The sequence below is a fragment of the Euphorbia lathyris genome, chromosome 4 (genome assembly GCF_963576675.1).
Source record: "Euphorbia lathyris chromosome 4, ddEupLath1.1, whole genome shotgun sequence".
Taxonomy (NCBI): Eukaryota; Viridiplantae; Streptophyta; class Magnoliopsida; order Malpighiales; family Euphorbiaceae; genus Euphorbia; species Euphorbia lathyris.
In genome coordinates this window covers 1,425,678-1,497,766 of record NC_088913.1, presented here as the reverse complement: position 1 = coordinate 1,497,766, position 72,089 = coordinate 1,425,678, and the positions used below count along the sequence as shown (strand labels likewise).

The 72,089-nt window shown below is 35.9% G+C and overlaps 2 protein-coding genes and 4 pseudogenes across 5 annotated transcripts; all 6 read right to left on the bottom strand.

Annotated features, from left to right (window-relative positions):
* LOC136226359 (scopoletin glucosyltransferase-like) overlaps positions 1-1,380 on the bottom strand; it is a 4,075-nt pseudogene extending 2,695 nt beyond the window's left edge.
* A 16,323-nt stretch (positions 1,381-17,703) lies between these two features.
* On the bottom strand, positions 17,704-20,450 carry LOC136226196 (scopoletin glucosyltransferase-like; annotated as a pseudogene).
* Positions 20,451-21,647: 1,197 nt separating this feature from the next.
* On the bottom strand, positions 21,648-23,525 carry LOC136225931 (transcription termination factor MTERF15, mitochondrial-like). Of its 4 annotated transcripts, XM_066014107.1 has the most exons (3): positions 22,393-23,525; positions 22,192-22,314; positions 21,648-21,841 (listed from the first exon to the last, which is right to left on the bottom strand). In XM_066014107.1, exons 1-2 carry the CDS (start codon positions 23,360-23,362, stop codon positions 22,196-22,198), a joined length of 1,089 nt encoding a protein of 362 aa, XP_065870179.1. In that variant the 5' UTR covers positions 23,363-23,525; the 3' UTR covers positions 21,648-21,841; positions 22,192-22,195. The 4 variants fall into 4 exon arrangements, with proteins under 4 accessions (XP_065870179.1, XP_065870175.1, XP_065870177.1 ...); XM_066014103.1 differs by having other exon boundaries at positions 22,192-23,525; XM_066014105.1 differs by having other exon boundaries at positions 21,648-21,818; positions 22,192-23,525.
* Positions 23,526-37,101: 13,576 nt separating this feature from the next.
* LOC136228358 (small nucleolar RNA snoR127) lies at positions 37,102-37,175 on the bottom strand (annotated as a pseudogene).
* A 620-nt stretch (positions 37,176-37,795) lies between these two features.
* LOC136225932 (transcription termination factor MTERF15, mitochondrial-like) lies at positions 37,796-44,461 on the bottom strand. Its single transcript, XM_066014108.1, has 2 exons — positions 42,522-44,461; positions 37,796-37,903 (listed from the first exon to the last, which is right to left on the bottom strand). Exon 1 carries the CDS (start codon positions 44,265-44,267, stop codon positions 43,125-43,127), a length of 1,143 nt encoding a protein of 380 aa, XP_065870180.1. The 5' UTR covers positions 44,268-44,461; the 3' UTR covers positions 37,796-37,903; positions 42,522-43,124.
* On the bottom strand, positions 38,138-42,227 carry LOC136225933 (scopoletin glucosyltransferase-like; annotated as a pseudogene).
* Positions 44,462-72,089: the final 27,628 nt, after the last annotated feature.

The following is a 72,089-nucleotide window of genomic DNA, read 5'->3' as shown; positions in this document are numbered from 1 at the left end:
ATATCAACTATCTAATAATGAAAATAAATAAATATATTGAGAGGATAGTTTAAAACCTCAGGCAGCCATTTCCTCAGTCTCTGCATCTTCCATTACAATGTTGAGCCAACTTCAATTCCTATTCTCGCCTAATGCCAAAGCAAATGCTCTTTGCTCTGCCTCTCCTTGCACTTCAGCAGTCGGAACTTTCATTTGGCACTTCAAACTATTATCCGGGCTCCTTCTGGCACCTGATTCGTTTGAATTAAAGGCACTGATCCAGTAAAACTTGAAGATTTAGATATTGAATTGAAATATTTGAAAGCAATGCATCCAAGAGTTTGCAAAGATATCAATATCCAAGGACCCTCAAAAGTGCATTAACTAGGATTCTGGGGACCTTGTTGAATATGCCATGGCCATTTCAAGCAAAACAAAGGTTGTTTAGGGGCCGAACCGGTCTTCATCCGTACTTTTATACCAAAAAGCAGGACAAGTCTATATCTTTACCCAACAGGATGAAATTTATTCACAGCAAATATTATGGCAATTCCCAAAAGTAGACAAGAATTTCAATGTTATAGATTCCTACTTCACTGAGAATTTCAAAGTTCATCCAAGAATAGCAGAAAAAGCAGTGAAGTAAATTTGCATCACCTTGTCATTCTTCATCTTCTCCACATGTTCTTGTATCGGAAAGTTTTAACTTGTGGTTATACAGCTGAATTAAATGAGGAGCTTCCTCGTGGCATTTCACATATTTTTCCAAGAAACGCCTCTCTGAACATTTGAACAAACTAGCTATGCTTGAATTCAATTTGACCAGACCCTTGGATAACAGAAATTCAATAACTGCACCTCTTGGAATGAGCCTCTTATTCAAGCTATATTTGAGTAGTGCAGGACAACTCAGAATGACTGAATAATGTAAACCCAATTTGTTGACATAAAAATCCATCATGGCCATTAGCTTATCCTCTGAGATTGAGAGAATCGATGGGATCCTCTTGAAGGCCGTAATTATATCTTCATCAGACCAACCCCACCTCTTATGAATCGCAACCTTCTAATCCCTCTTCGATTTGCTCAATCCTGTCAATGTTTTGATTGCTATAACAAACTGTGATTTCAAAGGATTAAATCCCATTTCCTTGACTTCCTCCAAAATCTTTCTAAATTTGACTGGATTTGTTACAATACTTACCCAATCAGCATGAATTAACAGAAAAATACTTGATGCAGGCACTCCATTTTCTCTCAAAGTGTTTATATTAGGTATTCCAATTCCAATTCCAGCAGAAGAAGTTCAGAAATTCAGAAACTATGAAGAAGAAAGCAAAACCCTAATAAAGAGAAAGGAGAGAGAGAGTGAAACTATGTCGTCTTGATGGGATTCCAACATTTGACTGATTCTAAGCAAGATGCGCACGGCCAGCAGTAAGACTAGTTTATTTAAAATCTCCAAAAAAAAAAAAAAATAATAATAATAATACCCAAAATAAAACTTCGAAATCAATTAAAATCTTAAACTATCAAAATTATCAATCAGGTTCCTGAACTAACTAAAATCCATTAATTGAGTTCTCATTCTAAATAAAAATCATTAATTGAGGTCTCATTGAAAATCATTCGGTTAAACAGTTTCAGACGCTCTTCTTTAAACTCATAGAAATTATTACAGTATATATCAAATAGTAACAGTTTCTGATTTTAGGATAGGATGTGGACTAATTGATGATTTTGCTTAGTTCATGGACCTGATTGAAGCTTTTGATAGTTTAGGATCCTAATGGACTTTAAAAATTTAGTTTAGGGACCCCAATGGATATAATACCAAAAAAGAAAGTGTTACTTTATTAGCCTAAACCATATGCAGCCCTCTAAACTTGTCAATTTTGGTCATTTTGCTCCCTGAACTTACGGGACGATCTATTTGCCCTCTCAACTATTTAAAAGTGAAATTAGCAACCCCCTATTTTAATTATAACGGAAACAAAATGAAATTCCAACATTAGTACAAGTGTTCATAGAAGTATTGAAACCAGTCTACATATATGTAACCTCATTTGCAGCTTTTTTTAGTAGTGCATAACCATATATGCACTTTTTATAAGAGAACTTGTGTACGGTCTATACTAACCTCATTTACAGCTTGTTTTAATAGTGCACACCCTTTTTATTATGACCTTGGTGCTTGCAATGAGAAATATCATAATTATTTCCGTTATAATGAAAAGTGGAGATTGCTAATACAACTTTTAAATAGTTGAAGAGGCAAACGGGTCGTCCCATAAGTTCAGGCGGCAAAATGATTAAAAGTGACAAGTTTAGGGGACTGCATATGGTTTAGGCCTACTTTATTTATAAAAATTACATTTCGGGAAATGGAGACATTCCGACAACAAGATAATGAGATTATGAGTAGTTGTATTGTCCTCGTTCATTCATGAACGAACTCAACACGATCAAAGCACTTAACCTCTTCTCAAATATTTGAGATAACGATCCATAGCCAATTTGAGAGATAATTTCCATTCGTGAGAATATGGACAACTGATAAAAAAATCCAAGGCAATTAAAACTCTTCTAAATCTCGTTTTCTTTGTAACATTGTACACATTGGAGTCGGAGGACCGGTGATGAAAACTTGCTATAAACAGTCAAAAACAATAAAAGCGACTGATTCACACAAAAAAATATATTACTGAAAAAACCTAGACAGTTCATTCAAATAGAACCGCCGAACTCGCGCCAATCGAGCTAGGTCAACAAAACCCGTCGAATCCAATATAGAGCTCGTGTAAACAGGCCCGAAACATCGGACACGGGCCCGTGCAGGCAGGTCCGTGGCATCAGCCGACATGGAAACATGTGCAGCTTTTAGGTCGGCGTTCTACAACTTCGTCTAATATAGCCATTGTTGTTCGGTCTTGGTCTGCCCCGACTAACGGCTTTGTCAAGGTAAATGTGGACGGGGCCTTGTTTGGGATATTGAAAGTGCTGGTTTCGGGATAGTTTCATGAGACTCGTCGAGTGGTTTTTTGGCTGACGCAAATGGCATACTACATTGCCAGCAGGACTTGTTTCTGGTTGAGCCGCTAGCTTGCCGTGAAGCTCTGGGATGGATTAAAACACGAGGTTGGGTCAATACCGTAGTAGAAGTTGATTTACAAATGGGGCTGAAGATAACTCGTGTATTGACAATATTTTATGTGATTGTAAATCCTTATATGCAATAAAAATTTGTTCTATCAATTATATTCATCGTTCAACGTATTGTACGGCCTATGTGTTAGCTCGAACATACGATTCTATGTCTGATCGTGGGGAATGGATTTCTAATCCGCTCTTATTCGTAAATAATAGCAACATGAACATAATTTACCCTGGAATCCCTAAAAGAGAACATGAACATAATTTACCCCTAAATTATCTTACAAAATTATGTTGCAAATTCCCTTTTCAATGAAAGAAATTATATTAAAAATCAGATTTTAATTTTTATTTACATTTATCTAAAAACAATTTATGTACTTTATTATATGATTTTTAAACTTAAAATATCAGAATATGCTAATTTTATTTTTGTTTTTGTCAAATTTTAAGTTAGTCATTTATAAAAAAAAAAATCAGTTTTTAAAAAACCATTAGATTTGACATATAAATTATTTGGTTAAGAGAATGAGACATTTGTAAATAATTTGTCACTTTTTTTTTTTCAATTTGTCACTTCTGACTATTATGTAATTTACTCTTTTCAATTCTCTGAATAGGTTTGTTGCTGAAAAAGCCCATATGAACTACGGAGCATGCCATTACCCGAATGAAAAAGAAATTAAAACTCCAAAATTTTGATTTGGAAAACAGAAAATTTGTATTTCATGGAAAATATATCTTTAAACAATTTTAATTTATTTATTTTACTATTTTAAAATCATCAATATTTGAGGTCATTTAGTTTTATAACGGATTTTCATGTCAATTAGGGATTTTTATATCCAGTTTAAAGGGTAATTAGTATTGGCGATCACTAAAATTTGTGAAATATTCTCAAAATGTTATAAACGTTCAATTTGTCTCAATAAAATCACTTAAGTTTGCTTTTGTATTAATAAAGTCATTTAAAGCGTATTTCAATTATCATTTTTACCGAAACGGCAGACGTGGCATCTCAACATCACATCAGCGCCAAGGGACATATTAAAAATAGGGTAAGTAATTTATTAGTCCCGATTGCCTTACTTAACACATTGTTTAGTTCTTCTATTTTGAAAAACACATTATAAGGTTCATATCTTTTGTTAATATTAACTCTTTGGTCCTTCTATCTTTTTTTTTAGATTTTTAACTATTATATTTGGTATAAACAGACAAATAAAAAATAGGATAAATTTCAAATAAAACTCATGTGGTTTCACTAATTTTCAGATAAAGAACTGTGGTTTACTTTTTGTCAAAACGAGGATCGAGATTTCACACTTTTAATAAAAACAAGGACTTTTTGGATTAATGCTATTAAAATCATCTTTAACGACCTAAAAATGAAATTTTTCAAGAATTAAAGTTGTTCAATGTTATATTTGCTATGGAACTACATTTTCGATTTTCGAAAATCATCTTTTTCAGAACTTTCTCTCTCTAAACATTAACTTTCTCTCTTTTTAGCAAACATCTAAATAATCTCAAAATAAAAAAGTTGAAGAATTAAAGTTGCTTAGAATATTAGTAGTTCTTAAAATATGCTATTTTTGAAGCCATCAAGGGTGATTTTAATAGTATCAATCGAGAAAGTCTTTATTTCGCTAAAGTTGAAAACCTTAGTCCTTACTTTGAAAAAAAATAAATCACAGTCCTTTATCTGAAAATTAGTGAAACCAGAGGGGTTTTATTTGAAATTTAACCTAGAAAATAACAGAATAATATGATGATTTTGTATTATATTGTGGCTGTCCTGAAAACTAAAATATGTAAAACTAAAAAAAAATAGATAAAAAGATCAAAGGGTTAATATTGATAAAAGATAGAAACTTTATAATGTGTTTTTCAAAATAGAGGACTAAACAGTGTGTTACGTAAAAATGTGGAGACTAATAAATAACCATTGTCTTTTTCTTCATACCATTAAAATAATAATTATTTATTTACTTTACACAATTCGATTGAGTTCAAAACTCAATTAAAATAATCATGAATTAGATTTATATTGTAAGAGTACAATTATAAGTTAACTTTTTTACACTGAAGACAAAAATTAGATTATTGTATACACTAACGGTCCGTTTGGTACATTGTAATGTAATCAAAATTGTAATATAATCAAGGGTAAATTCCAAAAAAAACCTCTGTGGTTTGACGTAGTTCCAAAAAAAACCCTTGTGGTTTGTTAATACAAAAAAAAGGACTGTGGTTTGCGCCGTTATCCGAAAAACGGAAAGTGGCTTAACACCGTTAAAGTGCTGACGTGGCACAGGGGTAAGGTTGGAAATTCGAATTTTTTATTTTTATTTTTTTTCCTCCTTCTTCTTCTTCTTCTTTTCTTCTATTCTTTTTTTTATTTCCGATTTCCAGATTTTTGGAATTCCGAAACTTAAAAAAAAAGAAAAAAAAAGAAGGAAGAAGAAGAAGGAGGAAGAAGAAGAAGGAGGAAGGAGAAGAAGAAGAAGGAAGAAGAGGAGAGAAGAAGAAAGAAGGAGAAGAAGAAGGAAGAAGAAGGAAGAATGAGAAGAAGAAGGAAGAAGAGGAGAGAAGAAGAAGGAAGAAGAAGGAAGAATGAGAAGAAGAAGGAAGAAGGAGAAGAAGAAGAAGAAGAGGAGAGAGAGAGAGGGAAAAAATAAAAAAAATAAAAAAAAATCGATTTTCTAATTTTACCCCTGTGCCACGTCAGCACTTTAAGGTGTTAAGTCACTTTCCGTTTTTCGGGTAACGACGCAAACCACAAGGGTTTTTTTGGAACTACGTCAAACCACATGGGTTTTTTTTTTGGAATTTACCCTATAATCAAAGTGTGATAGAACAGAATCATCATGATTACATTATCATGTTTTGTTGCTAAATTTTAATAAAATTCATAAAATGCAATTATTATTACAATGCGTACATTTATATTAGTTAAATATACTTTTCTGTTTTTTTTCTGTAATTTTCGGATTTTGATGTTTTTTCAATTTCTTTTTCCCTTTTTCGTTGTATTTTGTTTTTCCTTTTCTTTTTCATTTCACATGAATGTTTTTTTGTTTTACCATTTTCGTGTTTTTCATATTTTTTCTCGTTTTTTTTGCATTTTTTTCTCGTTTTCGGTTTTTTCACATTTTTGCATTTTTTCGGTTTTTATATTTTCATTTTTTTTCGTATTAATGGGACTTCATGTCTATTTTGTTTGTAATAGCCATTACATAAATTTGTGAAGAAAAATTGAATGATGTAATGATGATTCTATTACGATAAAAATGATATGACTAACCAAACATAGCAATGAGCCTCCCTTGTAATGGTCATTCATTTACAGCGTACCAATCGAGACCTAAAATTTTAATCCCTACCAATAATTTTAGACTCAAATTTAACATGTATACTAAATGATTCTGGATATCAAACACAAGGCCCGACAGGCCCAGGCCCATTAGAAGCAGGGCCTAAGGAGGCCCATGCGACCACCGCCACTCAATATAAATACCCCAAGCATAGGGAAGGAAGGGACACATTCTCACTCACTACTCAATCGGGTACCCTCAAATATATTCGATTATTTCCTTTATTAGTCATCTTGAATTGTTGGGGTTTTGTGTCCTATAGTCAATTGTTGCAGGATACAAACTTATTGTAAATGAATTGTGCTTTATATCATTTGTTTTAATGAGATATATGTTTTATAACTATATAAAGGCAATCCCTTTTAAGCACTAAATAAAGTCTAATAAAAGGAAATCCGTAAGTTTGTTTAAAGTGATTATAATGTGTTCATACAAGCATGAAGTGTGACAAAACTTTATAATAAACTAATAAACTTAAAACCACCCCAAGTCAAGTGATATATTTAGGATTGATATATCACAGTTGAGACTTGTATGTAACAATGTCTTCTGTCCGACAGAAAGCTGATCTCACAAGCTTCACATATATAGATATCTGGACAGTTACATAGATCCGGTGAAACGTTGTTCATTAGGATTGGGGATCCGACTTGAGATAACAGGATGGGTAGATTCATCCTTGTCAACTGTTCATCTCATTGGTATTAATAGGTATAACTAATCCTCAGACTCAAAGGAATGTTAATTGGTCATCCTGAATTACTGAATGTGAGACTTTGATCCTGTGGTCCCACGATCCTTAACAGAGATGACTCTGGGGTGTGAACTGCAAAGGTTGGGTGTCACAGGAAGTAATTTCAGGGTAGTTATACATTGGATTGAGCATTTATCACTCCCGATTAATGGGAGATACATCCAAGGATCGCTTGTGGAAGACTCAACTCTAAACCCTTGCAAGGTGATAGCTTAAGAGTAGAAATTCGGATTTCACTTAACCTATCTTTTTGAGTTGACTCGGCCAATAACAAGTAAAACGAACGTCTCGCTATATGTGACTTGACATTACCCATAGTCATAAGATTCAGTTCAAGGATGTAGTTGATAAAGGATCGTATTATACCGTAACTAATACGGAAGGGTTAACGACAGAATCAACCTGTCTTCTTAACGGACCTTGGGGGAATGATTACGGACTTGCCAATAACATACTCTGTACATCATTCCGTTATGCAAGGGATTAAATATAATTCTTGAAGAAATTAATTTAATAGATTGCATACGGCCAGAAGTAGTAAGGACCTAATGGATCACACATAAGACTTGGAACCAAAAGAGAGATGAATATGATTAATAGATGGAAGCCCAATTAAGCCCAGTAAGGCCCAAATACTAGGAGGGGGCCGAAATTTATATATGTTAGTAAGGAATTAATTTTATTCCATTAATCCTAATTAGATTAGGATTATGAATTAAATTAATTAAGAGATAATTAAGTTAGGAGTTTTAATTAGATTAATATACTCCTATTATTATCCAATTAGGTTATTTATTATTATCCTAAATGTATTTGATATATTATAAGATAATAATTAGGAATCCTATTGCGAATGGAATTCCTATTAAGTAACCTATTCCTATCTAACTAGGGTTTAGATACAAGCTAATATATATACCCCTTCCCTTAATGAATTTCGACTAAGCATATATCCCTCCCCACTTGTGATTTTCGAAATTGCTTAAGAGAGAGAGAAAAGAATTCTATTCCCAAGTTCGTGAACAAGAATTCATACGGCATTCCATCGATTGATTAATCTTATTCATCCCTCTTTCTCTTTGATCTTGTGTTGGTTTATTAGAGGCAATCTATTTTGGTTGCATCTCATAAGGGTTGATTCTAACTTAATCTCACCGTGTTCACGAAAGAAGGAAAAACAATCAAAAGGGAGAAATTCGTTTTTCTTCGCCTACATCAGGTCAGTTCACTATTTCGAGGATTCCCGGAGATTGAACCGTCAGATCGTCGCGATTTTTGGACAGTAGCTTCTAGACATATTCTTCCACGTTTCCACCGAAGGGATTGTCGTTCGGAGGTCTGGAAGGTCTGTTTCGGATAGGGGCAGATTGGTAAACAGTTTACATCTCCTTTGAAGTTGTGGGCACTTCGTTTGCAACGGTAGATTGATCATCGAAAGGTATTTCTTCTTATCTCTCTTTATATGAAATAACGATTAACGGATCCTATGGTTAAAAGGAAGTAGGCTAAAATTTTTATATTTCCGCTGTTATACCTTAGCCTTAATTTCCTACATGAATAACTAACTGTCTTGATCGTCGGAGTGTTCAAGGGACCGCTCCCAGCACAGAGACGAAGCCCGGAAACCACAAGAACCCCCCGGAGGCAGCTCGGATCACTGTAGTTCGTTCTCTAATTTTTTGCTGCAGTGAGCGTGGACTACGAGTGATCTTCAGATTTCAACAAGATGCAAACGCCAGCTGAATCCACCCCGGCAGGAAGAACGGACGCTGGAACGACTTGTTCCATGACTAATGAAGCGCGCCCCGCACCGGTCATCCCGATCTCCCTTTTAAACCTGGACCCACTGATGGAGGAGGTCGACCCAACGGAGGAGGAAGCTTATAACACCTCATAGATCCTCAGGGCGATACGGAGTTTCCAGACTACTCAGGTCGTTCACACGGCGGCACAGACAAAAATCATGGAGCAACAAAGAAGCCTCCAGGAGGAGAACGCCAAGATCTGGCAATACCTCAAAGAGGCCGCAGGGCCACCTCCAGCGCCCGCGACCGCACGGGGACCCACCTTCCGGTAAGTGACCCTTGAAGGGCCCCGAGGTAGCTTAAATGCGACGCCTGCGGGAAGAACCATGATCCTTGAATCTCAACCTGCCGCTAACGGTGAGGATCTGCTGGAACTAAAAATTCAGAGATTCCTGGACAAGCGCGCGCTCGGAGGAGTAATGGGGGGAAGCATCACGTCCAGCAAAACTCCATTAGTGCAACGGATTATCGAGACGAGGTTTCCCCGTGACTAGAAGGCTCCTCGTCTATCACAATATTCGGGGACCGAAGACCCAAACGACCACGTTGCCTCTTTTATGAGCACCATCAACCTTTATTCCAAGGATGAGGACATCATGTGCAAGGTTTTCCCCACTACACTTTCTACGAGTGCGCAAGAGTGTTATCGGGGACTAGCTCCTGAGTCCATTGACTCTTTTGATTTGCTGAAGGATCTCTTCCTCTCCAGATTCGCCGCGGCCGCAAAGGTGAGAAAAATCAGCTCGGACCTCAACTGTCTCAAACAGCGAACAACCGAGCCGCTGCGCAATTTCCTCTCCAGGTTCCACCACATGGCCTCTCAGGTCAAAGGACTTAATCTAGAAGTGGCACACGATGCTCTCGTGAAGGGCACTTCTTGCGAGCCCCTCAAACAGAAGTGTTTCAGAAAAATGCCCCGGTCCTTCGAGGAACTCATGACCATGGCACAAACGTTCGTCCGATACAACGACTGCGACCGTCCAGCAAGCTACGGGGAATCAGAAAAGGATAAGGCCAGAGGAGATTCTCGAAAAGAGGAGAAGTGCAAAACAACGGGAGATGCCTGATAGGGGTATTTTACCCCTATCTTTTAGCGTGATTTACGGATTGATTTTGGATAAAATAAATAAGTTTAATTACAAAAATAAAGCGTTTTGATAAAATAAAGAAATAAAAATAAATTTCGTACTTTCAGTTAATTTTCCGTGTTTTTTATTAGTTTAGGAAATAAAAACGTTAAGCTAACTCGGCTCGCAAGATTTGTATTACAGGTACGAGCAAGGAGCAAAAATCTACTCAAATACGCGGGACGTGAAACATGGTGTCAACAATTATTGCCTTATCCGCAGATGCCATGTGGAATTGACTCAGCATACACGGGGCGTATGCCACCCTACGCGGGGCATATGACATATGTCGGAAATAATTGGCCTAATCCTGAAAGTCAGACTGCACTGTCTCCTTGAAGTCAACTCTTTGTACGCGAGGCGTATCACCATACACGCGGGGTGTGCCAGGCAATTCCTCAATGATAAAACTTCAGAGACTCAAACACGCGGGGCGTACTTTAGCTACGCAGGGTGTGCTTGAGACAACAAAACATGGAATTGGTCCACATGCAGGAGATTTCTGACGGAATGAGCACTTACGCGGGGCGTAGACCACCTTACGCGGGGCGTATCATGGGATTTCTGCACCAAATAATGTTGCTCCATACTTGTGCTTTGAGAAGTTACAACATTGCCCTTGCTTGATGTTTATAAATAGGAAGCTCTTGAACCTCATTTGACACCAAATTTACACACTAGAGAGCAAAACTATAATCTTTTTGATTATTGTAATTTAGATTCAGATTTTGTAGTTAAACTCTCCCCCTCGAGAGCTTGTTCGGTTGTTCCGGCGTTCCATCGAAGTTCCGTTCCACCACTCGTCACCAAGCTCGAGAGTTCCACCTCCATGACCTAGGAGACGGCTTTGAGTCCGGTTAGCTAGTTCCAAGGGCGGATTCTCCCTTTTTACCTGCTAATTAGCTTGTACTCTTCCTATGTACTAGGCTTGGTTGTATTTCATCTATTCACTTTCCATATTTATAATTTATGATTCATAATCTCTATTTCCCTTTACGTGTTAATGTTTATTACTTGTTTTGATATTCGTAATTGATTATTGTGTAGGAGAACGCGATTTCCGCCGCCATTCGGGCTATCCTTAGGGAGTTATATAGGTGTTGCCTTACCGGAAGTGACAAACCGGAAACCGTAGGAATTGACAAGCCACGGAACTTACGGGCCCTAGTTTCTAATTCCCCCGCATTAGACACGCCTTGACTAGAAATCACGTAGTCTAAGTGCTTCACGGGTCGGTCCTGCTACACTTAGTCGTCTTTACAAGAGTAAATTATTATCCGTATACATTCAGAGTCGTTATTTATCGTGGTTATAACTTATCGTTATCCATCCTACTTCATAGGGTTTTAGCTACATAAATCTGTGTCGCCAATAGTTAGGAATAGTGTGTAGTTGCGTCTTACTTTACCCCAAAGTAATCACTGCTTAAATAACATACGAAACCGAGTCGTCTAATACTTGTAATTATAAATCTCGTGGATTCGATACCCGGTCTTAACCGGATTATTACTTGATACGACGGGGTACACTTGCCCCTAAGTAGTGACGTCTAGTGAACATAGAGCATTTAGAAAGACCACATCCATAGTCAAAGCACTTATCATAACATCCATATATCCATCGTATAGAGAAATACGACACCTAGACGAAACCCACTATCAAGTTTTTGGTGCCGTTGCCGGGGATTTATAATCTCCTATAACATTAGACAAAAACGTTTCATTGTTAGTTTAAGCATTTTTTTGTATAAATTGTTTATATATACTTTTACTAACATTATTCTCTCTTCTTGATACTAATGATCTTTTCCGTGGTATGATGTCTCATATTCGTCATGTGTGGGATGACCACAAGGATGACGAGTGTTCACACCAACAATCCTCGCAATTCGATGTGGTAATGTCTATGCTTAAAGATATTCAAGTGAGATTATCTAACAATGAGGCATATTGTAGGGATTTGGAAAATCAAGTCGCTAGATTGACGTCTCGTATCGATTCAACCGCGGACGAATCAATTAAAGACGCCAATCCGAATGATCAAAATGTGGAGCTCGAGTTAATTGAGCTCTCCCAAGAAGAGTCCCCAAATTATGTAGGGTGTCTCAACTGCGGGGAACCGGAAATCTTAATCGATGAGCCGGTTGTGTGCGGACCCATGGAAATGTATCCAAAATTAGAAGAGTTTGAGGTTCCTTCTACCTCGGAATTTTTCACTCTTTTTGAACTGCCTAAGGAGTCAAAAAGGGAGCAAATGAAACTCTTCAATAACTTCTGTAAATATAGTTTTTGATTTTTGTTGAATTTTTTTGAAGCTAACAATCCGTTTTGTAGGTACGGATTGTTTATTCAAGAATTTGCATTCCTAACGCGAGTGGAAGCTTACACCTAGGAGGAAATGCTAAGTCGAGCTCACCGACTATAACGTAGCGCTTCTTGGGAGGCAACCCGAGTTCGAATAAGGGAGTTTTTCTTTCCCAACTTTTATTTTCCGCATTTCGTTTGCTTTATTTTCATTTTTATCTTCATTTCTATTTTTATTTTTTTATTTTTATTTTTTATAAATTAAAAGAAAATCAAATCCCATTTTAATCCAAAATTTTTTGTTATCCTTTGTTTTGTATTTTCTTCCTTTTTCGTGTTTATTTTCTTTTGTTTCGTTTTAAGTGTGTCCTTTGTTATTTTTGCTATCTTTTTATGTTTTCATTGTACTTTCTTTTCTCTTTTATATATTTATGATTTCTGTTTACATTTCGTTCTTCTTCCGTGTTCATTTCTCTTAATTTATACACCATTAATAACATTCACGCCGGGCGTACCCCCTTGTACGCCCCGCGTGCCCATCATTTTTCTTGTATAAAAAGTTCAGAAACTCAAACAAGCGGGGTGCCTCTCCCACTGCGCCCCGCGTATTTGAGTCTTTGACCCAAAAAGAACAATAATCACACCTCCCACGCGGGGCGCCCCCCTGGGCACGCCTCGCGTAGGACTAGACCTTTAAAAGGGTCTTAATTTTAATGCCTATTTTTGTTTTTGTTTTTCTTTTCTTTTGCGACGTCCTTGGAATAGACGTCATTTTAATAACGCGGAGGGCCGTGCAACCCGCACTTTCAGTTTGTCTTGCACTAACAAAAACAAAAATAAAAATAAAATAAACATAAAAATAATTAAACTACTTTATTGACTCTTTTAAATTTTTCCCGACACGCTATCCCTCCTTCGGAAATTAATTAAAGTTCCGTTATTTGTCATCAAAAATAAACGACGTCGACACAAGGGGATGATCTAATTAAGGAATTTTAGTCTTGGTTTTGAAATTAGGGAATTTATGCAAAGTTTAGGTTAGTACTAAACTAAGGCATTGAGTCTTAACCCAAATGTTATCTCCATAATGAATTTTGAAAAGGCAATAAAAACGGGATAGTTGAGAATTTAGCGAAGACTTGATAGTACACAATTTAAACCCGAATCTTTGTGAGGTATTTTTGAGCCTAAAGGAGTTCATACGAGAACTCTAATTCCTTCACAATTTTTCGAGAGCTTTGACTTCACTCGACTCATAGAATTTGCATCCAATACCGGGTTAAGTACACTTATTTTTGGTAAAAAGGCAATAGATGATAAACCGAACCCACTTAGGCTAATTTTTCTCGTTTTCATCAAACATTAGGAAACCCCTTCGAGCCTATTAACCAAATTTTTTTAATACCCTTTTAACATTTAACCCTTTTTCCTCTTGTTCGAATACCGACAAAATCAATTTGCACCCAAATCACTCGGAAAATGTCACGGCCTTAACAAACGAGCACCATAAGCCTTCAAAATATTGTTTTTGTGCCTCTATCAAAACAAAGGATACGATAAAAATAAAAAGGCATTCTCAAGCTCCACCCGAGCAATTTTGAAGTATATTTTGTAAAAATCGCCAAGGCCGAAATAAACAAAAACACGGTGCAAACACAAAACGGTATTTTTGAACTCGAGTTTCTTTAAACTAACCATTAAAGAACCCACCCACATTACAAACCCCCTCCGGGTTCATTTTTAATATTGCCTAACCATATTTTAGGAGGAAAAACCCGGATGAAAATGCAAATTCAACATGATTTCGAGTAAGTGCAAAGAAGAGTGCTAAAACACCGACCCACCTAAAATTGAGCGTAAGAGCGAAATCCCTTGGTGAGGTACTATCGGGTTCTCAAAAGATAATCAACCCCCGTTAATATTGCCTATTAATCTTGATCATGGAGGTTTCAAACAAGTTTTGTACTCAATTGTTTGCGTAGGTACTTACCGAAACCTTTGCATAAAACCATAACTTTGAAATCACGCACTTGGCAAAACCAACCTTCGGTTTGTTTCTTAATTTTCTCAATCCCTTGTCTTTCGATTTCTTTTACTTGAGGACAAGTAAAACTTTAAAGTCCGAGGAGGTTTGATAGGGGTATTTTACCCCTATCTTTTAGCGTGATTTACGTATTGATTTTAGATAAAATAAATAAGTTTAATTACAAAAATAAAGCGTTTTGATAAAATAAAGAAATAAAAATAAATTTCGTACTTTCAGTTAATTTTCCGTGTTTTTTATTAGTTTAGGAAATAAAAACGTCAAGCTAACTGGGCTCGCAAGATTTATATTTCAGGTACGAGCAAGGAGCAAAAATCTACTCAAATACGCGGGGCGTATCAGCCTTTACGCGGGGCGTGAAACATGGTGTCAGCAATTATTGCCTTATCCGCAGACGCCATGTGGAATTGACTCAGCATACGCGGGGCGTATGACACATGTCGGAAATAATTGGCCTAATCCTGAAAGTCAGACTGCATTGTCTCCTTGAAGTCAACTCTTTGTACGCGAGGCGTATCACCATACACGCGGGGCGTGCCAGGCAATTCCTCAATGATAAAACTTCAGAGACTCAAACACGCGGGGCGTACTTTAGCTACGCAGGGCATTCGTGAGACAACAAGACATGGAATTAGTCCACATGCAGGAGATTTCTGACGGAATGGGCACTTACGCGGGGCGTAGACCACCTTACGCGGGGCGTATCATGGGATTTCTGCACCAAATAATGTTGCTCCATACTTGTGCTTTGAGAAGTTACAACATTGCCCTTACTTGATGTTTATAAATAGGAAGCTCTTGAACCTCATTTGACACCAAATTTACACACTAGAGAGCAAAACTATACTCTTTTTTATTATTGTAATTTAGATTCAGATTTTGTAGTTAAACTCTCCCCCTCGAGAGCTTGTTCGGTTGTTCCGGCGTTCCATCGAAGTTCCGTTCCACCACTCGTCACCAAGCTCGAGAGTTCCACCTCCACGACCTAGGAGACGGCTTTGAGTCCGGTTAGCTAGTTCCAATGGCGGATTCTCCCTTTTTACCTGCTAATTAGCTTGTACTCTTCCTATGTACTAGGTTTGGTTGTATTTCATCTATAAACTTTCCATATTTATAATTTATGATTCATAATCTCTATTTCCCTTTACGTGTTAATGTTTATTACTTGTTTTGATATTCGTAATTGATTATTGTGTAGGAGAACGCGATTTCCGCCGCCATTCGGGCTATCCTTAGGGAGTTATATAGGTGTTGCCTTACCGGAAGTGACAAACCGGAAACCGTAGGAATTGACAAGCCACGGAACTTACGGGCCCTAGTTTCTAATTCCCCCGCATTAGACACGCCTTGACTAGGAATCACGTAGTCTAAGTGCTTCACGGGTCGGTCCTGCTACACTTAGTCGTCTTTACAAGAGTAAATTATTATCCGTATACATTCAGAGTCGTTATTTATCATGGTTATAACTTATCGTTATCCATCCTACTTCATAGGGTTTTAGCTACATAAATCTGTGTCGCCAATAGTTAGGAATAGTGTGTAGTTGCGTCTTACTTTACCCCAAAGTAATCACTGCTTAAATAACATACGAAACCGAGTCGTCTAATACTTAGAACATAGAACATTTAGAAAGACCACATCCATAGTCAAAGCACTTATCATAACATCCATATATCCGTCGTATAGAGAAATACGACACCTAGACGAAACCCACTATCAAGTTTTTAGCGCCGTTGCCGGGGATTTATAATCTCCTACAATATTAGACAAAAACGTTTCATTGTTAGTTTAAGCATTCTTTTTGTATAAATTGTTTATATATACTTTTACTAACATTATTCTCTCTTGTTGATACTAATGATCTTTTCCGTGGTATGATGTCTCATATTCGTCATGTGTGGGATGACCACAAGGATGACGAGTGTTCACACCAACAATCCTCGCAATTCGATGTGGTAATGTCTATGCTTAAAGATATTCAAGTGAGATTATCTAACAATGAGGCATATTGCAGGGATTTGGGAAATCAAGTCGGTAGATTGACGTCTCGTATCGATTCAACCGCGGACGAATCAATTAAAGACGCCAATCCGGATGATCAAAATGTGGAGCTCGAGTTAATTGAGCTCTCCCAAGAAGAGTCCCCAAATTATGTAGGGTGTCTCAACTGCGGGGAACCGGAAATCTTAATCGATGAGCCGGTTGTGTGCGGACCCATGGAAATGTATCCAAAATTAGAAGAGTTTGAGGTTCCTTCTACCTCGGAATTTTTCACTCTTTTTGAACTGCCTAAGGAGTCAAAAAGGGAGCAAACGAAACTCTTCAATAACTTCTGTAAATATAGTTTTTGGTTTTTGTTGAATTTTTTTGAAGCTAACAATCTGTTTTGTAGGTACGGATTGTTTATTCAAGAATTTGCATTCCTAACGCGAGTGGAAGCTTACACCTAAGAGGAAATGCTAAGTCGAGTTCACCGACTATAACGTAGCGCTTCTTGGGAGGCAACCCGAGTTCGAATAAGGGAGTTTTTCTTTCCCAACTTTTATTTTCCGCATTTTGTTTGCTTTATTTTCATTTTTATCTTCATTTCTATTTTTATTTTTTTATTCTTATTTTTTATAAATTAAAAGAAAATCAAATCCCATTTTAATCCAAAATTTTTTGTTATCCTTTGTTTTGTATTTTCTTCCTTTTTCGTGTTTATTTTCTTTTGTTTCGTTTTAAGTGTGTCCTTTATGATTAATCCCCAATTAATCTCCGACTAATCACCGATTAATCTTTGAGAGGTCTGTCCACCTTACTAGCGCCTAACGTTCAAAGTCCAGCACACTCGTCTAATTAATATATATATACTAAAAAATAAAAAATAAAAGTTAATTATAACTCTAACAAATAAAATTGCAACTAAAATTTAATTGAGTGTACTTATCAACCATGAAGTTATATTTGTACAATTTTAACAAAATCAAACAATTCCTTTCAATTAAAGAAACAAACAATTGCTAATATACATTCTTTTTTTGGAAACGATAATATACATTCTTGTAAACTAGTATTATATAATAAAGTATATTAAATTTCAATTGATAAAAAGAAATCAACAAACCGTAATGGTTATCCTAAAATTAAAAAATGAAATATATATATAAAGGTAGAGCGGACCGGATCAAATGATGAATATACATCTTCAAACTCAATCCATGATGGACAAGCTTAGATGGACTGACGAGCTAGTGGGTCTTTAAACAGGTCACAACAAGAGGATTCAAATGAAAACAACATTCACTTCAAGGACTAAAAGAGAAATCTTCCAAATACACTTTTGATAAAACAGGGGATAAGGTACAAAAAAAAATTACTCTTAATGTTTGCAACTCGGAGCAAAATTTTACTCCATGTAAAGCTCGGTGTCGGTTCAAGGACGGACACCAACGGCATTGATCTTTGGGTCTGTCTTTAACAAAAGACAACATAAACAACAAACTAAGTAAAGCGAATTGTTCAAAGCTGTTAAAATCATCACGAATGAAACAATTACAGAAATACAAATAGAGCTGCACCAATGCGTCTCGTAACAACATTAAAAAAAACCGAAGGAAAGAAAATGAAAACAAGTTAACGAATCTTGTCTAATCTTCCAAAGAACCTTACTTAAAGAGCTTCACCACATAAATCGAATCACATTCTAACCAAAGACAATGTCAGTCATTCTCCCAAGCTTTCACGCTATAGCGCGATTAGCGCCCTTTAGCACCAGCATTTCTGAAAATCCCACCCGAACCAGCAGCTCCAGGAGTACCAAGAGCATAACCATCCGTATTAATTCCCACTTTTCTTAAATTAATGAGTTCATCAATTAAAACATTAAGATCAGAATAGGATGATCCACCTTCTTCAACTGCCATTCTTGCGATCTGCCCAAGTTCACGAGCTTTTCTTCTCATTTCTTCATTTTCCATTATCTGATTTATAGCCTTCTCTATACATTCACTCTTTATAATGCTATGATCATGAACACCAACCTATAATGCACGGAAACGCCAATTTTCAGTACTTCTGTCACAAATTTTTCATGGAAGAATTGCTCACTTCCCATAGGCCAAGTCAGCATTGGCAACCCCGCAGCTATTCCTTCAAGCGTTGAATTCCATCCGCAATGAGTCACGAATCCCCCTATCGCTTCGTGTTCAAGTATAACTACTTGCGGTGCCCATCCTCGAATTATCAGCCCTTTTCCTTCCATTCTTTCTTCAAATCCTTCAGGCAACCAATCTTCATCTTCTTCATGATCAATGCTCGTCCGGACGACCCATATAAAGTCCTTCCGAGAAGCTTCAAGTCCGACCGCAATCTCCTTCAGCTGAGTTGCTTTGAAGTTGGTTGTACTACCAAAACGTAAGTAAACAACCGAATCAGGCTTCATGGAATCAAGCCATTTCGAACACTCGTGTTCATCAATCGATGCTTCATGTCCTCTTCGTGCTTGTGCTTCAACATCTCTATTACAAAGAGAAACCGGGCCAATACTCCAAGCTCTCCTTCCCCAAAAGTTTCGATAATGTTCAGCGTACATCGGTTCGAGCTCAAAAAAACTGTTTACTACTACTCCAAAGCTCTTCAGCTCCGATTCTATGGAAGACTCGTACAGTTTTCTCATCTCATCGGTTTCACTTTCTCGTAACTCAAGCTTTCAATAGTTTGTTTCTTGACAGCTTTATATCTCCAGGAAGACTCGGAACGACAAAGAGCTCTGAATCTGACAATAAGTTTTTATAGGGTTTATATTTGTGAATAGATATGATAGTACATAAAGAAAAGAAACAAGTTCCATGAGAAACAAGCCCTCGGATACCAAATTTGGATGGAGAATCAGTAGCCCAAGGAAATATCCAATCAGCAACAAGACAATATGGATTGGTTTCTCTTTGGTAGGGTGTGCATCAGTTCAAAATCGAACCGAACCAAAATAACTGAATACAGAAATTATTGAAATAATTGACAGAACCGAAATAACTGAATACATAAATTATTAAAATAATTGACACCGACACCGAACCGAATAGTATGTAAAATCGAAATATAACCAAAACGAAATAACCGAATACCGAAACTACTAAAATAATTGACACCGACACCGAACCGAATAGTATGTAAAACCGAAATATAATCGAACCAAAATATTCGGTTCCATTCGATTTTAAACCAAATTAGTTAAAACAAATTACTATATTTCCTTATAAAATTTATCTCTAACAACAAAAAATTTGAGATAGTTTCAAAATATATCTATATTGACTTATTAACTCAACAATATTAAGAAAAACTAAACTTGTAACATCTAATATATGTATATACGTATATATAAAATAATGTAGAACATGTGTAATTCGGTGCGGTACGGGATTTTTACATTTTTTGTTAAGCTGAACCGAACCGAATACCAAAATGCATCTAAAACTAAAACCGACGCCGACCCGAACTGTCAAAAAAACCTAACCCAAAAATCAAATTCAATCGGTTCGATATACGATTAAAAACGAAATGATGCACACCCCTACTCATAGGAATTTTCCAGTGGATCCTGAAACAAAGGTGTTGCAACTAGAAATTTGGAGAGAACTTCCCATCCTAGATTCTTGGAAGAGGTGAAATCACCATTTTCACATCCTTCTGGTAATCCACTTTCAATTGTAGGAAATTGAAGGATGTGAAGATTGATATTAGAATCTGAATTTGGGGTTTTTTTGATTTGAATAGAGACAAGAGGTTCATTGAGAGGAGTTGTGAGAATGGTGGTTTTCAGGTTTCTTGAAGCAAAAAGCTTGGCTATGTCTATCATTGGAATCATATGGCCATGAACCATGAATGGGAAGAAAAGTATATGTGGTTTCTGAGATTCACTTCCCATTGTTTGATTGCTTTGAAATTTACCAAAAATGATAGAAGATGAAGATGAAGTTGCAGTTGCTGTTTAATAAAGTATTTTTTAGATAATTTGTTATAATAACTCCCCCTAAAGTTGACTTAATACAAAAAAAATAGAAGTATTAAGTCAACTTTAGGGAACGTTATTATAACAAATTATCTAAAAAATACTTTATTAAACAGCTACTGCAACTTCATCTTCATCTTCTTTTTTTTTTTTGGTTAATTTCAAAGCAACCAAACCATAGGAAGTGAATTTCAAAAGCCACACATACTTTTCTTCCCATTCATGGCTCATGGCTTATGGCCACATGATTCCAAGCCGCAGACAAGCTTTTTCCTTCAAAAAACATCAAGGCTACCATTCTCTCACAACTCCTCTTAACGAGCCTCTTGTCTCCAGACAAATCCTAAAGACCGAAATTCGGGTTCCAATATCAAACTAAAATAGGTACGGATGCCACGTCAGAGTTTTTTTTAATGCCGTTAGCATTTTGGATTATATTTGCTAACGGCATAAACCTCACACTCCCATTTAAAAGTTTTTTACCACGAGACTGTGTTTGCAAACCGGCCAAACCATATGCACGTTGCATGAACTTAATCATCCATGTTACAGAATTCAATATGCCAAGAGTAGATATTTAATATAATTCTCCAAGAAATTGATAGCAGAAATAGTTTGAAACATGCTAATGTTATGTTTCAGAGTGTCAGGATTAGGATTTCTGACAGTAAGATTAGGGCAGAAAAGATCTTAGGAGAAGAGAAGAATAGAGAAAGAAGATTGAAGGTTAGAGAGAGATCGAGATAACCAGAGAAAAGAGAGAATAGAGAGAGAATTTAGAAGAAAGAAATAAAGATTTCATTAATCAATTTGCATAATGAATTGGTACAGTACAATTCTCTTAAATAGGAAAAATGGGAAAAGGAAAGTATACTAGTCTTCCTAAATTCATGGCCCTAATAATTCTAACTTACCTTAAATCACCCTATTAATTCTAACCTACCTTAAATAAGAATAGGAAATATAGCAATTCGCTTGAAATAGGCATAATTTGAATAATTGTGACACAGAGGAATCAAGAAATAGCAACAAACAATCATCATGATTTAAATGCATATCAACTATCTAATAATGAAAATAAATAAATATATTGAGAGGATAGTTTAAAACCTCAGACAGCCATTTTCTCAGTCTCTGCATCTTCCATTACAATGTTCAGCCAACTTCAATTCCTGTTCTCGCCTAATGCCAAAGCAAATGCTCTTTGCTCTGCCTCTCCTTGCACTTCAGCAGTCGGAACTTTCATTTGGCACTTCAAACTGTTATCCGGGCTGCTTCTGACACCTGATTCGTTTGGATTAAAGGCACTGATCCAGTAAAACTTGAGGATTTAGGAATTGAATTGAAAGATTTGAAAGCACTTGCAAAGATTTCAATATCCAAAGACCCTCAAAGGTGCATTAACTAGGATTCCGGTCCGGGAACCTTGTCGAATATCCCATGGCCATTTCAAGCAAAACAAAGGTTGTTTAGAGTTGGAACAGGGCCTCATCCATAGTTTTATACCAAAAAAGCAGCACAAATTTATATCTTCACCCGACAGGATAAAATTCCCAAACGTAGACAAGAATTTCAATGTTATAGATTCCAACTTCACAAGGAATTTCAAAATTCATTCAAGAATAGCAGAAAAAGCAGTGAAGTAAATTTGCATCACCTTGTCATTCTTCATCTTCTCCACATTTTCTTGCATCTGAAAGATTTAACTTGTGGTTATACAGCTGAATTAAACGAGGAGCTTCCTCATGACAATTCACATATTTTTCCATGAAACGCCTCTCTGAACATGTGAACAAACTAGTTATGCTTGAATTCAATTTGACCAGACCCTTGGATAACAGAAATTCAATAACTGCACCTCTTGGAACGAGCCTCTTCTTCAAGCTATATCCGAGTAGTGGAGGACAATTCACAATGACTAAATAGTGTAAACCCAACTTGTTGACATAAAAATCCATCACGGACATTATCTTATCCTCTGAGATTGACAGAAACGTTGGGTACTTCTTGAAGGCTGTAATAATATCTTCATCGGACCAACCCCACCTCTTATAAATGGCAACCTTCTCATCCCTCTTCGATTTGCTCAGTCCTGTCAATGCTATGATTGCTAAAACAAACTGTGACTTCAAAGGATTAAATCCCATTTCCTTGACTTCCTCCAAGATCTTTCCAAATTTATCTGGATTTGTTGCAATACTTACCCAATCAGCATGAATTAACAGCAAAATACTTGATGTCGGCACTCCATTTTCTCTCAAAGTGTTTATATTAGGCATTAGAGCAACTTCAAGACTAGTATTTAGAACACGAGCATTTCGTTTAATCAATTCAATGGCTTTATATTCGGATTGCAATAGGTCAACAAAACAACTAAAATTACCAACCAACTTATTTTCTAAACTTATGTTGAAGATCCAGGGGTAGGTAGTGAAGATTGTTACAAGGTCAGGGGTTGAAGCTCCTCTAGAGCGAAAGAACTCAAGTTTGGGGGAAATGGTCTTCTCGGGATGGCAACATAGCATTTTAGGGAACTTTCTGATCATTTCAGAGATTTGAATTTTCGAGAATCCAAAATTTTCCAAGGATGATACAACCGAATCAGGCTGCGCCGAGGATTCAAATTGGAGAGTTTTAGAAGCTAAAAGAGCCGATTTAGGAGATAATCCACATGTTTTTGTGAGGTAAGAAAGAGTAAAAGAGTGTGGATTATCAGAATCACATGATAAGTATCGGACTGAAAATGAAACCACCATTGAAAGGTTATGAGGTGTGACAGTGGAACCATTTCTAGAATGGAGAAGCGTTTTGCAGAGAAATTGAAACATGATATAAATCTTAAACTGAAGATTGTGAAAGAAAACCTGACCTTTGCTCGAGATTGGAGACAAGCCTCGACCCAAATGCAATTCCAATTCCAATTCCAATTCCAGCAGAAGAAGTTCAGAAATTCAGAAACTAATTGAAGAAGAAACACCCACTTCTAACAACTCTCCCTCTAAAACAATCTCTACACAAAGTTATCTCTGGTTGTTAACTACAATAAATACTATTTAATAGGCCCCACATATAATATAATATTTTATTTCTTTTACTTTAAATCAATTAACTTATTTCATAATAATATAAAATTAATAATAAATTAATATTAATTAAATAAAAAATATTTATGAATATTTATTTTTAATTGAATAAGTATTTTTAATTTAACTATATTAAAAAATTAAAATCGAAAAATGATTTTGGTTTTAATATCAATTAGATTAAAAAATTTAAAATCCGAATGTTATTAGATTATAAAAATTATAGTTAGAATATCATTAAAGTCATAATATCTATTGTGATTTTAAACAAAGAAATTTCCATTTAGTTAAGCATGAAGCAATAAAATAAAAAGAATAAAAATCATGTACTGTTAAAATGAATTTAAAAACAAATAATAAAAGAATGTGGCCCACGTAATTTTTTCTAGCAAGTCGCTAGAACGGGAGACTCGTCAGAGTTTGGAGACTTGGCAAAGAGAGTCTCTAGTGGTTAGAGGGTCTTTTGCAATTTTTCAAAATTGTAAATTCGTCCCTCCAACACACCATTAGAGTTGCTCTAATAAAGAGAGAAGAAAAGAGAGTAAAACTACGTCGTTTTGATGGGATTCCCACATCTGTCAAAGGCACGGGCAGCACTCAGGGATAAGATAGTATGAGTTTTTTTTTTTTGAAGTGTAATTTAGGCTTTTTTTTTTTTTTTTTTTTTTTTTGAGAAATGCTTGTAATTTCATTAGATAAAATATGAAGAAATACAACAAGCAAAATGTAAGGAATAAAACCTAACATGATTACAGACTAAAGCAAATACAAAATCCACGAAGGGATGTAACTGACTACAAAGAGCAAAAAGAGCCCATAAAAGGCACAAAAAAACACACAACAACAATATATTTCTCGTTAATCCAAATCTGTAGAAAGAAATCTGCAATCCAAACTTATGTTAGACAAACAATTACGTATGTCTTAAGAATGTTAGACATTCTCTTTAAAAAGTCAGAGAACAAAATCTCTGTCTTAAGAATGTTAGACAAACGATTACGTATGTCTTAGAAATGTTAGATGTGATTAACCAAAAAACAAAATGAACAAAGAAAAACATACGAACAATAAAACTAGAAATTAAAAGGAAAGAGTTAGACAAATCTGAGGCTTGTATTAGCAGTTTCCTTAAGACGATGTCGTCGCTATTGACGATCGTCTCCCAGGATACAACAGATTACGCAAGCGAACTCAAACTGTGTGTAGCCTAGTTATCACCGGAGTAGGAAAATAAGAACAATAATGAACAGACAAAGAGCAGGAAAAGTTTCAGAGAATAATTTTTCTAACCGTTTGTGAATTTGACAATCCATTCTATATAAATAGAACTTGAAAGGATATGTCTTTTCACGAACGAACATGACTGTACACGGACAGACACGACTGTTCTCGTACGAACACGACTGTACACAATAGACACGACTATTCATGAAAAGAGGTATTTGTTAGTATATAAATTAATATATAATTTTATTCAAAATTTTCCAACAACTTCATCCTTTAGACCATTCCGAACATTCGGATCTGAATCCTTTTTTTTGTTGCAACCGCGTAGATTTATTGATCTAGGCTTAATTTATAAACTATGTCGTTAACATATGTAATTTAACATAATAATATAAATAAAATCGAACCGTAAAGTACATATTTATGCTATTTTATATGTGGAATCTAAATTAATATTTTATTCAAAACTAGTTTTTGACCCGTGCGATGCACGGATTCATCTTAACATATAAATATTAACAAATATATAATCTAATAATTACAATTAATGATATAAAGCTGCTATATAAATTAAATATTATTATTTTATTTTCACATTTACTTTAAATAATATTTTTATAGATAAATATAATAATATAATTAAAATTAATATATTATATTATTTTTTTTATCAGTAAAAAGGGAGGATGTGACATCTCAGCTCCATCGTTACTGTCATATATATATATATATATATATATATATGGAGGAGTTCTCAATGGTGAGTCTCCATCCATGGAGATTAATATATTTTAATTAAATGACCTGCTATAACAGGTTACCAATAGATTATCAGGTTACCTAAATGTATATTTCTCTTTATAATAAATAATTGTCCATATTTTTCAAAAATACTCTCTTTCTATAATAAATCCATAAAAATAATTTGTACATGAAATCATTTAAAATAATTTCCCTTCCATTTCGTTTTTTCTGTTCTTATTAGCTCTCCCCTTTTTAGAACCCCATTTTTTTCCTTCACTGATCTCCCTAATCCTTATTATTTAGTCTCCTGGACTCTTTATTTCCTGATTCTTTCCTTGGTCCATTCCCTCTCTTCTTATTTATTTGTTTTTTTTATTTTTTTATAATAATAAGTAGAACAAAAATTATGTGAACTATATACTAATATGGACAATAATATGAGATAATGTAAATAATAAAAATATGGATAAATATCAGAAGTCTTGGGTTTTGGATTCTTATATTTCTAAAATCGGTTTGTACCTCGTTCGGTTTTTCCATATTTCCGGACTACTAAGATAATGAGCTGTTTCTAACCTTTTTTTTTATTAAATTTCGGACCGTGATTCCGCGCGACACAACGCAGGATCCACCTGCAACGTACTAAGCAAAGTAACTATAATTTCATCACAAGAGTCAGAAAAGTCTATGCTCACAGTAATATTACATTACGTTACGTTACGTCACGTCATGTCAAGTGACATCATGTCACGTCACGTTACCTCACGTTACGTCACGTTACGTTACCTCACGTTACGTTACGTTACGTCACGTCACGTCACGTCACGTCACGTCACGTCACGTCACGTCACGTCACGTCACGTCACGTCACGTCACGTCACGTCACGTCACGTCACGTCACGTCACGTCACGTTATGTTACGTTACGTCGCGTTACATTACGTGCACTAAGTTACATTATGTTCGGTTGGGGAGCATAAGCTCAATGCCTATTTATAAATAAATGAAAGCTTAAAGAAATAAAGAAAGCTAAGGATTTTAAATTGAGCTTACAATCCTGAGAATTTATAGATTGAGCTCACAATCCTAAAGATCTATAAATTGAGAATATAATCACTACGTTACGTTACGCTATGTTACGTTACGTTACGTTACGTTACGTTATGTTACATTACGTTACATTACATTACATTACGTTACGTTCGGTTGGGGATCGTAAGCTCAATGACTATTTATAAATAAATGAAAGGTTAAAGAAATAATAAAAAAAAGCTAAAGATTTTGAATTGAGCTTACAATCCTGAGGATTTATAGATTGAGCTTACAATCATAAGGATCTATAAATTGAGATTATAATCATTATGTTATGTTACATTACGTTACGCCACATGATGTTATGTTACGTTACGTTACTTAAAAATACAAATTTACATTAATTATGTCCAACTTTACATAAATTATCTCCAAAGATGTGAGATTGACATAAAGTTCAAAAATTTTACATGAAAGTAACATTTTTTGCGAAACTAAGTGATTTTGATTTTGTAACATAATAACTTTACGTAAATTGAGCTTACTTCACATCACGTTACATTAATTATGTCCAACTTTCCGTTACGTTACGTTACGTCACGTCACGTCACGTCACGTTACGTTACGTCATGTCACATCACGTCACATCACGTCACGTCACGTCACGTCACGTCACGTCACGTCACATCACGTCACGTGACGTTACGTTACGTCACGTTACGTTATAGTGATGTTTTAGTTTAGTGATGTTTTGGTTCAGTGATGTTTTAGTTCAGTGATGTTTTAGTTCAATGATGTTTTAGTTCAGTGATGTTTCAGTTTGGTGATGTTTTAGTTCAGTAATATTTTAGTTCAGTAATGTTTCAGTTCAGTAATATTTTTATTCGGTAATATTTCAGTTCAGTGATGTTTTAGTTCAGTTATATTTTAGTTGAGTAAGGTTTCAGTTTAGTAATATTTCAGTTCAATGATGTTTCAATTCAGTGATGTTTCGGTTCAGTGATGTTTCAGTTCAATGATGTTTCAGTTCAGTGATATTTTGGTTCAATGATGTTTTGGTTCAGTGATATTCAGTTTAGTAATATTTCAGTCTAAGGATGTTACAATTCAGTAATGTTTTAGTTTAGTAGTATTTCAGTTCAGTGATGTTTCAGTTCAGTAATGTTTCAGTTGAGTGATGTTTCAGTTAACTAATGTTTCAGTTCAGTAATGTTTCAGTTCAGTAATATTTCAGTTGAGTCATGTTTCAGTTCAGTGATGTTTCAGTTCAGTAATGTTTCAGTTTAGTGTAATGTTTGAGTTTAGTAACGTTTCGGTCCAGTAATGTTTCAGTTTTACAATTTTTAAGTTCAATAATGTTTCAGTTCAGTGATGTTTCAGTTCAGTAATATTTCAGTTCAGTGATGTTTCAGTTCAATGATGTTTCTATTGAGTGGTCTGTTCAGTTATATTTCAGTTTAGTGATGTTATAGTTCAATAATTTTTCAGTTCGCTAATGTTTCAGTTTAGTAATATTTCAATTTAGTAATGTTTCAGTTCAGTAATATTTCAGTTTAGTAATGTTTCAGTTTAGTAATATTTCAATTCAGTGATGTTTCAATTCAGTGATGTTTAAGTTCAGTAATGTTTCACTTCAGTAATATTTCAGTTCAGTGATGTTTCAGTTCAGAGATGTTTCAGTTTAGTAATATTTCAGTTCAATAATATTTTAGTTCAATAATATTTTAGTTCAGTAATACTTTAGTTTAGTAATGTTTCAATTCGGTGATGTTTCAATTCAGTAATGTTTCAGTTGAGTAAGGTTTCTCTTTAGTAATATTTCAATTCAATGATGTTTTAGTTAAGTGATGTTTTAGTTAAGTGATGTTTCAGTTGAGTGATGTTTTAGTTCAGTGATGTTTCAGTTCAGTGATGTTTCAGTTCAGTAATATTTCAGTTCAGTAATGTTTGAGTTTAGTGTAATGTTTGAGTTTAGTAATGTTTCAGGCCAGTAATGTTCGAGTTTAGTAATCTTTAAGTTCAGTAATGTTTCAGTTTAGTGATGTTTTAGTTCAGTAATATTTTAGTTCAATGATGTTTTAGTTCAGTGATGTTTCTATTAAGTGATGTTTCAGTTTAGTAATATTTCAGTTCAATGATGTTTTAGTTGAATAACTTTTCAGTTCGCTATTGTTTCAATTTAGTAATGTTTCAATTCAGTAATGTTTCAGTTCGGTAATGTTTCAGTTAAGTAATGTTTCAGTTTAGTAATATTTAAGTTCAGTGATGTTTCAGTTTAGTGATGTTTCATTTCAGTAATGTTTCACTTCAGTAATATTTCAGTTCAGTGATGTTTCAGTTTACTGATGTTTCAGTTCAGTAATATTTCAATTCAGTGATGTTTTTGTTGAGTAATATTTTAGTTCAGCGATGTTTTAGTTCAATAAAATTTTAGTTCAATAATATTTCAATTTAGTAATGTTTCAATTCAGTAATGTTTCACTTTAGTGATGTTTCATTTCTGTAATGTTTCAGTTGAGTAATGTTTCAGGTTAGTAATATTTCAGTTCAGTGATGTTTCAGTGAGGTGATGTTTCAGTTAGCGATGCTTCAGTTCAATGATGTTTGAGTTCAGTAATGTTTGAGTAATTTCACCCCTAACATAGTGCAATTTTGCCCCTAACCTTGGCAGTGAAGAGTAATTTCACTCCTAACATTGATAAATTTTTAAATTGAGCTTACAATCCTAAAGATTTATAAATTGAGCTTATATTTATTATGTTACGTTACGTTAGGGATTGTAAGCTAAATGATTTTTTTTGTAAATAAATGAAAGCTTAAAGAAATAAAAAAAACCCTAAGAATTTATAAATTGAGCTTACATTTCTAAGGAATTATAAATTGAGCTTACAGTCCTAGAGATTTAGAAATTGAGTTTACAATCCTAAAGATTTATAAATTAAGCTTACATTAAGTTACTTTACAACTTAGTTATGTTACATTAAGTTCCGCTAAGTTGTATTATGTTAAGTTTGGTTAAATTACATTATGTTATATTACGATAAGTTACACTAATTTAGATTACGTTATGTTAAGTTGTGCTAAGTTACGTTACGTTGAAAGCTTAAAGAAATAAAAAAACCTAAGGATTTACAAATTGAGCTTACAATCTTAAGGATTTTCAGTCCAGTGTTGTTTTAGTTCAGTAATATTTCAGTTTAGTAATGTTTCAGTTCAATGATGTTTCAGTTCAGTGATGTTTCAGTTCAGTGATATTTTAGTTCAGTAAAATTAGTTCAGTAATGTTTCAGTTCAGTGATGTTTCAGTTTAGTGATATTTCAGTTCAGTAATATTTTAGCTAAGTAATGTTTCACTTCAGTGATGTTTCAGTTTAATGATGTTTAAGTTCACTAATATTTCAGTTCAGTGATGTTGCAGGTTAGTGATGTTTTAGTTCGGTGATGTTCTAGTTCAGTGATGTTTCAGTTCAGTAATGTTTCAGTTTAGTATTGTTTCAGTTTAGTATTGTTTCAGTTCAGCAATGTTTTAGTTGAGTAATGTTTTAGTTCAGTGATGTTTCAGTTCAGTGTTGTTTCAGTTCGGTAATGTTTAAGTTCAGTAATATTTCAGTTCAGTGATGTTTCAGTTTAGTGATGTTTCAGTTTAGTGATATTTTAGTTCAGTGATATTTTAGTTTAGTGATGTTTCAGTTCAGTATTGTTTTAGTTCATTAATGTTTCAATTGAGTAATGTTTCAGTTCAGTGATGTTTCAGTTCAGTGATATTTCAGTTTAGTGTTGTTTGATGTTTTTGTTCGGTAATGTTTCAATTCAGTAATGTTTCGGTTCAATAATGTTTCAGTTCAGTGATGTTTCAGTTTAATGATATTTCAGTTCAGTAATGTTTCAGTTTATTGATGTTTGAGTTCTATAATGTTTTAGTTCAGTAATATTTCGGTTTAGTGATATTTTAGTTAAGTGATGTTTGAGTTCGGTAATGTTTCAGTTTAGTGATGTTTCGGTTCAGTAAAGTTTGGTTAGGTTACATTATGTTACGTTACAATAAGTTACACTAAATTAGGTCACGTTATGTTAAGTTGCGCTAGTTTACGTTACTTTATGTTATGTTACGTTACGTTACACTAAGTTGAAAGCTTAAAGAAATGTAAAAAAAACTAAAGATTTACAAATTGACCTTACAATCTTAAGGATTTTCAGTTTAGTGATGTTTCAGTTCAGTAATATTTCATTTTCGTAAATTATTTCTAAAGATGTGATTTTGATTTTGTAACTTAATAACTTTACATAAATTGAGCTTATATTATTATGTTACGTTACGTTACGTCATGTCAAGTTATGTTACCTTATGTTACGTTACGTTATGTTATGTTAGATTACTTATGTTACGCTACGTGACATTACGTTACGTCACGTCGAGTTACGTTACATTACGTTACGTTAGATTACGTTACGTTATGTTATGTTACGTCACGTTACGTGACGTTACGTCACGTCACGTCACGTCACGTCACGTCACGTCACGTCACGTCACGTCATGTTGTATTACGTTATGTCACGTCACGTTACGTTACGTTACGTTACGTCACATCACGTTATGTCACCTTACATTATGTTACAGTACGTTATGTCACGTTACGTCATGTCATGTCACGTTACGTCACGTCACGTAACATCACGTCACGTTACGTTATGTTATGTTACTATTAGCATGAACTTTTTCGACCTTTGTGATGGAATTATAGTTATCTTTGCTCAGCATGTTGCAGGTGGGCCCCACGTCTCGTCGTATGGGATCACGGTTTGGAACACGATGAGAAAAGCTAGAAACGGCTCCTTGTCTGAATAGTCTAAAAATGTAGAAAAACTGAACAAAGAAAACATCGTTTTTTGATATTATTATTATTAGTTTTTAGTTTACGTAATTCCATTACACTTATTATTACTTAGTTTTAAGTTAAAACAAGAAAATCAATAAAAGACAAAAGTATGGAAGAAAGAGAGGAGGAGACTTGAAAAGAAAAAAGGCAGAGACAAGAGATGAAAGTAATAAATAGGTGGGACAACACCATTAATTAGAAGACCAAAATCTCAAAAAAAAAGGTAAGAGATAGGGATGTGGAAAGAAGGGGGTATGATTTGTGAAGATAATAAACAAAAAAATAAAAAAAAAATAAAAGAGGGGTTGGACTAAATAAAAGAAAAGAGATGTAAGACTTAAGGGGACATATCTAGAGGAGAAAAAAACGGAAAAGGATGAGAGAGTCTGAGAAAGAAAAAAATGAGCTGATGAAGAAAAATAAAATAAGAGAAAGATGTAGAGTGCTAATGTTAGGAGAGGAAATTAGAAAAAGAAAAGAAAAAAGAGTTGAATGAAAAATAAGAAGATAGAAAAATGGAGATATACTCTTTATAAATAATATTGTATTTGATTGTCATAAATAATGTTGTACATTTCCAATGTCAAGCTTTTCATGTTCCCAATTAATAAGCATTTATCAAGAGAAATATATTTAATGCATATAACATTGATTAGACGGATACAAAATTACTCAAAAAAAGACGTCTTCTTATGCAAAATAAAAACATCTGAAGAAAAAAAATTATTTCTTGAAAATTGGTTATATCTTGAGGAAAGAGAAAACGTTTTTAAAGCACAATATTCTAAGTTACAACTGACATGTCAGCAGGTAAAACCTTTTTAATATTAAATATCAACTTAAATTATGGACCATTAGATCTTGATCCAATGGATATTAATCGTTCACCACCCATGGAGATAATTTAGTGCTCACCATTAAAACCAACCCCATATATATATATATATATATGCAGAGAATTAAAGAGATTTTATGGATTAATTTAAATTCCGTAGAACTCTTAAATATAGTACGGAAAAAATAATCTTTTTATAGATAAATATAATAATATAATTAAAAAATTAATATATTATATTATATTTTTTATCAATAAAAAAGGAGGAAGTGACACCTGAGCTCCATCGTTACTGTTTTCTATATATATATATATATATATATATATATATATATATATATATATATATATATATGTAGAGAATTAGAGAGATTAATTAAAATTTTGTAGAACTCTTAGATATAGTGCGGATAAAAAAATCTTATATATATATAAATATAATAAAAAAGGGCGGTCCGGTCGCACTACGCGTCCCCGCTAAGCGAGGGTCCGGGGAGGGGTCCCACCACAAGGGTGTACTGGGGGCAAGCCTTCCCCTGCCAATTTATTTGGCAAGAGGCCGCTCCTAAGACTCGAACCCCTGCCAATTAATATATTATATTTTTTATCACTAAAAAAGAAGGAAGTGACACATCAGCTCCATTGTTACTGTTTTATATTATATATAGATTATGAGTCTATTTTGATAGCTTTTCCCTTTTATTTAAAATCTCCAAAATAGAAACGGTTACTTGATAAATTACCTTTTAATTTATGTATTTATTTACTTATAAATAGCAGTATTATGTTAGAAAAGAAAACATAAAATTATTAACAACATAATATGTAATATAATTCGGGAAATCTTTAATAAAGATTTCTAAATCAGATAGAGAGATAGTTGTGTCATTCATGAATGAACTCAACACGATCAAAGCACTTGACCTCTTTCTAAATACACGAGATAATAATTCCTAGCCAATTTGAAAATAATTTCCATTCTTGAGATTCTGAACAAGAGATAAAGAATCCAAAATAATCAAAACTCTTTTAAATCTCGATTCCTTTACAACACAAATTGAGAATAAGATAGTTCTGCCACAATAATTATAAACAAGGAAACCGAACGAACTATGTTGTTTCTGACAAAATAAGCAGCATTGTAATTCAATTTTAAATTACTTTTCCTTTAATTAACTTTGATATAACTTTTGTCTTAATTTCTTTAGATAAAACAATTTGATGAATCATTCTACACTCATAATACAATTAAAATATAATTTTTTAATGATTTTTCTTGACCCAGCAACTTTTCTTCAATTAACTTTGAAAAAGGTAAAAATGAACTAGATTTTTTTTATGAGGGGAAATTACATTAATGTATTGAACTTTACACTAGTTACTTAGATTATATTTTGTTGTGCTAAATATATATCTGAAGTAACAATGACTCGATAATTTGGTATATTTTACCAGTCAATGACTGATCAACGCGAGTTTGACGAATAAATTATACTGATGGTATCTGAACTTTACCCTAATTCACCTGTTGGTATTTATATTTTATTTTATCCAAAAAATACACCTCAAGTAAAGATGACTCAACATTTTAGTACACACAAGTTACAAAACACTAAGTAAAATAAATAAATAAACAAACAAACATAAAGAATAAATATTTTCCTAGTAGAATTCACTAAAATAGGAAGTTTCAACTTCTTTTAAGAAAACTAAATGATACTCCCTCTGGTCCACAGTAGAAGTCTTTTAAGTTTAATGCACACTAATTAAGAAATGCAATTAATTTTAAGTAAAAATTTTTGTTACCCTTAGTATCTACAATAGGGGTTAATGAAAAGCTCATTAACCTCCAAAAGTAGTATGAACCATGGGGGAGAGTTTAATAAACTCTCCCCATGATCATACCGCTTGGTATGTAGCAAGCGGTATGATCACCTCAAAAGCTGCCTTGGCAGCTATTGAGTTTTATATATATTTTTTATTAAAAAAGTTATAATATATTATTAAATTAATTTGTAGGTCTCATATTATTGAGTGTTTGTAGTATTATCTATTGGAAGGGATATTTTAGTGGTATGAGAGTTAATTAAATTGGTCCCACATTGATGATGTGTCTTAACTATTGAGTTGTTAATAGTATTATCCATTTGAGATTCTCTTATATTAATTGCATCCACTAGTAACTTTATCTATCCCCAAGGCAAAAAAGCCAACTTAAATAGGAATATATTTGGTAAAGTAAATTAATGTGGATAGATTGAAACAAAATGTCATATATTGTGGAACTTTCAAACATAATTTGTGCTACTTCAACTTAGCTTCAAATAACCGTCACATCAACTTTCTTAAAACGATCTTTTTCTAGCTCAACTTCCTTAAAAAACATTTCCATCATCTCAACTTGCTTAATTAATGGCGCCTTGCAATGCTACCATGCCACATGGATATAACTTTTTGAAGGCAATTAAGCTAGAATTTCTTATGTTTTCTTCGTTATAAATTCAAGATTCATCTATCTTCTACTTCATCTTTTTATTTTCTTGGTTAATTTCAAAGCAATCAAACCATGGGAAGTGAATCTCAAAAGCTACATATACTCCTCTTAATGAACCTCTTGTCTCGAGGCAAATCATAAAGATAGAAAAAATTAGGGTTCCAATATCAAACTAAAATTCGGGTCCCAATGCCACACCATTATTTTTTTACGTCGTTAGCATGTTTGACTATGTTTGCTAACGAAATAAACTTCGGATCCTCGTTTGCAAAAAATCACCTTGAAAACTAAACTTGACTCCTTTCAGAACAAAAATAAACTTGAAAAAATAATATTAAATAAAAAATTTGTGTTATGTTTAAAATTATTCATACATAAATTTTTTGAATTTATAAATTAAAAATGAACAAGCATCAGATAACAATGATTGAATTTATAAAACATTTTGAAAAAGACTCTAATATTGTGATTCTGTTAAAATAATTGACAAATGAACAAGCATCAGATAACAATGATTGGAAGTGCCTTGGTTTCAAGGGCATCAATCTAATGAAACTATAACTTCTTGTAGTTATTCATATACCCGAGCATCTCCGCAATTTCACCTATTGGAATGCCTCAAGACTGCCTTTAGTAACGAAAGAGGAAGCTGAAACATAAATGACAAAGCATGTGCACTAAACAATCAAGCCTTAATATAGTGCCTAAGGCTAAGTATCAAAATCCTAATTGATAAAGAGAGTTCAGTGATTATCCATTATCAACTTCCCAGAAATGCAAAAAGCAATAGCCTACCATCATAAATAAGTAAACTAACAACAGATTTTACTCTTTTAATAAGGAAAGAGGAAGCTGAAACATGAATTCCTCTTAATATTGAGAGAACATAGCCTCCAAAAGGCAATGGATGACCCCAAGAATCAAAGCCAAATTTAAGAATCAGGAAGAAAGTAAGTCAAAATAACAAACTTAGTTCAAGAATCTGAGACACCACAAGTCAAGAAATCGACAAGATTCAGATCGTAAACGTGCACAATAATAATTAATAAACTCGCTAGAAAATCAGTAACGTTTACAAGAGCATGAGAAGTAACCTAGTATCTCTCAATCACTTCAAGTTCAACAAGAAGAGCATGAGAAGTAACCTAGTATCTCTCAATCACTTCAAGTTCAACAAGACAACTGACTTATCAAATACACTAAAATTAACTCATAAGGAAAAGACAACCATATTGCATCCACGAATTGACACTTGCATTTCTGCAATCCCAGTAATACACAATGTTATCATGTTTATACGCTTCTCAGGAATGGCATTTGCATTTCTTCATACATATTTAGTAATAATCTCAATATTGCCATTATATAGAGAGAAAACTAAAGGTTATATAAGACGTTTAGCATAGTTATTAAAGGCGCACGACGCACTAAGGCGTAAGGGGTCCTAGAGCCATGGCGCATGGCGATGGCACGTGCCATAGCGAGACAAGGCGCACTCAAAAAAATAAAAATTATAAAAATATAAAACTAACATAAAACTAAATTATGAAAATATCTTAAGCATAAATAAATTTTAAAATGCAAAATAAACCCCATATTAGAAAACTTGAAAGTTGAATACTAATTCCTAAGTTCTACTCCTAATCAAAACTCTCCAAATCCATCACTCCTCATCATCACTATCACACTCCTCATCTAAGGCATCATCAAACTATTGATCATCAAGCTATTGAAGTTGAATTCCCTTTGGCTTCTTTGTTTCTGTTGTTTGAATCCGTTTGATGTGTTTTCTTTCTACTAAACTTCTTCCTCTTTTAATGACTCTGTCTCTTACTCTTCAAATGACTTTGTCTCTTCCTCTTTAAAGAGTCTCTTCGTCTTCTACTTAGTTTAAAACCTATAATCTCTCTCCTTTTTAATACTTTTTGTTAATATAACAGGTGTTCCATTCCAAATATATAAAGTAACTACCAAAAAACAGCTCATAACTGCCTCTAACTGCCAAGGCACGCCTTTGGCAACTGCCTTTGGCGCAAAATGGCACACCAGGCGCGCGCCATGGCGCTAAGGCCTGCGCCTGGCGCGCCATGTGCCATAAGCGCGCCTTTAATAACTATGACGTTTAGGGAGAAGTGTCTCTCAATTACTTCACCCGGACAACTGACCTGTATCAATTGATGGCAGTTCTAAAATTACCACTGGGTATTACTGCAATCAAATTACATGGAATAGACAACCGTGTTGCATCAAGTGTTTATATGCCGTTGCAATAACTAACCGAAGCCTTGTTGACATACATTGCCTTATGGAGCACATTTGTTTCTGATTTGGCAAAATAACATCATTTCAGAGGGGGAACTAAAAACATTAAGCTCATTTGGAATGCCTCAGAAGATATGGCGTGGTTTGATAGGCAAACAGAACAAAAATAACCTCATAAGGACCTAAAACTCTAGCATTACAAGCAAAATGGAACACCATGAAGCACAAAAAAGATTATATACCTTTGAATCACAATCTATTAGCAAATTTATCCAATGGAAGGAACGCTCTATTGTGTGAGGCCTTGTTTGATAAACCACTTAATGACTTAAATTAAAATGTTAAGTACTTATTTAATTTAAGTGCGTTTGATAACAATTATTTCTTCACCACATAAATTAGTAAATTAAGTTAAAAAGCACTTATTTTGATAAGTCAAAATATTTAACTTAACATTTTAAGTTAAATATTATCAACTAATATTTTTATAACAATTATATCATTCAATATTTTCAGCACTTATAATATTCAGCACTTAAAATCCAGTACTTATTTTTTTAGCACTTAATTTTCAGTTTTATCAAACAGCACCTGAGTCTGGCATCAATCTATTAGCTCCAATATCAACCAATACTATGCTATTTCAAATAGAAGTCAACAAATTAAAAATCAAAAGCTCTAAAGATAGAACACGAGGGGCGAGAAAGGCCAATATTAAAACTGGAATTGGAGGGGCAAGCCTGGCCAATGCTATAGTGCAACACAATGGCGATTCTTGAAAACCCTAATGGCAAGCCATTAATATAGGCCTTCTCCCTAAAAAAAAAAATTAATTTATATACTACATTTACAAACAGATAAAAACCACAAACAGTTTTTTTTTCTTTTATTTTACTATAATCCCACAACAAGTTTATGATATTATTTCCTTGACTGCAGTATATAAATGCTCACATATTTGATTGCTAATAATATACCAGAAATCAAGAAATAAATAAATTATATAAAGAAAGGATCATGACTTAAATGCATATCAACTATCTAATAATAAAGGTTAAAAAAAAAACTATCTAATAATAAAAAAAGAAATAAATAAATTGAAACAAGTTCTCATAAAAAAAATAAAATAATAATAATAATAATTGGAGAAAAATTCTACTACAATCTCCCGTTCAATTGAGTTTAGGAATGAAAAGATAACCTCCATTTCTCCGACCCGTTGTCCCCCTTGCTTGGCCCTTCCTTTAAGGGGTTGTTGTGTAACAAGTGCATAATGTCCACTGGAACGTCCATGTATTTTATCATCAACTTGATGAATTAATTTCAAGATATAGGATTGCCCTATTATAACAGGCTGCTCAAAAGGATCCCATGTTCTTCCATCAAATATTCTACTTTTTCCCGGATACTCGGGTTCAAATACCCACGGATTTGCTGTTTGCTTACTGGCTTCATATAATTCAGAAAACACTAGTTTTCGACATATACAACTTTATTCTTTAAACAAATCATTTCCAAATAAGGTATATATATCTCATTTTTTTATTGGTCGATTCCATTTCATCCAGTCTACCATATTTTCTGATTAGAGGTCCCTAAATGGGAGGCCTAGACGAACACATAGGCCGACTCCCTCTAAAACCGCCCCTCCGTGTAGCTCCTCAATAAACAATCAGATCCAAATATTATTAAAGGGAGTAGAAAAAGTTTATACAAAAGACAGCCAAAACAGTAATTTAAACAGAGCAAAATTGCTCAAAACTGCTAAAATCATAAAAACGAAAGAATTACAAAAATACGGATAGAACTCGACCAATGTGTCTCGTAACAAAACAAACAAAATATTACCATAGTATAGCAACCCGATTCTCTTCCCTGTAGATAAGTAATAACGAATTCATGGAGGAAAGAAAATGAAGACAAGTCGACCAATCTTGTTTAAACTTTCAAGAAACCTCCAAAAGCATCACTTAAAGAACTTCACCACATAAATCGAATCACACTCTAACCAAAGACAATGTCAGTCATTCTCCCAAGCTTTCACGCTATAGCGCGATTAGCGCCCTTTAGCACCAGCATTTCTGAAAATCCCACCCGAACCAACAGCTCCAGGAGTACCAAGAGCAGAACCATCCGTATTAATTCCCACTTTTCTTAAATTAATGAGTTCATCAATTAAAAAATTAAGATCAAAATAGGATGATCCACCTTCTTCAACAGCCATTCTTGCAATCTTTCTTGCAATCTGCCCAAGTTCACGAGCTTTTCTTCTCATTTCTTCATTTTCCATTATCTGATTTATAGCCTTCTCTATACATTCACTCTTTATAATGCTATGATCATGAACACCAACCTATAATGCACGGAAACTCTCCATGACAAGCGTTTCCCCGTTTCCCGGAAACGGAAACTCTCGGAAACTGATACGAAACGTTTCCGGGCACGTTTCCGTAATTACCAAAAATATGAAACGCGTCTCTCAGTTTTTAAACGATTTTCCCTACCTATTTCGATTAAAATTCTGGAAATTCAAACTTTCTATTTTCCGGTTCCTATTCAATCTATGATTATGAAAATTGAAACTTTCTATTTGAGACATAATTACTTCCTTGTATCCTTCAATTTAAAGAACTAATCCATATTTCTTTCTCCTATAATCCTTGTCTCTTGAATCTTGATTGAGCTTGAATTTTCTTCATCTTGTTTTTATTTAATGTACTATTATATTTTTAATATTTATAAATATGCCCCTATATTTTTAATATTTACATGTTTCCCCCACGTTTCCGTTTCCTACGTTTTTTAGAAATTACGTTTCCGAGTATCGTTTCCGTATCCGTTTCCGTGCAACATAGACACCAACAGATACACCAATTTTCAGTACTTCTGTCACAAATTTTTCATTGAAGAATTGCTCACTTCCTATAGGCCAAGTCAGCATTGGCAACCCAGCAGCTATTCCTTCAAGCGTTGAATTCCATCCGCAATGAGTCACAAATCCCCCTATCGCTTCGTGTTTAAGTATAACTACTTGCGGTGCCCATCCTTGAATTATCAGCCCTTTTCCTTCCATTCTTTCTTCAAATCCTTCAAGCAACCAATCTTCATCTTCTTCGTGATCAATGCTCGTCCGGACGACCCATATAAAGTCCTTCCGAGAAGCTTCAAGTCCGACCGCAATCTCCTTCAGCTGAGTTGCTTTGAAGTTGGTTGTACTACCAAAACATAAGTAAACAACCGAATCAGGTTTCATGGAATCAAGCCATTTCGAACACTCGCGTTCATCGATCGATGCTTCATGTCCTCTTCGTGCTTGTGCTTCAACATCTCTATTACAAAGAGAAACCGGGCCAATACTCCAAGCTCTCCTTCCCAAAACGTTTCGATAATGTTCAGCGTACACCAGTTCGAGCTCAAAAAAACTGTTTACTACTACTCCAAAGCTCTTCAGCTCCGATTCAATGGAAGACTCGTACAGTTTTCTCATCTCATCGGTATCACTTTCTCATAACTCAGCTTTCAATAATTTGTTTCTTGACAGCTTCATATCTCCAGGAAAACTCGGAACGACAAAAAGCTCTGAATCTGACGATAAGTTTTTATAGGGTTTATATTTGTGAATAGATATGATAGTACATAGAGAAAAGAAACAAGTTCCATGAAAAACAAGTCTTGGGATATCAAATTTGGAAGCAGAATCAGTAGCCCAAGGAAATATCCAATCAGCAACAAGACAAACTGGATTGATTTCTCTTAGCACTTTTTCCAGTGGATCCTGAAACAAAGGTGTTGCAACTAGAAATTTGGAGAGAACTTCCCATCCTAGATTCTTGGAACAGATGAAATCACCATTTTCACATCCTTCTGGTAATCCACTTTCAATTGTAGGAAATTGAAAGATGTGAAGATTGATATTAGAATCTGAATTTGGGGTTTTTTTTATTTGTCTAGAGACAAGAGGTTCATTGAGAGGTGTTGTGAGAATGGTGGTTTTCAGGTTTCTTGAAGCAAAAAGCTTGGCTATGTCTATCATTGGAATCATATGGCCATGAACCATGAATGGGAAGAAAAGTATATGTGGTTTCTGAGATTCACTTCCCATTGTTTGATTGCTTTGAAATTTACAAAAAATGATAGAAGATGAAGATGAAGTTGCATAGCTGTTTAATAAAGTATTTTTTAGATAATTTGTTATAATAACTCTCGCTAAAGTTGACTTAATACAAAAAAATAAATAGAAGATGAAGATGAAGTTGCATGGCTGTTTAAAAAACTATATGCTTAATTATTATTATTTTTTTATTAAGTCAACTTTAGGGAGCGTTATTATAACAAATTATCTAAAAAATACTTTATTAACCAGCTACTGCAACTTCATCTTCATATTTTTCTTTTTTTTTTTTGGTTAATTTCAAAGCAATCAAACCATGGGAAGTGAATTTCAAAAGCCACACATACTTTTCTTCCCATTCATGGCTCATGGCTTATGGCCACATGATTCCAAACGGCAGACAAGCTTTTTGCTTCAAAAAACCTCAAGGCTACCATTCTCTTACAACTCCTCTTAACGAGCCTCTTGTCTCCAGACAAATCCTAAAGACCGAAATTCGGGCTCCAATATCAAACTAAAATAGGTATGGATGCCACTTCAGAGTTTTATTTAATGCCGTTGGCATTTTGGACTATATTTGCTAACGGCATAAACCTCAGACTCCCATTTAAAAGTTTTTTACCACAAGACTGTGTTTGCAAACCGGCCAAACCATATGCACGTTGCATGAACTTAATCATCCATGTTACAGAATTCAATATGCCAAGAGTAGATATTTAATATAATTCTCCAAGAAATTGATAGCAGAAATAGTTTGAAACATGCTATGTTATGTTTCAGAGTGTCAGGATTAGGATTTCTGACAGTAAGATTAGGGCAGAAAAGATCTTAGAAGAAGAGAAGAATAGAGAAAGAAGATTGAAGGTTAGAGAGAGATCGAGATAACCAGAGAAAAAAGAGAATAGAGAGAGAATTTAGAAGAAAGAAATAAAGATTTCATTAATCAATTTGCATAATGAATTGGTACAGTACAATTCTCTAAAATAGGAAAAATGGGAAAAGGAAAGTATACTAGTCTTCCTAAATTCATGGCCCTAATAATTCTAACTTACCTTAAATCACCCTATTAATTCTAACCTACCTTAAATAAGAATAGGAAATATAACCTTCTTTAAATAAGAATAGGAAATATAGCAATTCGCTTGAAATAGGCATAATTTGAATAATTGTGACACAGAGGAATCAAGAAATAGCAACAAACAATCATCATGATTTAAATGCATATCTACTATCTTTAAGTTCAAAGCAAAGATCATGACTTAAATGCATATCAACTATCTAATAATGAAAATAAATAAATATATTGAGAGGATAGTTTAAAACCTCAGGCAGCCATTTTCTCAGTCTCTGCATCTTCCATTATAATGTTCAGCCAACTTCAATTCCTGTTCTCGCCTAATGCCAAAGCAAATGCTCTTTGCTCTGCCTCTCCTTGCACTTCAGCAGTTTCATTTGGCACTTCAAACTGTTATCCGGGCTGCTTCTGGCACCTGATTCGTTTGAATTAAAGGCACTGATCCAGTAAAACTTGAAGATTTAGATATTGAATTGAAAGATTTGAAAGCAATGCATCCAAGAGTTTGCAAATATATCAATATCCAAGGACCCTCAAAGGTGCATTAACTAGGATTCCGGGGACCTTGTTGAATATCCCATGGCCATTTCAAGCAAAACAAAGGTTGTTTAGAGACGGAACCGGTCTTCATCTGTAGTTTTATACCAAAAAAAGCAGCACAAGTCTATATCTTTACCCAACAGAATGAAAATTATCCACAGCAACTATTGTGGCAATTCCCAAAAGTAGACAAGAATTTCAATGTTATAGATTCCAACTTCACTGAGAATTTCAAAGTTCATCCAAGAATAGCAGAAAAACCAGTGAAGTAAATTTGCATCACTTTGTCATTCTTCATCTTCTCCACATTTTCATGTATCGGAAAGCTTTAACTTGTGGTTATACAGCTTAATTAAACAAGGAGCTTCCTCATGGCATTTCACATATTTTTCCAAGAAACGCCTCTCTGAACATGTGAACAAACTAGTTATGCTTGAATTCAATTTGACCAGACCTTTGGATAACAGAAATTCAATAACTGCACCTCTTGGAATGAGCCTCTTATTCAAGCTATATTTGAGTAGTGCAGGACAACTCAGAATGACTGAATAATGTAAACCCAATTTGTTGACATAAAAATCTATCATGGTCATTAGCTTATCCTCTGAGATTGAGAGAATCGATGGGAGCCTCTTGAAGGCCGTAATTATATCTTCATCAGACCAACCCCACCTCTTATAAATCGCAACCTTCTCATCCCTCTTTGATTTGCTCAGTCCTGTCAATGCTATGATTGCAAAAACAAACTGTGACTTCAAAGGATTAAATCCCATTTCCTTGACTTCCTCCAAAATCTTTCCAAATTTGACTGGATTTGTTCCAATACTTACCCAATCAGCCTGAATTAACAGCAAAATACTTGATGCAGGCACTCCATTTTCTCTCAAAGTGTTTATATTAGGTATTAGAGCAACTTCAAGACTAGTATTTAGAACACGAGCATTTCGTTTAATCAATTCAATGGCTTTGTATTCAGATTGCAATAAGTCAACAAAAAAATTAAAATTACCAACCAACATATTTTCTAAGCTTATCTTGAAGATCCAAGGGTAGGTACTTAAGATTGTAACAAGGTCAGGAGTTGAAGCTCCCCTAGAGCGAAAGAACTCAAGTTTGGGGGAAATGGTCTTCTCGGGATGGCAACATAGCATTTTAGGGAACTTTCTGATAATTTCAGAGATTTCAATTTTCGAGAATCCAAATTTTTGGAAGGAGGATATGACCGAATCAGGCTGCTCCGAGGATTCAAACCGGACACTTTTAGAAGCTGAGACAGCTGATTTAGGAGATAATCCACATGTTTTTGTGAGGTAAGAAAGAGTAAAAGACTGTGGATTATCAGAATCAGATGATAAGTATCTGAGTGAAAATGAAACCACCATTGATGGGTTATGAGGTGCAACAGTGGAACCATTTCTAGAATGGAGAAGCGTCTTGCAGAGAAATTGAAACATGATAAACCTTAAACTGAAGATTGTAAAAGAAAACCTGACCTTTGCTCGAGATTGGAGACAAGCCTCGACCCAAATGCAATTCCAATTCCAATTCCAGCAGAAGAAGTTCAGAAATTCAGAAACTAATTGAAGAAGAAATCAAACCCTAGTAAAGAGAGAAGAAGAGAGAGTAAAACTATGTCGTTATGATGGGATTTCCACGTCTGTAAAAGACACGGGCAGCGGGGCAGCAGTTAGGTATATTTATACCCTTAACTTTTAAAATGGCTTAGGGGCCGTTTGTTTTAGCTACTGTTTGCTGTTACGGTTTGCTGTTTGTTATTGCCGTTTAGTATTGCTATTTGGTGTTTGCTGTTACGGTTTGCTGTTTGCTGTTGGAAAAAGCTGCTTTTCCAGAAAACAGGAGGTCACTAACCAAACACCTAATGTTGCTTTTCAGATTTAAAAGGCAAACATGATGTGACTAACCAAACACCAAAAACTCTCAATTTTAAAATGAAAAGGCAAACAGGAGCATGAAAAGTAGCAACCAAACGGACCCTTAATACATATTTACACCGTTAAACTTGGTACGTTTTGCCTATTGACACCCTAGACGTTTAAAATAATCTATCAAAACCTATAGTTGACTTTAAAAATCTATCACATACCTATAGTTAGTTTTAAAAACCTATCTACACACAAAATCGTTAATCTTTCATCTTTAACAAATGAGGTGCAATTTTATACAATAAAGTAAAATGAATCCTTACTCATAATTTTAGGTGCAATTTTATCCTCCATCCCAAATAAATACTTACGTTTTGTAATTAGTTATAATGTGGGATAATTTGAGATAAACTTTCAATGTCTAAGATAAAATAGAAAAATGATTAAGAAGGGGCTCGGAACCTCGCTCTGATGCTTTAGTCCGAATATGTAAGGACAATGTTACCTTTTGGCGCATTTTATAACGTCATATTTATATAATAACAAGATTGTGTACTCTAAATGAGTTGGATTCCGCGTGTTACTTGCTTTAATGGAAGAGACTTGTTGTCAATCTGAAACAGGTACCAGCCATAATCGTTGTCTGCAATTTAAGGTGTAAGACCAGGGTTGAATGAGCGAGACCTTGCAGACGTTCTTGACTAGTTCACATAACATTAATGGTTACTTTTTTTTAGAGAGAGAGAAAGCATAACTTGTAAGAGTTTTACATTCACTATCAATATTTAATTTGAACCAAATCGAATCCGGAGGGCACCACAAGATCCAAATGAGAGAAGCTTAGCGATTAAAATTATTCCCCTCGGAATGAAAGGCGAAAAGCGAAAACAAACACCCTAGCTTGAAAAAGAAGGCAACGAATATTGGTTGGAAAGCAAGCCGCGAGTCGGTTAGGTCTCCGATCCGATTCATACTAGTTTTTAATATGTTCAACAAACCAGAGCTGTTTGGTCCGGCTAGCTATTTACAATATTTAATTAGAAGAAATAAATATGTTGTAGGTGGGATTCGAACATGGACGATGATGTATAACTATATACATGTTACCATTAAACTAGCTTTCAACTTGTAATTAGTAGCAACTAGTATTGTGCCAGCGCGTTGCGCGGGTGGATATTTTTTTTACATAAATTTAACATTTTAAATTTTATATAATTTGCATATAGTGATATTAATATTTTATTTTAAAATAATTTAAATTTACAAATTGTAAATAAATTAATGAACATACATTTATAATTGCTTGATAATAGTGTTGGGAAGTTGTTAAAGTCATAATCTATTATCTCTGTTGATATGTTTGTAAGGACCCTTCCTTTCCGTTCCAATGAATATAATGATGGAATACTATATATTATGCTTTGTATATAGGTTTATTTGTGACTTTTGGATTTCTTTCGCTTTGTGTTTTTTCATCTTCTGGTAACTCTTACTTTGATTAATGGGCTAGTAATTAACAATAAATAATGTATTAATGTAGTACTCATGATATAGAGATAATTAAAACTCATTAACTCATTTATTCTTTTTGCTTCTAATGTGGGATAATTTGAGATAAACTTTCAATGTCTAAGATAAAATAGAAAAATGATTAAGAAGGGGTTCGGAACCTCGCTCTGATGCTTTAGTCCGAATATGTAAGGACAATGTTACCTTTTGGTGCATTTTATAACATCATATATATATAATAACAAGATTGTGTGTTCTAAATGAGTTGGATTTCACGTGTTACCTGCTTTAATGGAAGAGACTTGTTGTCAATCTGAAACAGGTACCAGCCACAGTCGTTCTCTGCAATTTAAGGTGTAAGACCAAGGTTGAATGAGCGAGACCTTGCAAACTTTCTTGACTAGTTCACATGACATTAATGGTTTTTGAGAGAGAAAGCATAACTTGTAAGAGTTTTACATTCACTATTAATATTTAATTTGAACCAAGTCGAATCCGGAGGGCACCACAAGATCCAAATGAGAGAAGCTTAACGACTAAAATTATTCCCCTCGGAATGAAAGGCGAAAAGCGAAAACAAACTCCCTAGCTTGAGAAAGAAGGCAACGAATATTGGTTGGAAAGCAAGCCGCGAGCCGGTTAGGTCTCTGATCCGATTCATACTAGTTTTTAATATGTTCAACAAACCAGAGTTGTTTGGTCCAGCTAGCTATTTACAATATTTAATTAAAAGAAATAAATATGTTGTAGGTGGGATTCGAACCTGGACGATTATGTATAACTATATACATGTTAGCATTAAACTAGCTTTCAACTTGTAATTAGTAACAATATTATATACTAATGCTTAAAATTTCAAATTTCAAATATTATCTAGTATTTATTTTTTAAATATTTTAATAAATATTATTAAGAACTTAATTGATCTTTGCAATATAAATAAGGTTTACTTAGTGTATAAATTTTAGATATACATAAAATAAAATTTAAAATTCTTAATAAATTTTATAATTTAGATTATATATATATATATATTATTTATGAGATCATCTGGTTCAACTAATCTGAGTCAACAGGTTGAACCAGTTGACACTTGACCCGAGTGTCAATCTGGTTCGATTTTCGGTTCGGTTTTTAAAATATTGTCAGAAAGTGCTGTTAGATGTGAATATTGGCATGTTATTTAAATTTTATGAGACTCTATTACAACCAGGAACTCCCATATATATATATCCCGGAACCACAAGCCTAATTTTACACCTTCATTGGCGAGGCCGGTAGATTAATAAAGAAAGCACATTCTTTATTCTTTATCGAATTTGCTAAATATTAAATTTCACGAGACTCGTTCACACCTAGAAGTGTATATCTCGAAAACACAAATTACAAAACACTATGCAAAATAAATAAACAAACAACCATAAAGAATAAATATTTTCCTAGCAGAATTCACTTATTCTTTAAACAAATCATTTCCAAATGAGGTATATACATCTCATTTTTTATTGATCGATTCCATTTCATCCAATCTACCATATTTTCGGATTACAGGCCCCTAAATGGGAGACCTTAGAGGGACACATAGGCCGGCTCCCTCTAAAACCGTCCCTCCCTAGTAACTCCTCAACAATCAATCAGACTAGAGAATAGAAAAAGTTCATATAAAAGACAGCCAAAACAGTAAATTAAACAACGCGAAATTGCTCAAAACTGCTAAAATCATAAAAATGAAAGAATTACAGAAATACAGATAGAACTCAACCAACGTGTTTTGTAACAAACAAACAAAATATTACCATAGTATCAGCAGCCTGATTTTCTTCCCTGTAGCGAATTCATGGAGGAAAGAAAACGAAGACAAGTCAACCAATCTTGTCTAAACTTTCAAGAAACCTTCAAAATCATCACTTAAAGAACTTCACCACATAAATATAATCACACTCTAACCAAAGACAATGTCAGTCATTCTCCCAAGCTTTCACGCTATAGCGCGATTAGCGCCTTTTAGCACCAGCATTTTTGAAAATCCCACCTGAACCAGCAGCTCCAGGAGTACCAAGAGCAGAACCATCCGTATTAATTCCCACTTTTCTTAAATTAATGAGTTCATCAATTAAAACATTAAGATCAGAATAGGATGATCCACCTTCTTCAACTGCCATTCTTGCAATCTGCCCAAGTTCACGAGCTTTTCTTCTCATTTATTCATTTTCCATTATCTGATTTATAGCCTTCTCCATTCATTCACTATTTATAATGCTATGATCATGAACACCAACAGATACACCAATTTTCAGTACTTCTATCACAAATTTTTCATTGAAGAATTGCTCACTTCCTATAGGCCAAGTCAGCATTGGCAACAACAACAAAGCCTTAGTCCCGAAATGATTCGGGGTCGGCTAACATGAACCATCATATAAAACCGTGAAATCAAGTCGTGTCAGCGACACAAATTCGCTCCCTCCACTCCGTGCTATCAACTACCATATTTTCCTCAATTCCCAGTAAACTCATATCACTCTCGATCACCCTCCTCCAAGTTTGCTTAGGTCTTCACCTACCCCTCACCACTACATCCCTTTGCCACTCTTCGGTTCTCCTAACCAGCGCATCAAGCGCTCTACGTCTCACATGGCCAAACCACCTTAGTCGGTTTTCTCTCATTTTATTCTCAATAGATGTGACCCCTACTTTTGTCCTAATTATTTCATTACTCACCCGATCCTTTCTCATATGACCACACATCCATCTCAACATACGCATCTCCGCCACCGACATCTTATGGATGTGGCAGTGTTTCACTGCCCAACACTCTGTACCATATAACAATGCTGGTCTAATTGCCGTCCGGTAGAATTTTCCCTTCAATCTATTAGGCATGCCGGGGTCACAAAGGAAACCCGTAGCACTCTTCCACTTCGACCAACCAGCTTTTCCTATGAGCAACATCTCCATCTACTTCTCCATCCGTTTGGATAATAGATCCTAAATACCGGAAGCAATCTGAGGCGTGAACAACTCTCCCATCTAGGGTGATTGTCCCTGCCTCCCTACTCCTATGGCCGCTAAACTTACACTCCAAATATTTTGTCTTACTTCGGCTCAACTTAAAGCCTCTAGATTCTAGAGTTTGTCTCCATAGTTCCAACTTCCTCTCCACTCCTTCTTTCGTCTCATCAACCAACACAATATCATCTGCAAACAGCATGCACCATGGTATACCATCTTGAAGTGAACTTGTTAATTCATCCATAACGATGGCAAAAAGAAATGGACTTAGTGCGGAACCTTGATGCACTCCAATCGTAATAAGGAACTCTTCAGTCTTCCCAACACTAGTACGTACACTCGTGCATGCTCCCTCAACATTGGCAACCCCGCAGCTATCCCTTCAAGCGTTGAATTCCATCCGCAATGACTCACAAATCCCCCTATCGCTTCGTGTTCAAGTATAACTACTTGCGGTGCCCATCCTTGAATTATTAGCCCTTTTCCTTCCATTATCAGCCCTTATCGCTTCGAGTTCGAGTATATTTGTGAATAGATATGATAGGACATAAAGAAAAGAAACAAGTTCCATGAAAAACAAGCCTTGGGATACCAAATTTGGAAGCAGAATCAGTAGCCCAAGGAAATATCCAATCAGAAATTGATTTCTCTAAGCACTTTTTCCAGTGGATCCTGAAACAAAGCTGTTGCAACTAGAAATTTGGAGAGAACTTCCCATCCTAGATTCTTGGAAGAGATGAAATCACCATTTTCACATCCTTTTGGTAATCCAAATTCAATTGTAGGAAATTGAAGGATGTGAAGATTGATATTAGAATCTGAATTTGGGGTTTTTATGATTTGTCTAGAGACAAGAGGTTCATTGAGAGGTGGTTTTCAGGTTCCTATCATTGGATAGCTTGGCTGTGTTTATCATTGGAATCATATGGCCATGAGCCATGAATGGGAAGAAAAGTATATGTGGTTTCTGAGATTCACTTCCCATTGTTTGATTGCTTTGAAATTAACCAAAAAAGATTGAAGATGAAGATGAAGTTGTTGTTTTATAAAGTATTTTTTAGATAATTTGTTATAATAACTCTCCCTAAAGTTGACTTAATACAAAAAAAATAGAAGATGAAGATGAAGTTGCATAGCTGTTTAAAAAACTATATACTTAATTATTATTATTTTTGTATTAAGTCAACTTTAGGGAGCGTTATTATAACAAATTATCTAAAAAATACTTTATTAAACAGCTACTGCAACTTCATGTTCATCTTCTTTTTTATTTTTTTTTGGTTAATTTCAAAGCAATCAAACCATGGGAAGTGAATTTCAAAAGCCACACATACTTTTCTTCCTATTCATGGCTTATGGCTTATGGCCACATAATTCCAAACGGCAGACAAGCCTCGACCCAAATTCAATTCTAATTCCAATTCCAGGAGATGAAGTTCACCAATTCAGAAACTATGAGGAAGAAAGCAAAACCCTAACAAAAAGAGAAGAAGAGAGTAAAACTATGTCGTTTTAATGGGATTCCAACATTTGGCTGATTGTAAAAGGCACGACCATCAGTAAACTTTTTTATTAAAAATCTCCAAAAAAGGAAGAAAATGGAAGGTACAATTGACTTTAAGTTTCTAGTGTGAGAAGCTCTCACTTCTCTCCTCCTTTCTTCCCTCTTCTTCAAAGTTCATCTTTGTTGGTCTCATATAACGTGACAAGGTGAGTTCCAAGGGGGATAGGAACTATTTAAAATTTTGTCCGTTAAAGCTGACTTCTTTTCTTCTAAAAATGTTTACACAGCGGCGCTAAGTAGTTTTAAGACACACGTTTAGTCAACTGGTGACTAAGTCTGTTTCTTTCCTTGAGTAAGGAGATAACACTTAAGTCTATTCCTGAACTCAGCTTCTTAGTGCACTCAACTCAGCGTGAGTTCGTTACTTAGTCAGTTTTATAGCAAGCAAAATATAAAGGAGTTTAAGGTTAGAAATATGTTACTCAGCAGACATATCCTGGTTCGGCCTCTCCGCCTACGTCCAGTCCCAGAAACTCGTTCCGAGCTTTTTGAATCCTCTACTGAGCTCTTTAAATGTAGAGCACGAAACCTTTCACAACAGAAGTTGAGTATACAAGAGTACCTTCCTCTATTCCTCTACTCACTCCTATCACTACCGCTGAGTACTGTATCTGAGTACTCAGCTTCTCCTTTCTATACTTCTAGAAATGATAAGTGTTTGTCCTAAACAACAATTGCTAAGACACTTTAGATGAATAAAATCACTCTAGACTTTTACACAATGATTGGAATTGGTGTAAGTTTTGCTTTGCTATTCTCACAGAACTTCAAGTATGAATTTGGTCAGCGTTTCGACTAATTGAAGATCTGCACAGAATGAAGCATTTGAAAGGCCAATTTATAGTGACACTTCAAGCACCGGTGATTTCGAATTTCGAAATAACCGTTGGAGGCTAATGGCTTCCTGTCGCTTTCACTCAGGACGTGCTCAGTGTCGTTGGCCAATGAGATTCTTGCATCTTCTGTCTACGGCAGTGCTCATCAGCTTTTTGTCAGATGAACAAAATGTTTGCACTTTTATAGTAAGGTCTTCCAGACAGCTTTCTGTGTCTTCTAACTTTTACCCAAAGTAGAAATACTTTGTCTCCAAGTTGGTTCTGTTCTGCCGCTGACCTAACTACCTTGTCGCACAACTCAGTAGCTTCATCTAGAAGCTTTTGTTCGAAGGCTTCTCGATCCTTCTTCACGCTGAGCTGTCGTTTTACTTGATACGACTGCGTTTTATCTTCTTGGGCCGTGAGGTCTTGATCTGTTGACTTAGGCTTGACTTTCTCTTGTGGGCCTTAAGGCTTTTTATCTTAATGTCTTATAAGTCAAATAACTCAACATTGAACAAACACATTAGTGTGAATAAATCAAAGCATTTAAATTTAATGTGTTAGAATATTTTTATCATAAATAATTTTGTCAAAGCAAAATCATGTGGAAAGGTGTTTCAACAAACTCCCCCATTTTGATGTTGGCAAAAATATTCAGTAAGGAACTCAGTGTTGAGCTCCCCCATGATAGTTGACCTTGATTTTCTCAAGATACTCCCCCGTAAGGGTTGAGCTACTGAGTTAGTTTTACTTTAAACATTTCAAGGTTTAATCAAGTAAAGCTAAGGTCAGTTTTCAGACTTAGGTCAGCTCATGGAACATATTCTGTTTAACTCAGTTAAGTTATGCGGAAGATTTAGATATCAGAGTATGCTGAGTATATCTTTGTTCAATGAGGTTTAGTTAAAAGGTCATATAAAAGAGGTCAACGTATAGATCAACACAGCAGACAAACATGAAGCAGTGTAAACAAATAACACAGTTGATTTTAATGAAGATACGTTAATGTTTAGCACAAAACATAAGTAAGCATCACATAAGATTAGTCAGTTTGAAAAATAGATGCATGCATAGTTTTGGATTAATGGTCAGCACAACAAAATACACAAGGAAAAGAATACAAGTTTTAAAAAGCTAAATCTAGCAAGTCAAGCTACTTTTTCTTGTAGTTGACTTGGACATCATGCTCTTTGGCTTTTCCCTTTTGTTTCTGCTGACTGCCAGATGCTTCTCCTGCATGCTGAGTTCTACCAGCTTGTTCTTTCTCCCCTATTTTGCCAACATCAGGTGGAGGAGGAATGAAGGTATCTTCGATGGCAGCACGAGTTAATCTCACGGAATATGCCTTCAGCTTTTTCGTGCTTTCATTGAGACCGTAAAAAACGGGAACTCCATCATCCAGGACATCACGGGGAACCCTGACCGAGGCACTTAGCATACTTAGAATATATTCCTGAGACTTTCCAACCCAGGCGATAGAGTTAGTCAGCATGGCATAGGCCTGATGAAACATTTTTAGCAAGGCCGAATCATAAAACTGACGTTGAGCATTCGAGTGGCGCACATGGTTGAAAGTGACTTGTGAGTACCGCAGAAGTTCATTTGTCTTGAGTTGGTCAGTTTGCATCTCTTCCTTATTCAAGTTGAGTAGACGGACAGCCTCACTGATTTGCTCAATGGAGCATTGGGAGGAGGAAGAGAGTCGCTCGTTTTTCTTGGCTATTTCAGAATGAAGCTGGGTAAAGAGATTATGAACCTCAGCAGAGGTGGCATACATTGAGTTCGCAGCTGACAGGTTTTGAAATTGACCTTGTAGAGAGTTCATGTGATTTACCATAGTCAGCTGGAGTTCGGCCAGCTTTACTAGTGATTCCTGCTTGGGTTGTTGAGACTGGAGAGATGTCATGACACTCAGAAGATCCTTAAGACCTTTGATTTCGGTGAGAAGCTGAGTGACAGAGGAAAGTTGAGTTGGCTCAACAGGAACAGACCCAGCGGCTTCGACATTTGATTGATGAAGGTCCTTGAGTAAGGCTTGAGCTGAGTCGATTATTTTTCGTCCAGACTCAGTGGCATGTAAGTAAGAGTAGGATCCATCAATGTTTGGTCCAGATGCCAGAATAGAAGTAGTACCGGATGGTGGAGGTGTTTGGTTCTGTGCATTATGTGAAGTTCCAGCATAGTCAGTGGATAGACTTGTGTTTAGATTACCAGCAGGAACTGACTGGTTGATATTCTGCATTTGAGGATGTGGAAGAGATTGACCGGCGGAGTTATCTACTTGCTCAGAGTCAGGTTGAAGCTGACTGGTTTGAGGAGGTTGAGGAGTTTCAGCACTGACCTGAGCAGGTATTTCCTTTGCTATCTCAATGTTTTAAGCAGCAGGAACTTCGAGTACTGGCTCAGAATCAACTTGACCTTGATTAGCAATTGAGTCGGCATGTTCCTTAGGTTGAGAAACAGAGGATTGCTTTTCCTGTTGCTCTGGTGGAGAAAACTCAGTTGGATTAGAGAAGAATTTGAACTGCATGTCGGAGAGATCAGTGACCGGATCTCGTAGAGGTGAGTCATTCAGAAGGTCAATGTCTTGGGATTTATGAGCCTTCTTCTTAAGTCTTCTTAACTTCTTAGTCTTTGGAGGAGAGGGGTAAGCTTGAATAGAGGCAATTGAGTCAGCAGGTGAAGTTACCCCTTGATCAGCATGATCCTTTGCTGTTGGCTCAGCTTGTTCTTCAACCTGCTCAGTGTGGGTTGTTTCATATTGCTCAACAACTTCTGTCTCCACAGCATCAAACTGACCTCCGAGATTACCCAATTCTGCTTCATCTTGGTCAGTGGGTGTTTTCTCAAGATCAATGCCTTGACTTCTTATGAAATGTGAGTTGTCAGAGACAACGAAGTCAAGTGGGGGTACATCGATAGGACTTAACCCAGAAGAAACCTTCTTCTTCTTTCTCAGTGGTTGTTCAGGAGTGTCCTCTTTTTCTTCTTCCTCAGGCTCAGCTTGCCTTTTGAGGTTTCCTGCTGACTTTGGTCCAACCTGACCTTGTTGAACTTGAGGCTTTGTTCCTTTGGACACAAACCGAATCTTTTTCGGTGGATGATCAACGTCTTTGGAAGAAGTTTGAACAGCTTTCCTCTTTCTGTCCTGCTTGTCAGTTTGAGCTTTCCTTACTTTCTTCCCTTCTTTGGTCAGCATCCCCTCTGTTTCCTTAGCAGCGGCCCCTTTTCCTTTCTTGGGCATAATAGGTTGGTCGTAGAACAGGCCAAACAGTGCAGCTGTGGTAATTTTAGTCCCCCAGACATGAATTTCCTCAACCAAGTTCACTTGATAGTCTTTGAGGATTCTGGTAATTAGGGAGCCTAATCTAAGAGTTCCAGTACTGCGTTGAAAGCCACCAATGAGGAAAACTGGCATGTTGATCGGCTTGTAGGTCAGCATATGCCAGATGAAGCATTGCTCGAAGTTCGACGCTGAGGAATTGGAGTTGATCTTGGGGAATAGAAAGTTTGTCAGGATATAATGGGCCATCTTTTGATTCTGACCCATGGAAGTGCTGGATATCTCTCCTACGTGACCGACAGGTTTACAGTACTCAGCGGGATAGTAAACTTTTTCATGGTCACCTGATTTTCTAAGTTTATCTCCTTCGGTTTTCAGTTTTAGCAGTTTGGCAAGGTAAGGAGGGTTGATGAAGATATTTTTCCCTTGAACCTTAGTGATCATGTAGTCCCGGTTATCATCAGCAGCTTTTAGGTTAGCGTAGAATTCCTTCACCAACTCTGGATAAGTGGCTTCTCGAATAGAGAATAGCTCAGTCCAGCCATTCTTGGAAATCCACTCACAGAAAGGTTGCTCAGCTTCAACAAATCCTTTTGAGAACCAGCGGAAGTGGTCAACCTTATATCCCCTTACGCTATTGTAAACTGGGGAGTAGGTACGTTCCATTGGTTTCTTTCCTTTATCCTGCTTCTGTTTCCCTTTCAGTGAGGTAGCTTGGTCAGCGTGGGATTTTGTTAAGCCCAAAATATACCTAAAATATCATACATAAATACGCTAAATTTACATTAAAATCGTGCTAATTATATTCATTTGGAATACTTTTACGTCTTTATTTACTTCTTTGATGCAAGGTACTTAATTATTTGGTTAAATCCAAATAGGAGCGAAAACGGAGCTAAAATGGAGGAAAAACCTAAAAACGTACCAAGAATGCATATCAGTCAGAAGAACGCTCAAGGAGGACAAGAAGCAGTCGAGAGACGGGGAGAAAAGCCCCTGTCGTGACTGAGATTTTCAAAATCTCAGTCGCGACTTTCTAAATCTCAAACACCAAAGTTGAAGTTTTCAGCCTTTTCCTGCACCCCCTGTCGCGACTGAGATTCTCGGAATCTCATACGCGACAGCGAACCATTCTGCACACAAAACACATGTTTTAAATCGAAAAAACGCGTTTGTTCGTTCGGATAAAAGCAACCCTTCACCAGCGGACACGACCCATCATTTACAACCCTTCAACAACTATAAATAAGTGATCCATTTCAGAAATCGAGGTTGGAAAAAGTTAGAGAAATTAGAGAAGAAAGTTATTATGTTGAGTTTCTGACTCAGAAATGAGTCAGAAAGTTAGATTTCATTTCTGTGTAAACAATCGTGCTGTACACGAATTGTTATTAGATTAGTTATAAAAACAGTATTAGTTTAGTTTTCATTCTGGTAGTAGACGAGATCAGTCTCTATTCCGAAGATCCAGCGAGAAGAATTGACGGCTGAAGCGCATGAGGTTTGACGAACCTACGGAGTTTGAGAGAAAGATCGACGACCCGAATCTCAAAGTTTTCGTTACAATGCTATCCAAGTTTCTACTTCTCTGTTAACTTGTGAAAATTCACATTTCATTAGTGATATACTTATTTATTCAATACATTCTTACTGTTGTTATTTTGATATTGTTCTGACAAAATGATTTTCAAAATGATAAATTGGTGTTTTTGTTAAAACGTTCTATTCCATCTTATTCATATAAGAACTTTGTTGAACACTTGACAGATTTAGTTTTTATGGATGACATGATCGCTGATCGCGGCTTATCAGACATAAAATACTAGTTTGATTAAGGTAGAAATCACCTCAACATCAGGGGGATTTCTACGGTTCAAAGCCATTTAATTGAATAAATCCTTATATTATTACATGTCTATAATCTTTACAAAGTTAAAGTTGCTTTCTTTGCTTTATGAAAATAAGTTTTATACCTTCTATTTATTCCAATTACGGTAGTATCTGTCTTGTAATCAAAATCCCAAGACAGAACTGTTCTCTAAACTCGATATAATACTTCTATCTAATCCTAATTTACCAAAACCAATTCAATCAATTAAACGAATTTCTTTTATTAAACCTAAACACGTGATTAAAACCGAATTAAATAAAGTTTTAGTTAAAAAGCGTTCCCTGTGGGTTCAATATCTTTTATTACTACAAGCGTATACCGTGCACTTGCGGAAATCGCTCAACAAGTTTTTGCCGCCGTTGCCGGGGAACGCCAAATTTTTAAACAAAAATTTATATTTTTCGTGTTTATTCCGAACCTTAGTTTATAGTATATGTATTTATTTACTTTATAGTTTTTTATTTTTGAGGATGGTCGCTAGGACTAAATCCTCGTTGTTATTTAACGTTTGCAATTAGATGTTTGCAGATAAAAAAAAAATCCAAGTTTTTTTTTCAAAGATAGACTGGAGATTTGATTATCAATGAAATTCACAGAAGGAGTCTACAGAAAAGAAATTCGGCTAGCAATTACATCAGAAGGGAATGGAAATTTTTCAAATTGCATATCGGGTTCCGCAAATGCAGTATCAGGAACAAAACATATAATTTTTCCAGAAAATTTACCTTTTCCCCAAAAACCTTTATCTCTTTTCTATACACTTAACCCTTCATCAAAACATCATTTCTCCATGTAAAAAAATTAGTCAATCCCTACATTATACCAAATAATTTTTTCTTTTATCATACCATTTTCTTAAACACCTACATTTATCTCTCTAAGAAATCACCATGGAAATTTTTCTCAGACAGATACATCAGAACGTGGAGTGAGGAATACAGTCCTTGAAATTATCTTATCCCCCAGGAAGGAATTGTTTATTTTTACCATAGTTTTGAAAGTTTCGGTTCATGTGCGTAGTTCCAGTTCGTGCACAAAACTAGAAGTTCGGGCATTCAACCGCAATCAGTAGATCCTTGAATTGAGAAAACGCTAAAAAAGCGAAAAAAACAAAAAACAAAAAAAAGAGAAAAAAAAATTAATTTCAAAGTTGGGGGTACATTTCTACTTTCTTTTATTCCCACTTGAAATTATTTCCAGGTAAGTAAACAGAACCATTATTTAGAACCGGTCTAGATAATTGACTCTGTCCATAATTCTGGTTCTCCTTGAGAATTCTTAAGGATTATCACATTTTTAGTTTTTAATATTTCATATTCTAATTTTTATATTTCATTTTAGTTTAATTTTTATATTCATCTTTAGTTTAGTAATAATGTTTAGATTAGAAATAAAAAAAATTCATTGAAAGATATTGAAAATATGCTATGTATCTTAAATATTTGTCCTTAATGAGGAAAGTGTCTTTAGATTTAAAGAAATCTCAATTGAATTAAAATCACACATAATTTAAGTTTCTGATTGTATAGAGATTTTTAAACAAATCTCTACAGTGATTTTTATTTGACGTTTTATAAATTTCTGAACTTACTGAGAATTTTTAATTCTCAATTGAGATTTTAAAATTCTCTATAGAACTAGGGAGGACCAATGCAAAGCATTCCTTGCCAATGGGCAAGATGTGTCACGATCGATATTCCAATTTCTCGACCATGACACACATAATTTTCAATAAGATGTCTTTTGTTCTATGAAAATTAATTTATTTAGTTTTCATATTTTTAATTTTTAGTTTTTCTTATCTTATGTTCATAATTTTTATTTTTCTTTTTAATTTATATATTTTTATTTTTGTTTTTATTTTCATTTTTATTTTGTGTACAAATAAGTTTGTCAACATTAAAATTTTAATCTAGTCATGTTTTGAAAATGATTTCATTAAGTGTTAAGTGATCTTGAGGAATTACAAAATGCAGAAATCTCAGTTGAGATTTTCCATGTTCCAGGATTTGGAAATCTCAGTTGAGATTCCGAAAATCTCGGTTGAGATTTTCTGTCTTTTCCAATTTGAAATAACTGTAAGGGATTACAGCCATCTGATTTTAAAATTTCTGTCAGTTAAATCATAGAGGTATCATTTTGACATCTTTTATTTTTAAACAGACACAACCTTTCACTTATGTATCTTGTGTACTCCTGTAGGTTCAGAATTATTCCATTTTCATTTCATCTTTCAGAATTCTGAATTTCTTTCTTCAATTATTAAATCCTACAGACACCATCTTATCTCACAAACATGACCAAAACTCTAGAAAATGTTAGGAAAAAACACTTCTGCTCGGAGCAAGAGAGTTGATATCTCTTCACGCTATGGAGCATGGTTTCCAATCTACAATCATGATGAGGGGAAACGTTATTTATAGTTTAGATATGCACAATTATGTGGAATGTTGTATATGAGTTCCTGAACGAAGAACTCGGGATAAGCGATGACATGAATCGCTATCTGACAAACTTAGGATGGGCCAAGTTTGCATCAATGAAGTTTCCTATTATTGGAAACTGGGTATTAGAGTTTTTGTCTACTATTCGGTTCGTCAATAAGAGGCGTGTTCGTCTCAGTTTTAGTTGTGAAGGGAAGATATTCACTTTTGGATATCCTGAACTTCATACTTGGTTTGGTTTTCCACCACGGGACACCACTCCACATCATCCTGGCAGAGATATGACTTATACTGATATCTGGAGAATGTTGACAGGATTTTGGAGACTCAATCCAAGTCTTGCCTACAACAAATCAATAAATTCTAAACTCCATGCTGTATCTACATAAATTCCTCTGTCATAGTCTTTTTGGTCGAGTCGAGTCAGTAGCAATGTTGTGAAAGATACTGATCTTTATGTGTTGGGCGACATTTTCCAAGGCAACTCAGTGAACTCCTCGAAGATTCTAATGGAGGGGTTAGTTGCTGCTTCCCGTTCGAAGAAACGGAAGATTGGATTCGCCAACATCATTTGTGGAATAATTTTAGGCGCCAAGGGAACCATTTCTGTCCCTTGGACTGATACGGAACCATTCCCCCATTATAGACTACGAGTTCTTGGAGAACGAGGGGCTTGTCAAACGAGTTTTTCGTTATGGTCCAACATTCCTTTCTGCACCAGAGAGGCAAATCTTCATTCAAACGAAGATTAACAGGGCCAATGCACGTCGTTTTTCTAATTCTTAGGGATATAATATGAGTTTCTGTTTGGTTTTATAATATATATGAGTGTTTATATATTTTGTGTTTATATGAGTAAGATGTTTTTATGTAATATATATTAAGGTATTGTTTATATTTTAGATTATAATAAATAAAAGTGCATTAATCCTTAGTTTAATTCTTTTATTTAAGGAACAACCCTTGGTTTTCCTTCAATTTAATGTTTCAGTTTTGTTTATCTCAGTTTCAGGGATTAATATTCACATTAATGTCACTTACTTCTAAGAGGAATTGGTTTTGAAGTGTTAAAATCATCAAAAACAGTCCCATTTTACCCAGATTTTTCAAAATCTCAGTTGAGATTTCGGATTCTCAGTTGAGACAGTAGAGGAAATTTTTTTCAGCAAAATTTCGCCCCTCTCCCTACTTGCTGTCGCGACTGAGATTTTGAAAATCTCAGTCGCGACTTGCGACTTCTAGTCACGGGATTTGGCGAAATTTTGGTTCTTTTCCTATTCCTACACTAATTACTTACCTATTCATCTATCCTAATCAATACCTATTACTTACACCTATTTAAATCACCTCTTTTTACACTAATCAATCATCTTTTCTCTTCCCAATCCAAGATTCACTCATCTTCCCCATAAATATTTACCCTATTCATCTTCTTCTTCCCCAATTCACCACCATTATCTTTTACTCTTCCTTCCATCCTTTCATATTTTCTTCATCTCATTCACCCAAATTTCACACACAAAAATAATGCCTAGACAAAAGACCGTTGCTAACAAAGCTAAAGCCACCGAGATCAATAGATTACGGGTTCAATATGAAGCACCGTTCGATATTACGACGGAAGCCGAAGGACGCAAATATCGCCGATTTTCTAATAGCCAAATAGAGTTCGTCGACATGCTTTTTCTTGACACCGACACGGTAAACACACTTTCTTTTACCGAGCGTATTGATGAATTTCTTTCCGTTCTTGGTTGGAAACAATTTTCTAGTATGCGTTTTCCAAGTCTTAAATCGCATATTATTGAGTTTTTGGTTACTCTAACCTATGACAAGAAGAAAGGAGTTATCTCTTTTCGGAATGATGGAGTTCGTTATGATGTTGGGTATGCGGCCATGAACCGTTGGTTTGGTCTTCCTACTCGGAATTTTTATTCCAAACCAAAGCCTTTTAATTCAAACACGGTTTGGCAATCTTTAACCAGTTTAGATGTTTTTAATCCAAAGAATACATCTAGTAAGTTGCTTAAGGATGATTGTATCTTCTTCTTTCACAAGTTTTTATCATTTTCCTTATTTGGTCGGGTTGAAAGTTCAAAAGTGCAAGTTCGTGATTTGGTTGTGTTTGATGCTATTTTTAAGGGTTTGACAATTGATAGTATTGAGATGATATTTACTAATTTAGTTCGAGCTTCCAAGTCCCGCAATAAGCAAGTGCCTATGGGTAATTTAATTACCGACATTGTTTTGGGCGCTCGAGGTGAATTAGCGGATTATCAAAATATGCCTCATGTTGGTTTACCTTCATTGGATCTCACGGCACTTCAAAGGGCCAATTTATTGAAGAAAATGGGACCCCCTGCCTTTATCTCTTATGCGGATCGCACAAGATGTGTTTTTGCTACCATGAGTAGTGAAGCCTCGGGTTCTCAAGGTTAGGTGCCCAAGATGATGAAGAGGGAGATGAAGAGGAATTTGATGAAGAAGAAGAGGAGGAGGCGAATGTTGATGTTAATGCCTACGAGCAAGCAAATGTGGAACCGAATGAAGAAGAACAAGTTGGTTGGCAGCGTGTTTTGACACAAATGAACGAGCATAACCGTCACATGAATTTGCGGTTAGATGAAGTCGTTGCCAACAATGCCGAAATGAGTTCAAGGATCACTACGTTGAGTCGTGAGCACAAATTTACTCATCGCCGGTTGCTATCTTTCTTCCGACGCCAAGGAGTTGAGACTACGCCATCACCACCGAGTTCACCTTGATAGGTTTTATCCTTTCTATCTTTTACCTCATTTTCGTTATTATGTTTTATTCGGTTTGGTACAATATTTTTAATTATGTTTTGTACAATTCTCTTTATTATTCTGTTTGAATGTTAACGTACTATATTTTTCAATTCTAATTCGTATGGTTTATTTCGTACTATTTTTCATGTTTTATCGCTTTTTGCACCAATGAGGACATGGTCCAAATTAAGTGTGGGAGGAGATATTTCATATTCATTTTAATTTTAAGTACGAATGAATGCCACGAATGGGAATGAATGCTATTTATTTAAAAGTATAAATGCATTTTGTTATTCAAGTTTAAGTACATTATATAATGCAACATTTCAAAACAGAAATGCAACATTTTTTTTATAAAGTGCAACACTTTTCAAAAATAATGGCAATTTTTCATAAACATAAATTTTTGTTACCTATATTTTTCACATGTTTCAAACACTTTAACTTTCAAAAATAATGTTAAGCATATTTTAAGGTTATCATTATTGGTAGAAATAATATTTCTATACGGGCAATATTTTTAACAAATATTTTTACAAATCTCCGATATGATTTTATAAAAAACGTCTCGAGTAAATGTATATAAGTAAAATTTCTTTAGTTTCAAATCTCTATTTTATATCATGAATTCATGATAAATATAAATCTTATTTTCAAATTTCAATTAGGTTTATAGGCATAAATCAAACTAACAACTTTAGTTTTTTAGCTCGATATGATTTTTCGTCTTACATTAAAACCAATTGAAGTTTTTAAGGAAACTTTAGCCATAATACATGTTGAATTTCAAGTCGATATAGGATGAATGTGCTATTTTTTTTTTCTTTCCCAATTTTATTTTCGTGTTAATTAAATCAAGTAGTCGTATTCTTAACTTTTGGCTACGATTGAGACCAACCTTATCACAATCGAGGTATGAAAGAGAAGAACATTAAGTACCGTTTACTTTTGGCCACGATTGCGACCCCCCTTATCACGGTCGAGGTATGAAAGGAACGTTAAAAAATTAAAGCAAAAATTAAACGTGTTTAAAGTTTTAAGTAACGATTGCGTCCACCCATGGCATGGTCGGTACCTCTTAAACGAACACAAAAGCAAATTAATTCAAATAAAGTTACGATCGAGACCACCCTTATCTTGGGCGTAACTAAGCAAATATATTAAACCTAAGTCCTTAATAAATCTACATTTGTAATAGTTTAGGTTTGGGAAAGGAAATTTTGTGCTTAGAAATGCCTTGAGACGAAAGATTCAAAAACATGTGTGCTTACACCGTCCCGAATACTTCAATATAAAAATTGAGATACAAGACGAGTAATATATCTCTTTTACACTAGCTAGTTTGATGCTTTGCGTATAAATTTACCATGAAAAGTTTATCTTTCGGTTTAACTAATTTAAAAAGGAATATATGGATATATGTTCTATTTATAAAGCGTTTGATTAAAGGATAAATTCAGTGAAATTTTGCTTGGGATTAGCAAAAGCTTAAGTGTGGGAGTTTGTTAATCCCAAAATATACCTAAAATATCATACATAAATACGCTAAATTTACATTAAAATCGTGCTAATTATATTCATTTGAAATACTGTTACGTCTTTATTTACTTCTTTGATGCAAGGTACTTAATTATTTGGTTAAATCCAAATAGGAGCGAAAACGGAGCTAAAATGGAGGAAAAACCTAAAAACGTACCAAGAATGCATATCAGTCAGAAGAACGCTCAAGGAGGACAAGAAGCAGTCGAGAGACGGGGAGAAAAGCCCCTGTCGTGACTGAGATTTTCAAAATCTCAGTCGCGACTTTCTAAATCTCAAACACCAAAGTTGAAGTTTTCAGCCTTTTCCTGCACCCCCTGTCGCGACTGAGATTCTCGGAATCTCATACGCGACAGCGAACCATTCTGCACACAAAACACATGTTTTAAATCGAAAAAACGCGTCTGTTCGTTCGGATAAAAGCAACCCTTCACCAGCGGACACGACCCATCATTTACAACCCTTCAACAACTATAAATAAGTGATCCATTTCAGAAATCGAGGTTGGAAAAAGTTAGAGAAATTAGAGAAGAAAGTTATTATGTTGAGTTTCTGACTCAGAAATGAGTCAGAAAGTTAGATTTCATTTCTGTGTAAACAATCGTGCTGTACACGAATTGTTATTAGATTAGTTATAAAAACAGTATTAGTTTAGTTTTCATTCTGGTAGTAGACGAGATCAGTCTCTATTCCGAAGATCCAGCGAGAAGAATTGACGGCTGAAGCGCATGAGGTTTGACGAACCTACGGAGTTTGAGAGAAAGATCGACGACCCGAATCTCAAAGTTTTCGTTACAATGCTATCCAAGTTTCTACTTCTCTGTTAACTTGTGAAAATTCACATTTCATTAGTGATATACTTATTTATTCAATACATTCTTACTGTTGTTATTTTGATATTGTTCTGACAAAATGATTTTCAAAATGATAAATTGGTGTTTTTGTTAAAACGTTCTATTCCATCTTATTCATATAAGAACTTTGTTGAACACTTGACATATTTAGTTTTTATGGATGACATGATCGCTGATCGCGGCTTATCAGACATAAAATACTAGTTTGATTAAGGTAGAAATCACCTCAACATCAGGGGGATTTCTACGGTTCAAAGCCATTTAATTGAATAAATCCTTATATTATTACATGTCTATAATCTTTACAAAGTTAAAGTTGCTTTCTTTGCTTTATGAAAATAAGTTTTATACCTTCTATTTATTCCAATTACGGTAGTATCTGTCTTGTAATCAAAATCCCAAGACAGAACTGTTCTATAAACTCGATATAATACTTCTATCTAATCCTAATTTACCAAAACCAATTCAATCAATTAAACAAATTTCTTTTATTAAACCTAAACACGTGATTAAAACCGAATTAAATAAAGTTTTAGTTAAAAAGCATTTCCTGTGGGTTCGATATCTTTTATTACTACAAGCGTATACCGTGCACTTGCGGAAATCGCTCAACAAGTTTTTACCGCCGTTGCCGGGGAACGCCAAATTTTTAAACAAAAATTTATATTTTTCGTGTTTATTCCGAACCTTAGTTTATAGTATATGTATTTATTTACTTTATAGTTTTTTATTTTTGAGGATGGTCGCTAGGACTAAATCCTCGTTGTTATTTAACGTTTGCAATTAGATGTTTGCAGATAAAAAAAAAATCCAAGTTTTTTTTTCAAAGATAGACTGGAGATTTGATTATCAATGAAATTCACAGAAGGAGTCTACAGAAAAGAAATTCGGCTAGCAATTACATCAGAAGGGAATGGAAATTTTTCAAATTGCATATCGGGTTCCGCAAATGCAGTATCAGGAACAAGACATATAATTTTTCCAGAAAATTTACCTTTTCCCCAAAAACCTTTATCTCTTTTCTATACACTTAACCCTTCATCAAAACATCATTTCTCCATGTAAAAAAATTAGTCAATGGCGACCCTCGGGGCGTGCCCCGCGCCGTCGGACGCGTGCATTCCGTGGCCGCCGAGCGCGCGTTCTGCGCAGCTAGACGCTCGCACGTCGCGGCCGCCGAACGCGCGCTCCACGCTGCCAGGCACGTGTGCTCAACGGCCCACGAGGGCGCGCACCGCCAGCGGTCCCAGGCATTGCTCGGGCGTCGAGAGCGTGCCACTCGCGGTGCATCCGACGGACGCCGCGCGCACGTCTCGAGCCGTCAAGCCGGCGTTCGACCATCGTCGTCCGCGTGCGGGATGCCGTTGTGGGCCCGTGCCGTGCCGTTAATTTTCCCCAGCTTATTATTCTCTATATATTTTTCAAAACTTTCGGAATCAATCGCTTCGACCGTCTTGTTTCAGGTTTTCGTCACAGGTCCTCCGACTCGGTGTCTACAGTTGCCCCTACTTTTCTATTTTGACAGTGATGTGTGTGGTTCGAAAACGTTTTTGCTAACGTAACACATGCAATGTAAAACATATAAAAGTAAAAGACACGTAACGAGTAGGAGGAAACATACCTGACCTTTGCGCTGCGCGCTCCGGCGTTGCTCTCTGACTGCATCAGACTCTGCTTCGGGCTGCACCCTAGTTCACGACCGCGGGGATAATGGCTAAATAGCTGCCCTAGTTTACGACCGCGGGGATAATGGCTAAACAGCTACCCTATTTCAAGATTGCGGGGATAATGGCTAAATAGCTACCCTGATTTACGACTGCTGGGATAATGGCTAAACAGCTATCCTATTTCAAGATCGCGGGGATAATGGCTAAAAAGCTACCCTATTTCAAGATCGCGGGGATGATGGCTAAACAGCTACCCTGGTTTACGACTACGGGGATGATGGCTAAACAGCTACCCTATTTCAAGATCGCGGGGATAATGGCTAAAAAGCTACCCTATTTCAAGATCGCGGGGATGATGGCTAAACAGCTACCCTGGTTTACGACTACGGGGATGATGGCTAAACAGCTACCCTGGTTTCAAGGTTGCGGGGATAATGGCTAAACAGCTACCCTATTTCAAGATCACGGGGATAATGGCTAAACAGCTACCCTATTTCAAGATTACGGGGATAATGGCTAAACAGCTACCCTATTTCAAGATTGCGGGGATAATGGCTAAACAGCTATCCTATTTCAAGATCACGGGGATAATGGCTAAACAGCTACCCTATTTCAAGATCACGGGGATGATGGCTAAACAGCTACACTGGTTTACGACTGCGGGGATGATGGCTAAACAGCTACCCTGGTTTACGACTGCGGGGATAATGGCTAAACAGCTACCCCATTTCAAGATTGCAGGGATAATGGCTAAACAGCTACCCTATTTCAAGATTGCGAGGATAATGGCTAAACAGCTACCCTAGTCTACGATCTTAGGTAAATATGGCTCAAAAGCAACTCCGGTCTGCGACCATGAGTCAGATGGCTCAAAAGCAACTCCGATCTGCGACCGTGAGTCAGATGGCTCAAAAGCAACTCCGGTCTGCGACCGTGTGTCAGATGGCTCAAAAGCAACTCCGGTCTGCGACCGTGAGTCAGATGGCTCAAAAGCAACTCCGGTCTGCGACCGTGAGTCAGATGGCTCAAAAGCAACTCTGGTCTGTGACCGTGAGTCAGATGGCTCAAAAGCAACTCCGGTCTGCGACCGTGAGTCAAATGGCTCAAAAGCAACCCTGGTCCACGACCGCGGGTAAAATGGCTCAAAAGCAACCCTGGTCTCTAAATCGACCGCAGGCGTAATGGCTCAATAGCAACTCCGGTCTGCGACCGTGAGTCAAATGGCTCAAAAGCAATTCCGGTCTGCGACCGTGAGTCCGATGGCTCAAAAGCAACTCCGGTCTGAGACCGTGAGTCAGATGGCTCAAAAGCAACCCTGGTCCACGACCGCGGGTAAAATGGCTCAAAAGCAACCCTGGTCTCTAAATCGACCGCAGGTAAGATAGCTCTTTCTAGCGACCCTAGTCCCTAAATCGACCGCAGGCGTGTAGTGATGCATATGGATGGGTGAATGTAGCCTAGTCTATGGATGCATGTAAATACTTATGTGTGTGTGTGCAGGTGATCGTGCGTGTGTCTGACTGTGCGTATGCGTGACCTATGTGTTTTGCTTTATGTAGATGCGTGGATGTATGTGTGTATGCAAACTATGTATGCGCGTAAGCGTGACCTATGTGGTTAGCTTTATGTGGGCGTACGTGCGTGTGGAGACTACGTATGTATGGATGAGGTGGTCGGGCGAATACCCTTTTCATAGACTAAAGGATTTCGGTAGCTTTAGATCGAGAAATGATGTTTCCGGGCGAGGATGAGGGCGAGTACAGGTTTGAAGCCAATGGTTATAAGGATGGGGATTTGGTTTTGATGAGCTTGCGTCAAGGGACTCTCGCCTTTAACCCGAGATTGACGTATTCATTTTTTCCCTAATTTTTGCTTGAGCCGCCCTTTTCGGGTTTTCAACTCAACGGGATCTCTCCGATATTCTCTATCTCTCCTTTTGCATGAATCGCCCCTAGGGGTTTTCGATTTATCTTTTCTATATCTCACTGATTTTCTCTATCTCTCCTTTTGCTTGGATCGCCTCTTTTGAGGTTTTCAATCCAACCCTTTTGTTCAATTTTTTTATTGTGAATGATACCGGATAGCACAGGGGATTCATATCCATGGGCCGCTTCTATGCTGAGCATTTGATGATGAGTTCATGCCTGATGCCTTCGTTAATGGAGAAGCTTCCGGAGCGAGATGGATGGTGATCTGATTGTATGGTCGTGCCCGCGATTGGAGTTACCGTCTTGGTGTGAGTTAGAAGTTGATGCGAGCGCATGCCCCTGCCAACTCGAGGTGAAATTTCACGTGCGCTCAAGCTAGGGATATTGCCGTTCGAGAGTAGTTGCTTCGGTCGAAGTTTGACTCGTGAGAGGACAACAGAGGAGCAAAGGAACAAAACTTCATGGAGCATGAGAGAGAAGAATAGTCTTTTTTTTTTTTATAGATTTTGGATCGGTTCATGGGTGTCGAGGCGACTTTAGTTGGGATGGGGTGTCTATTGATGCGGGTGTTTTTATTGCAAATGCAACCGTCTAGCTTAAATAAAGCACTTGGCAAACATACATTGAATTGTTTACTGCTCAGTTTATTAACCACTGTCACCGAAGTATGCCCTTTCGGGTTTTCCCACTTCAATTATTTTAACTCTCTTCTTTTACCCCGGAATTTTCAAACAAGCGCCCCGTGGGGTTTTCACTTATTGGGGTGTCCCTTATTGTTGCATAGGCCGCCCTTTGCGGATTTTCAACCTATCGGGATTTTCTTTCTTTCTTTCTTTCTTTTTTTTTCAAATTTTCATGAGAAGAATTCCTCGGTTCCCTTGAGATTGATTAAAGATCTGAACTTTGTCGTCGCCTTCGACTTCACTTGACTCCGTCTTTGATCTTCCTTCGTTACAGTGAGCTTCTGTTTGATTACACATTTGTTGGGCAATGTCAACCGCTCTTGCCACCTTGACGCCTCTTGGCTGATCGCGTCAGCTTTTGATTTATTTTCTTTTACTTCCGATTGACTGGACTTTGCCCCTGGGCCTTTTTAGCTTCATTTTTTCTTTCCTTGTTTAACTTTGAGTCATCATAGGTCTAAACCCTTTTGTTGATCCTGGAACGAAATATTCTATCGATGATAGGTTAGTTGCCCCTGCCTCGTTCTGAATGGCGCACTCCTGTATTTGTGTATCCCTTTGGGGGGAGAAATCTTTGTCGGTGCCTCAGTGTAAGTATGGCTCTGAGGGCTTGTCGCTTTCTCCATATTTTCTTTTCTTTTTCTCTCTTTTGGACTTTGTTGATTGTCGCTCGATCTTCTTCTTGGCAAAAGCCGGTGAGAACCCTTCGTTTGATGGGTCTACGCCCGACTTATCATCATAGAGTCAGGGAATCGCTTCTCCTGACTTATTTTTTATTTTTTTTTACCCTCTTAATTTTCTCTCTTCAGCGGTTAAGTACTGAGCAATAAGTATATTCTAGATCTTACGTCCGTGCCATGATAGAAGCGGGGATATCTCAATTGAGTAGATATCAAATGTAAGTACGTATGCTTAGGATAAATTTGCGGAAACGAAATTTCATTGAATTCAAAAGGAGGTTAATAACATCTTGTGGAATAGAAGATAAAATAAAAGACAAGGATAAAGACTACAAGTGCAATCCTCTCTCTCATACTACTTCGGGAAGCTTCAAGTTCTCCTGCTTCATAAGTGTCCTCAATCTCGGGAACTTCTTCTTTAGATTATCTTGATCCGTTGTAGACTTTGCCATTCAAGGAACAAGTCGAAGGCTTTATCTGTTGAGAAAGATCTGGATCACTTATCTTTCCAGCTTCGATGAGATCTTGGATTTCATGTTTCAACCTCATGCAAGTGCTTGTTTCGTGACCATATTTCTGGTGGAAGTGGCAGTATCCCCTGCGTTTGACTAATTCAGTGGTTTGATCTCTCATGGCTGGTAGAGGATGAAGTATGTCATGCATTCGTAGACCCTCCAACACTTCAAACAAGGGTTGGGCGAAAGTGGAGAATTCCCTTCCTTCTCTCCTATACTGAGTGGGCGATGGAGGGCGAACAACCCTGGTAATCTCATGTCCCCGATGGTGTGGATCTTGTTGTGTTCGTGAAATATGGTGTGAGACTACCCTTGGTGGAGTGAATGTTTGTGGGTTAACTTGTGACGTGAGCTGGAACATAGGTTTCTCCATAGCAGCTTTCGGGATCTCCGCGACTAGTGACTCGCTCAGGACCTCCCTGACCAACCTTTTCAGCTCTATCTTGAATTCATCTGAAGCAAGGATATCAGGAAGAACTCGCTCGATTTCTACTCTGAGATTGAAATCTCCTATCATCTCCTGGGAATTTTCAACCCCCTTATGCTTAACATTCTCCGGATCATTAAGAGCACGTTTGAACTCATTAGAAAAGATGTATTTGGCTAAAGCCCCTTGCACACGGCTCTCAAGATTATGGTTTGAATTGTTGGACTGGGCCATGAGTTGGGTTTCTAACAAGGAAAGAGAAAGGATCGATGAGTGGAGCTTTTTAGGCATTATGAATTTTGATGATGCAATGCACGTGCGATGCGAATGCTAAAGCTATCTATTTGTGCCTCCTATAGATGGATGTATGCATGATTCGTGATCTGCGCTTTATTTCTCACAACATAAACACGACTTGACTGGAGCTAAACCCCTTTTTTCTTTTTTTCTTTTTATTTACCAGAGCCGTTGGCAGTACTTCGATCGTTTGTGCTAACTTACCTGTTTGGAAGTGCCGATGCTTGAAACCATTTCAACTGTTATACACACATTAGTACGAACCCTACAAGTTTACCTTGCAATGCTTTATAAGATGTACAATGTTGAATGACGCTTGACACGACTGACACTTGTGAGATTGAGACGACCCTCATGGTAAGTAAAATTCCCTAGGGCGCTAGGTAAATGAGAGTGTACCCCGATGATATTCGTGACGTGTAGATACATTAGAGGGGTAGCGACATGAGCGGTGGGAATGACATACTTGGTACATTGATACGACTCACGATCTAAAAAGAACAACCTAAGCGATCATGCATGAGGTGTAGGTGAGGGATTGCCCTCCCCGGTAGTAATGACGTACTTCGAAGATACGTGGTGTTACATGGACTGATGTGACGCTCATGATATGTCCGAGACTCAAACAGACCGTGACGGAGACATGCGGGGCACTTGTCCATAGTTTACTTGGTATTGATACTGATAACAGGGAAACGTCTTTCTGAGAATCACAAGTTTCCTGAAACAGGCCGGCATAGAGGGTGTGTCCTAAACTAGAAGCAAGCGGGACGAGGCCACCACATATGGGGTGTTGGTCGATGGTTAGTTTAAACCCAAGACACAAATGCGTAGACGTACCAACGGAACCTTGGCGGGCTATGCAGAAAGTGGTAACACATGGGGCGTGCCTCAAACAGGTTAAGGCATAAGGAGGACGCGAGTGACATACGTGATGTGCGCCAATTATCAGCTTCTCTTGGAAAGCAACTATTGCAATGACGGGTATTATTTGACGGGATAATGCACACGGAATACCTGATACTCGAGGTTTGACTAGGATGCATATTTCAACATCGAGGCATGTGCCAATTATTAATTCCTACTCGACTCACTAGTGCTTGGGCAGAGTGGTTCGAAACGTGGTGCATTTAGGAAATGCGGTGACGTACGTTGTATGCCTTAGAGGTAGCCAAACGGCCGGATGGGAGTCCCACTTAATGTGCCCCCACGATTGACTTATACGCAACTGACGAACGATGTGATGGCTTGATTTTGGGATTTCGACCATCGTGGGGGAAATCCAACATGCTAGGTACGAGACACGAATAGGGTACGCATACGACACACGTATTATCTGACCAACTCTGGGTATAGATGAAGCACAGAGATGACTCGAGGGGTACCTTCTGACAACATTGGAAGTGTCAGCTACACACGATACCGACACGCATGGTGCAGTCTAAGGATTAACTTAAGCTAGAGACCCCAAATACCTCGATGAATTTGCGGAC

Excerpts from the sequence above, each read along its gene's own strand:
- LOC136225931 (XM_066014103.1), bottom strand. The coding sequence starts at position 23,362 with ATGTTTCAATTTCTCTGCAAAACGCTTCTCCATTCTAGAAATGGTTCC.
- LOC136225932 (XM_066014108.1), bottom strand. The coding sequence starts at position 44,267 with ATGTTTCAATTTCTCTGCAAGACGCTTCTCCATTCTAGAAATGGTTCC.